The 70,295-nt window shown below is 34.2% G+C and overlaps 8 protein-coding genes and 1 long non-coding RNA gene across 18 annotated transcripts in view; 4 read left to right on the top strand and 5 right to left on the bottom strand.

Moving 5' to 3' along the window:
• The window catches only part of LOC144563152 (zinc finger protein GAI-ASSOCIATED FACTOR 1-like), a 4,526-nt gene extending 955 nt beyond the window's left edge, over positions 1 to 3,571 (top strand). For all 4 annotated transcript variants that reach the window (XM_078312564.1, XM_078312563.1, XM_078312562.1 and 1 more), the window contains exons 3-4: positions 467 to 866; positions 2,710 to 3,571. In XM_078312564.1, the coding sequence (XP_078168690.1) occupies positions 467 to 866; positions 2,710 to 3,388 (1,079 nt within the window). In that variant the 3' untranslated portion in view covers positions 3,389 to 3,571. The remainder of the gene's footprint in view (positions 1 to 466; positions 867 to 2,709) is intronic.
• Positions 893 to 2,369, top strand: LOC144563154 (uncharacterized). The gene is made up of 2 exons (XR_013514271.1): positions 893 to 1,331; positions 1,515 to 2,369. It is a non-coding gene; the product is annotated as an uncharacterized LOC144563154 (long non-coding RNA).
• Positions 3,572 to 24,828: 21,257 nt separating the features above from the next.
• On the bottom strand, positions 24,829 to 29,141 carry LOC144562658 (uncharacterized). Of its 2 annotated transcripts, XM_078311876.1 has the most exons (8): positions 28,780 to 29,141; positions 27,840 to 28,127; positions 27,344 to 27,428; positions 27,186 to 27,251; positions 26,891 to 27,052; positions 26,504 to 26,600; positions 25,711 to 25,843; positions 24,829 to 24,967 (listed from the first exon to the last, which is right to left on the bottom strand). In XM_078311876.1, the coding sequence occupies exons 1-7, from the start codon at positions 29,039 to 29,041 to the stop codon at positions 25,724 to 25,726; spliced, it is 1,080 nt and encodes a 359-aa protein (XP_078168002.1). In that variant the 5' UTR covers positions 29,042 to 29,141; the 3' UTR covers positions 24,829 to 24,967; positions 25,711 to 25,723. The 2 variants fall into 2 exon arrangements, with proteins under 2 accessions (XP_078168002.1, XP_078168001.1); XM_078311875.1 differs by lacking the exon at positions 24,829 to 24,967 and having other exon boundaries at positions 25,497 to 25,843.
• A 4,179-nt stretch (positions 29,142 to 33,320) lies between these two features.
• On the bottom strand, positions 33,321 to 37,062 carry LOC144562656 (developmentally-regulated G-protein 1). Its single transcript, XM_078311874.1, has 12 exons — positions 36,913 to 37,062; positions 36,109 to 36,226; positions 35,916 to 35,983; positions 35,735 to 35,811; positions 35,471 to 35,651; positions 35,147 to 35,203; positions 34,980 to 35,054; positions 34,776 to 34,895; positions 34,515 to 34,685; positions 34,317 to 34,430; positions 34,047 to 34,217; positions 33,321 to 33,631 (listed from the first exon to the last, which is right to left on the bottom strand). Exons 2-12 carry the CDS (start codon positions 36,176 to 36,178, stop codon positions 33,536 to 33,538), a joined length of 1,200 nt encoding a protein of 399 aa, XP_078168000.1. The 5' UTR covers positions 36,179 to 36,226; positions 36,913 to 37,062; the 3' UTR covers positions 33,321 to 33,535.
• Positions 37,063 to 37,384: 322 nt separating this feature from the next.
• On the top strand, positions 37,385 to 41,175 carry LOC144562654 (WD-40 repeat-containing protein MSI4-like). Its single transcript, XM_078311871.1, has 15 exons — positions 37,385 to 37,627; positions 38,169 to 38,232; positions 38,326 to 38,412; positions 38,699 to 38,761; positions 38,910 to 38,975; positions 39,055 to 39,129; positions 39,217 to 39,292; positions 39,374 to 39,560; positions 39,676 to 39,757; positions 39,912 to 39,985; positions 40,091 to 40,202; positions 40,329 to 40,403; positions 40,486 to 40,559; positions 40,658 to 40,757; positions 40,852 to 41,175. Exons 1-15 carry the CDS (start codon positions 37,506 to 37,508, stop codon positions 40,951 to 40,953), a joined length of 1,359 nt encoding a protein of 452 aa, XP_078167997.1. The 5' UTR covers positions 37,385 to 37,505; the 3' UTR covers positions 40,954 to 41,175.
• A 566-nt stretch (positions 41,176 to 41,741) lies between these two features.
• Positions 41,742 to 46,891, top strand: FTSH4 (FTSH protease 4). 2 transcript variants are annotated; one of them, XM_078311866.1, is made up of 7 exons: positions 41,742 to 42,162; positions 42,814 to 42,901; positions 43,478 to 43,738; positions 44,169 to 44,420; positions 44,497 to 44,621; positions 45,004 to 45,480; positions 45,644 to 46,891. In XM_078311866.1, the coding sequence occupies exons 1-7, from the start codon at positions 42,136 to 42,138 to the stop codon at positions 46,556 to 46,558; spliced, it is 2,145 nt and encodes a 714-aa protein (XP_078167992.1). In that variant the 5' UTR covers positions 41,742 to 42,135; the 3' UTR covers positions 46,559 to 46,891. The 2 variants fall into 2 exon arrangements, with proteins under 2 accessions (XP_078167992.1, XP_078167993.1); XM_078311867.1 differs by having other exon boundaries at positions 41,916 to 42,162; positions 44,178 to 44,420.
• A 1,464-nt stretch (positions 46,892 to 48,355) lies between these two features.
• LOC144562653 (casein kinase 1-like protein 1) lies at positions 48,356 to 52,762 on the bottom strand. 3 transcript variants are annotated; one of them, XM_078311868.1, is made up of 14 exons: positions 52,262 to 52,762; positions 52,119 to 52,159; positions 51,450 to 51,519; positions 51,206 to 51,354; positions 51,026 to 51,121; positions 50,559 to 50,629; positions 50,401 to 50,462; positions 50,230 to 50,293; positions 50,053 to 50,137; positions 49,705 to 49,831; positions 49,519 to 49,601; positions 49,346 to 49,409; positions 49,085 to 49,257; positions 48,356 to 48,887 (listed from the first exon to the last, which is right to left on the bottom strand). In XM_078311868.1, the coding sequence occupies exons 1-14, from the start codon at positions 52,335 to 52,337 to the stop codon at positions 48,606 to 48,608; spliced, it is 1,443 nt and encodes a 480-aa protein (XP_078167994.1). In that variant the 5' UTR covers positions 52,338 to 52,762; the 3' UTR covers positions 48,356 to 48,605. The 3 variants fall into 3 exon arrangements, with proteins under 3 accessions (XP_078167994.1, XP_078167995.1, XP_078167996.1); XM_078311869.1 differs by having other exon boundaries at positions 48,356 to 48,879; XM_078311870.1 differs by lacking the exon at positions 49,085 to 49,257.
• A 10,367-nt stretch (positions 52,763 to 63,129) lies between these two features.
• Positions 63,130 to 65,148, bottom strand: LOC144563456 (uncharacterized). Of its 2 annotated transcripts, none has more exons than XM_078312930.1 (4): positions 65,002 to 65,148; positions 64,339 to 64,462; positions 63,815 to 63,910; positions 63,130 to 63,505 (listed from the first exon to the last, which is right to left on the bottom strand). In XM_078312930.1, exons 2-4 carry the CDS (start codon positions 64,421 to 64,423, stop codon positions 63,381 to 63,383), a joined length of 306 nt encoding a protein of 101 aa, XP_078169056.1. In that variant the 5' UTR covers positions 64,424 to 64,462; positions 65,002 to 65,148; the 3' UTR covers positions 63,130 to 63,380. The 2 variants fall into 2 exon arrangements, with proteins under 2 accessions (XP_078169056.1, XP_078169055.1); XM_078312929.1 differs by having other exon boundaries at positions 64,339 to 64,466; positions 65,002 to 65,147.
• Positions 65,149 to 70,021: 4,873 nt separating this feature from the next.
• The window catches only part of LOC144562655 (uncharacterized), a 1,676-nt gene continuing 1,402 nt past the window's right edge, over positions 70,022 to 70,295 (bottom strand). Inside the window, exon 4 of one of the 2 annotated variants that reach the window (XM_078311872.1) lies at positions 70,022 to 70,295. This exon is cut by the window's right edge and continues 114 nt beyond it. In XM_078311872.1, coding sequence (XP_078167998.1) covers positions 70,153 to 70,295 — 143 coding nt within the window. In that variant the 3' untranslated portion in view covers positions 70,022 to 70,152. The other variant, XM_078311873.1, reaches the window with a different exon arrangement.

The raw sequence follows: 70,295 nt of genomic DNA, 5'->3' as shown, positions 1-70,295 counted from the left end.
TTGCTTTGCTCTAACTGTCTATACAAAAGTCAAAAGTGATCACTTTTCTTCTTGTTCTCATATTATTAATTATTTATTTTTCTTGGTTTCCTGAGTGTTTTTTTAATAAGATGTACCATTTGATCATTTCATTCAAAAAGATAGTTGTTTCTGTAAGAAAGCCAATGAAAATAATTGAAGTCCTTTCACCATCCCTTTTTCTTTGTGCAGTACAAGATAGATCGCTAGATTTCCTATCAAATCAAATCTTTTGGTGGTAATTTTGAAAAAACAGAACAACTACCATCCTTGTGGCAGTTTTTTAAGCTTCATACTAAATTATTCTTAATTAAATCAGTCAGTCCCAATAATAAAAATAACAAAAAACCTACAAATTCTAAATAAACTCTTTGCTCAGTGTCTTATCTCTATCAAAACAAGCATACTATATAATTCCCTCTAAACATTTTTTCTTCCTCCATGGCAGACCCAGCAGCAGAAGTGATAGCTCTGTCCCCAAAAACCCTAATGACCACAAACCGGTTTGTTTGTGAGATTTGCAACAAGGGTTTCCAAAGAGATCAAAATCTCCAACTCCACAGGAGAGGCCACAACCTGCCATGGAAGCTCAAACAGAGACCCAGCAAGGAATTGATTAGAAAGAAGGTGTACATCTGTCCTGAGGTGACATGCGTGCACCATGACCCGTCTCGTGCTCTAGGCGACCTAACCGGAATAAAAAAACACTTCTTCAGGAAGCACGGTGAGAAGAAATGGAAGTGTGAGAAGTGCTCTAAGAAGTACGCGGTGCAATCCGATTGGAAGGCGCATAGCAAGGTGTGTGGCACCAGGGAGTATAAATGTGATTGTGGCACTATCTTCTCTAGGTAAAATTTTCTTTCCTTCTAATTTTGGTTTGTTCCTTTGTTCTGATAATGTTTCTCTATGTTAACATGTTAGAAATTTAGCATTAATTCTTGATTACTATTTGGAACTTTTGTTGTGATGAAGTACTTTGGATAATTAAGTATACATATATGATGCTGTGCTTTACTTGCCACCTTGCCAATACAAAATGCACCAACGTTGTTAATTAGGGACCTGACAAGTTTTGAGTTTTAATGATTATATGTTTTAAAAGCCTTTTACTATTGAACAATGTGAAATAATTAAGAAATTTATTTTTAGAATACTACTTTTTCTGCTTGTAAATTATTTCTTTGATTCATGCACTAATATGTTAAAAATTTTACATGATTTCATTTGAAAAACTTAGCTTTTTATGACACTAACAAGCTACTTTGTTGAGCTTTTAAATGACGCCAAGTTCTTGAGGGTTGATATTTTTTTAGGTCCGTTTGGATGAGACAGAATAGTGCTAACCTGAGTTAGCTACTATTTTGAATTTGAGACAAAGAATAGTGCGTTTGGGGGAGCTTTTAAATGACGCCAAGTTGGGTTAGCTCACTATCTCAAATTTGAGTTAGCTCACTATTCTCATTAATCCAAGTCTTCATCCAAACACACCTAATTAGAGAGATATTTGAAGTGGTTTGGAAACATTCTTTTTGCCGCGAGTCTCCTTGTCTAAATATTTTTGAATTTGAAGCTAAAATAACTTTGCATGTTATATCGATCAGCAGTCTGGTTATATGTTGGTGTCATGTCACTTTACGTACTTGGTTTTTGACAGCATCAACTTTTAACACTTAGAAAGGACATGACATGGTACCAGTTCTTGCTTTTTATCAGCAACTGTCCATTTTTATTTCAGAGATAGAGTGCCTTAAATTTATCCCCAAAACCATAAATAGTGGGGTTTCAGCATTACATAATGAAAGAAGCAAAATACTTGCATTGATTATATTTTAAACGGAATGCTTTTTGTTTTTTTGTTTAAATAGAAAAGTCCTAAGGTCATTTACATTTTCGACTCGTTAAAACAATGTTTTTCAAATAATATATGAGCATGCATGTAGATGTTGTTTCTTTTTTGTATAATAGAAAAAGATATGGCGCTTCATTGATTTAAACATACATGTGAGAAACTTACTATTAATTCAGACTAATTTCCATCTTTCCATGAAAAAAAAATCATATATTAATTACCCGGAAATATATTTTTGTTTTTGTAATCAATTTTGAAAATTAAAACACCTAAAATTGAAAGAAAATACCGACTGTTATTTGATTTTGCATTTAATTACTTGTACATAAATCCTGTTTTTGCGGTTCATTAATTGAAGCAATTAGGAGCCAAGGATTATATTTTGTTGTATACTTATCTCATTGTCTGGACACAGAATTGCCAAAAATGTACTAAAGCTAGCGTACGCTTTGAGGAAATAGAACAAAAGGTTACCATATAAGGATTGAAAAGAAGCCGAAGCCGAAGCAAAAAGATTCCTATACCTTTTTTTTTTTTGGAATTTGAAGTAGAAAAAAATATTATATCACTTGATGCTATATTGTATCTGTCTTCTATCTCTTCCATATATGGACCATATCCCACCATCTTATAAAATTAATAATTATAGATGTTATTGCTCAAGCAATTCATCATCAGTCATCACTAAAAAAAATGGATCTATCTCACATTTCATACCTCATTTTTCTCATGGAAGTTGGGAATGGCTGTACCTCCAAAACCCTAAATTTTTTAACCAATTGTTATGTTTGAAGGTATCTTGTTTCTCACTCTATATATCTGACAAGTACATTCGCATGCAGAAGAGACAGCTTTATCACACACAGAGCTTTTTGTGATGCATTGACTGAAGAGGCTACTTCTACAAAAGCTACACCTCTACCTGTTCCTATGCCTACACCTATACCTAGTACACTAGACCCACAAGCCCTTCTCTTTTCTCAAGACTTCTCTTCCTCTCTCATGCAAAACCAATTTTCCCATTTGCATGCAAGAACAAATGCACCAAATGAAGTTACTCTCCAAGACCAGTGCATGAAACAAGAATTCATTTCTCCATGGGAAAGCATGTCAATGCCTCTTCCTGCTTACCCAACAAGTGCCAGTGCAAGTCAAAATACGGGACTTGTTGGTAATTCTTCGGCTCACTTATCGGCAACTGCACTTCTACAGAAGGCTGCTCAAATGGGTGCAACTATGAGTAATGGTTACAACACACAAATGGCTTCTCATGGTTCTAATGCAAACATTTCTGGCTTTGGTCTCGGGTTGGTTTCGACTTCCCAGCAAGACCAGTTGCATGAAATGGTGAACAGGTTTGATGGGTCAGATGGGTTGAGAGGTGGTGATGTGTTGACAAGAGATTTCTTGGGTCTTAGAGCTTTGTCTCAGAGAGGAATACTTAGCATGCCTGGTTTAGATCAGTGCATGAATGCTTCTACCAGTTCCTTCGATCAAAACAAGGAACCATGGCATGGATAGATACGCGCGCTTTAATCTCTCTCTCTCTCTCACATATATACTCTGATTAATTAAGTTGTAGCTACACTTTTTTTTTTGTTGAGAATTGTAATGAAGAGTTAGCATATATTTGAGAGGCAGAGAATTTGATGTGAGAAAAATGCTTCATATTAGAATTCTTCTATGTTTGTTCTCAAATCTAAAGCCGCTTTGGCGCTTTCCTTCTTTAATTTATTTCTTCAGAGTTACTTCGCCCCGAAATACTTTTATTTAACTTTCTTTTCAAAATGTTAGAAACTCACAAGTCAAAATTTGCACAAACAGTAGAGGCATCTTGCATTTTATCTTCCAAAATAACAGCAAGGGGAATAAAGACGGCCAATATATATCAATCCAATTAAGGGCTCACCCACCTGAACTAGAATCCGTACCCCCTCGGATACCTTAGACTATTGCATGAAAGTGAAGGATCTGAATTTAGTCCCGGCCGGAACAAAATATCCAATGCTTATTGTAGATTTGTTTTGAGATTCGTGTCAGAGTTAAAAAAAAAAAAAACGCTATGAATTTATTAATTGTCTCAAGTATATGCGTGATGTAGATTTTCTAAACTAGGGTTGTTAACGAACCAAGCTAATACTACAATAATGGGAGGGTATCCGCGGGCGATATAGTTGGTATATCCTCGCGGATACTACCGTCGCTAATAGAAAAAACACCTTTACGTCGGTATACCGTCGCGGATAGTCACTTTTTATGTGAGTTAATATTGTGAGTCGCTCATAATGATGTAGTTAGAATTTGAGGAGTGAGTGATAGGTATAAATTGGATTCAGTTCTTTTTTTTTCTAAATGGATTCAAATTCGAATTGCTTCTATAAATCCCTTACTGCCTCTGCACGAGTTGCCTATCAAATTGCATCTCTGTCTATTGAATTGGAAGTAATTTCTAAATTACTAATTGGTATCAATATTACTAAAACAATTACTTGTACTTTCTAAAACAACTATCATAATCTCTACTTTCTGACTCTTCGTTCGTGTTTTTGGTTTTTCTCCGTTAAAATCGCATAGGGCAATTTTTTCTGGAGCGGAGGCAAGCATCAGGGTCGTGTGAAATTAATTTATTAGGGAATGACTAACAGTACCCCCATTCAGTCCCCTACCTGTCCCCCGCGCTAAAAGACAAAAAAAAGTACAATGAGGGACCACTAACTGACGCGCACGTGGTAATTACTGCCAATGAGCAAGGTTAACGTGATTTTATTCATTGTCAAAACGTATAGTATTCATACCTACGAATGTATAGTATTCATACTTATTATCTATAATATTTGTCATATGTAAACACAAACTAGAGGGGACCATTAATCTTGGAGACCAGTAACGACCAGGAGGACCGCTGACGACGTCTAACAACCTGTATTGGGGACCGCAACCGTCTGAAAGCGATATTTGCCAAAATTGGGGACCATTACAACGAATTTATACAATGAAGTATTAATATCTAACTAATAAAATATTAATATCTAAATAATAAATTATTCATATCTAACAAATTAAGTATTCATATGTTGACAACATGAAGTATTCATATATATAAGTATTCATATCTAACTAATGATGTATTCACATCTGACATTAACAATATTCATACTGAAGATTACGAAGTATTCATACATGTATGAAATAATTTATACAATTTAAAATCAGACACCTCTTCATTTCACTTAAAAAGTTTTTTTTTTTTTTATAGTAAGTATGTTGTGTTCATATCTAACAAATGAAGTATTCACATATAACTAATGAAGTATTCATATCTAACTAATGGAGTATTTATAACTAATTAATGTAAATATGAAGTATTCATATCTAATAACATGAAGTATGCATATTTAACTAATAAAGTATTCATATGTTGCACTCTGACAACCTTTGCTGGGCTAGCATGGACCCCCTCCGATGGTGCACCATGCTTTCCCCACTGGATCTCATCGGAGACGAGGTAAGATTGTGCCGGATCGCACCGAATCTCGACGGTGCACCACGCTCTCCTCGCTGGATCTTAACGGCGCACCATGCTCTCCTTGCCGGATCTCGCCGGTGCACCACGCTCTCCTCGTTGGATCTCGACAGTGCACCACACTCTTTGACGGTGCACCACACTCTCCTATATATGGTTGGCGATCGCAACTGGATGAGCGAAGGAGCGGTGATGTGTGAGGGAACAAGATTAGAGAAGATGGCGTGAGGTGGGGTGAGAGAGACGCGTTATTTTTTTGGATATGGATAAAGATGATTAGTTAGCTAGTTAGGGGGGAACTGTTAGGGAACAAAAGTTAGGGGAGTAATATCTTTACTCAATTTATTAATGTGTAGTTGAGGAGAAAATTGAAATTGATTAATGAGTTTTGAGTTATCTCAACAAATTAATTTTAATTAGACTGTTCAGATTCAGTGATAGACAATGTGTATTCCAGAGATAGACAAACCTATATTTACAATGATGTAATAATTAAATTTTCAAATTTAAAAGTAGACAAATGCATACTCCTGAGAATACCTAGCCCCATCACTGATTGCTCATAGACCAAGAATCAAAAATAATAATTATTTTTTCCCCAACAAATTTTATCGTTTCATAACAAGCACATATCCCACTGAAGTTATTTGTTGACTCTTTTATTATTATTTTTTGTGCTTGTTATGATAGAAACAAATCTTCTCTACATTTAATATCACATTTTTTTTCCCATTCTTGTTGTGGATGCTTTTTCCGCACTGACAGTATTTGGACCGTTCGATTGACATATATATATAGACTTCGTAAGATACCTATTATTTTTTAATATTTGGAACATATGCTACGAAGTACGATCGCCGGCTACATAATACAGTCAGGAGACTAGCTAAGAGAATGTGGACTGTGGAGTAACATATGCTGTACTGTTGCTCTTCTTCATTCACTTCAAAAAAAAAAAAAAAAAACATTATATATATCCTACAAAAATTTCCTACCCTCTTAGCAACAGAATGCAGCTGTAATATCAACAAACATGCTACAGCAAAATATTTACTTGATAATGTTAATTAGATGTTATAAAATTACATGTAAATTAAATAAAAATTAGAGAGATCAAATTTTGTAGAACCTTCTCAGGCAGCATATTGTCCAATACATGTTGTGGGAAATCATCAAAGTGCATATATAATTGGCTAATGGATATTAAATGTAGAGAAGATTTGTTTCATATGATATTGAAGATTGACAATGATTTCTTTTTAAAACATTTTGACCTTTTGTTTCTTTTAAAGGAGAGTCCATATTTTATCATAATGATAGCCAAAAAAACTTGCGAAAATTATTCTTAAAAATAATTGTGGTTTTCTGTAATTTATTAGACAGTGAATACTTGAGAAAATGTGAATTACTTTTTTTTTATTTGGATTTTTAACAAGCTTCTTAATCAATTGATTGTGGCCAACTGCCAAATATATATATATATTTGATTGGTACTTAATTATAAGATAACAAGGGAGGACAAAGGTCAATATGAACTTTTCTCCATTCAAACCAACGGATAAATCATGTTGACCCGGTCAACAAAAGTTTATTAATTTTAAAAAGTGGCCACCTTTTATATATCCTCATTAATGTACAAGATTATATTATTAGTCTTATTGAGGCCAAAATAATAATATCGTCACAAAAATGTTGATATAAAATTTATCATATATGTAAAATTTATCAAATTGTCAACATATATTTTTTTTAATATATGTTTCTATATATGATCTATACAATATGTATATTGTACACGTGAAATATTATCAAATTTTGTGCAAGCTTTATTGTTTATCAAAATATGAAAAAATTGTAATAATCTCGATCGGCTTAAAACATATAGAATATCAAATGACACTTAAATTAAATTAAATTAAATTTGACATACTAACTTATGAAGGTAACAGCATGCCATCTTTTTTTTTATATATTTTATTTATTTAAATTGAAATATATTTGTACATTTGTTTAGCTATCACATTGTTTATGAGTTGTTTTTAAAAGTATACATTAGACATATTATTCAATTTTATGTGTAATATATCTTGGTATGTATACGAGCACAACGCATGGCAAATTTAAATGTTAGTAAGGTTGCGGTGTTGACTGGAAAGGTTCTCCACAAATCTAATTGCTCTATGCTAATTTATTCTCTATGTTTTTAATTAGGTCTCCCACATTTGTTACATCAATTTATCTCTGTTATCTTTTCTCTATGCTAAGTGGGGGTCTTGTATCAATATTATTGGACTTAAAAAGAGAACTTGGAGTTTAAAAAGAAAGGATAAGTTGTTTATATTTGATGAGGTGAAAAATAAATTATGTTTATATGTCTATGTCCCTTCTGACCTTCTCACGAATTAAAAAAAAAAAAAAATTGGTGGAGCCGACATTTTTATTAATATCCAACTTTTAATATATTTTATCACAAATAACCAAATTTTTGAATTTTTATTAAAAATACTCAAACCGCGAGAATTTATTGTGGTTTGGAATTTTTTTTTTAACTTTTTGCACTATAAAAACCTCGTTTCTCTCTCCTCCCTCTCAGAATCACCAGATATCAAAGAGAGAGAGGAAGAGAGAGAGAACGAGAAGGCGAAAAAGGACGACTTCTGAGGCGATTTTTGGGTATTTTTTATTTTTTTTCATGCAACTGTCACAACTGAAATCAGTAAACTGACAAAATATTTACCATTTATGAATATAGTTTATTGGCCATGTCTATTGCCATTTCTGTACATTTTGGAGGGATGTTCATAACTGACCAGTATGAGGTTCGTTGCTCGAAAAAACCGTACAATACATATTTTGTTGAGAAAGATTAATAATTTGAGGAGTTGAAATCAATTATTTACGAAGCGAGCGATTACAATAGAAATCATTGGGACTTAGAAATAATAAGTCAAATAATCCATAATGAAATGTATAGCAGACTCACATTGGGAGATGAAAGGGCAATGAGAGCCATCATCGCGTGGGTTGCGAGGTCCAGCAATAATGCCTTCGAAGTTTTTGCCTGCAAAAGTCGCAGAGAGTCAGGGGCTGAAAGTTCAGCCCAAAATTCGATTGTAGAAAATTATCAACCAAATTATAAACCACGCACTCCTTTATTAGTACCCGAACCAATACAAGTACCAGTACCATAACCCAAAATATACAATAATTTATCCCAACCACAATCTCTGCCTTTTATTTCACCTATATCCATGTATGGGGCTCCTTCATCCTTACCTATGCCTGAACCAAATCCTCACCCTAGACCGACACCAGTACAGGAAGATCCAACCGACGGAATTTGAATTTATCAATGATATTCTGGAAGAAACTCTGTAAACTGGGGATGAATGAGAGGAAGGAAGCTGGGACCCTGCTGAAGAAGATTTTGATGCAGAAGATGACATATAGCCCAATCACAGACAAGATAGAAATATGCCGTTAAATGGCCGTTCTGCGACTCACCCGTTCTCAAACTTTAATGATTTATCTGATTTTCGAGAAGCAGATGTTTCTTACTATGGTCATCAGGTTGAATACAAGAGTGAGCTAGCTCCCGACCAATACTTCAAAAATAAAGAACAACTGATGAAGAAGATTAGAGAGCATCATATCGACAAGAACCAGGAGATAAAAGTAAAGAGAAATGATACCACTCGGATGGAAGTGATCTGCAGGACTCCAGGTTGTCATCTTGTTCTTAAGGCAAAAGCAACTGATTATAGAGATGCATGGATGATAACTGAGTAAGACACGCCTCACACATGTAGGTCTGAGTACTCAAGGACCAACCATGCACAACTCACGACATCAATTATCGCAGATATCATTGGGAATAACATTAAGAGAGACCTATGTATAAGTATCCAGGGTGTGGCAAACTGTGTAAAGACTAGGTATAGGAATATAACCCCGAAGTACAACCAACTTTGGATGGGTCATGAGCTTGCAATAGCCCGGCAATTTGGGAGTTGGGAGATTTCATACAACTTCATGAAACGATTGCTTATCGGGATATGTCACAAGAATTATGGCCCGAAGCACCAATTTTTGACTAGTGTGATTCGAAATAAAGATACATGAGAGATCATGGAAGGTGTTGCCTAATTCAGGGCCGTAGCATGGACTTACGGACCATGCATCCAAGCATTTTAGTACTTGAGACCGGTGATTAGTATAGATGCAACCTTCCTATCTGGGCGGTATGAGGGAAGGTTTTTGATGGCTGCGGCTATGATGTCGAGAACCAATTGATGCCTTTAGCATTTGCAACTGTGCATAGGGAATATGAAGAGAATTGAGGTTTTTTCTTACACTGGCTTAGAGTTAATGTGATTGGTGTTAATAAATTCGTATGTGTTATATCAGACCAACACAAGGGGATCAAAGCTGTATTGAAACCTGAATACGGATGGGATGGAGAGAATTTTGTACACAGGTATTGTATGCAGCATGTTGCTGACAACCTAGTCTAGGCTTGTGGGAATGACAAATGGTTTTGAGGTAGGTTCAAACAAGGAGCCAGAAAGAAAAAGCCAAGAAGGTTGAAAGAGATGTTCGAAGATTTTGCCATGGTATGTTTAATTTTGTCTAATTTATAACATTTTTTTTCTAATTTATAATATTTTTGTTTAATTTATTATATTTTGTTAAGTTTTGCTTTGTTCTATTGTAGCAAAATCTAAAGTGTAATGCATTTTTTAGGAGAGTGGGTAAGACACGTCCTAGTGATCCAAATGAGCCATCAAATTATGAGAAGATTTTACAGACCTGTGATGGAGGATACTGATTTGGCATCATGACAACAAACGACTCCGAGTCCCTGAATGATGTCTTTAAGATGAGTCGGAGAATGCCTGTGGCTGTACTTGTGGAGGATACATTCTACAAGTGCAACCATTGGTTTGTTGAACGACGACAGCGAGCGACGGAGCTAAGCAATGCATCTTGGGTTTTTTTTCCAAACGGGTATATGATAAGCTTACCAAACAGTGGGATAAAGCTTTACCAATGGCTATGACCTCATACACGCATGGCGAAGGTCAGTACCAAGTTACAATCCCAAATGAATATGTTTCAGTAGTACAATCCGTCGATGGAACTATGAACATTATTCATAGACAGTTTAAGTACATTGTGACACGCGGGCCCAACAACACAATGGAATGTACATGCAGAGGTATCCAATTAACTGGAATTCTGTGCACTCATGGGTTAGCAGTTTGTCATAGTAATAACTGGCATAAGGACCAATTTGTTGCCCACTGGTATAGAGTGGACTACCTTCTGAGTACTTGGAATGCCCTGTTTGTTCCTTATGGCAATCCAAGTGAATGGCCTTTGACCACTACTGATAATTAGGGGTGCACAAAAAGCTCATGACTCGAAACTCAGTTCAGATTCAACTCACTATAACTCGAGTTAAAACTGACTCGAGTTTATTGACTCGGTTGATTTATGAGTCGATTCCAAGTTACCCCCAACTCGGTTCGAAATCAACTCAGTTGGACTAATCACACCAAACCCTAATTCATATATTTCTAATTTTTGAGCCCCCAAAACCTTATACCTATTTTTGAGATTGCCGCTTAAAACTTAAAAAAAATCAGAGAAGCGACTAAACCTAATCCCCAATTCCTTAATCCCCACTTTATGTTTGCCTCGCCTTTTCATATTATGTACTATTTTGGTATTTTTGTAATTTTTAATTATGTGTTGGCGATTATCTCATTATTTATTGCCTTTAATTGTATATTATTTTGGTAAACTATGTAATATTTTTTTTTGTTAGAATTAAATTAGACGGTCTCACTATGTACCACATTATGAGTCACGAGTCGACTCGCTTCGACTCGAGTTGCTCGCAAGTTGATTCCAAATTGGAGTTTTTGACTCGGAACTGGATTAGCGACTCAGACTCAACTCGGCTCATGACTTCACGAGTTGAATCCAAGTTGTCCTCAACTCGGACTCAACTCGGCTCATGAGCAGCCTTAACTGATATAATTCTTCCATCCAGATCTTGGGTTAGGTTTGGTAGGAGAAAACACATTCATCATGTAATGACAATTGGTGAAATGCAAGGTAGGCAAATGGGGCACCGTCCTCGCTGTTCTACTTCTGACAGGCATTAGCGAGGTATGTAACATTCATCAGAAATTATATTTCATTCCAATTTTGAATAGCTTACTAACTAACAACTGCACTGCAGAGGCTCATAACACAGCAAATTGATGACTCGAAATGTGTACTACTAACTTTTAGTATATATAAATATATATACTTAGTTACCGTAATGCTACTCTGTCTGATTACAAGCGCATAATCCTACCGTGTAGTAGTGTCGGGTGTCGATCCACAGGGATAAATCTTAGTAGTTTAACAACAATAACACTAGTCTAAGTTCTTTGGGTTTGTTTGGGTTGCGTGAATACTACATAAATAATAATAGGTGCAGTTTGATTTTACAGTTTACTCTGGCGATGGTATAGGTAGAGATGCTAATTGTTGTAAATCAAGTTTAGGGAGCCTCTAGGGTTTTGGACTAATTCCTTCTAATTAACTCAATACAATATTTATGGTACTCATGTCTACCCGTATATGGCATTGTCACTACCGCATATGGCCTTCTGTCACTGCCGTATGCGATATAGACCACCTTGTAGAGCAGAGCCGCATACCGATACTATTATTCCCACGGATTACTTGGGTTCGGTTCTATATGTATTTGAAAGGTTCTCCGGCTCTAAGGCCGGCTTATGGGGGACAATTCAGATTATCACAGGATATAATGTAATTAAATCACTCACACCAATCTAATCAATTATATTCCCCTATTACTCACTAAGTAATAACCCTAAACCCTGTTTATTACAAGTAATAAATAAATTCCTAATTATACTTTGAGATTCTATCTAATCTATGTCCTGCCAAGGGAGCCCACTGTTGGGTTTTAATGCTACCCTTGTACTGGCTTAAGTGCGGAAAAAGATCGAAAAATAAAAAATTTTACGTCTAACTTAAGCTGAGGATCTATCTCCATGATTGATTTCTAAAACTAAATTTATTTAACAATTAAATAAATTAATATAACATTATACCTTAGTTCCAAATTTGAATTGGAACTGTCGCTGGATTTGTCTTGCTGCTGCTCCTTGGACAAAAGCACCATATGTGTAGTGCCTCTATTAGTAGTACACTAGGAATGATCAGAGAGCAAGTATTTCTTCTACCAGAAATACTATACTCGCAGCACTCAGCTAAACAAGTTGTCTCGCACTTGGTAGATACTCTGATTCACAACTTATTTGTAAAAGCAAAGTTACCGCTGACTACGCAAGATTACAACCACTCACCACTCAAATATATACGTCTATACGTATATATTTATAACTTCACACAATCACTATTTGAGAGGGATTCCGAGAATGTGAGGAACCTGGCTTCCGCAGATGTTCAGTCAGGTTTCCACTCAAACTTGGAAATGAAAATGGTATGCCATGAACTAACCCCTCTACCCCTATTTATAGGTGAAGTAGTTCAGTTATAAGGGTGTAAAGTCAGTTTTGGCTTGGGTGAAATGACCAAAATGTCCCTGGCCCAATAAACTAATTACAAAGGTCCAAAATGAATAGTTCTGGGCCCAAAAAGTCCCACAATGAATAGTTCAAGGCCCAGAATAAATGGTTATTGTGCTTGGACATTTTGGGCTTTGATTTGGGCCCAATATGAATAGTACAAGGGCCCATCATGACCCAGACTAAATAGTATAAGGCCCAGAATGAATAATATCAGACTTGGGCTTTTGGGCTTTCTTAATTATATTTTAAATATAATTAAGGTCCAAATATACTATTTCAAATATATAATTGTTTTGAACAATTATATTTCATTTGCGGTTGTAACAATAATTACACAACGTGTCATACACGCTTGTAATTTTAAGCTGTTTAAGTCTATCATCTTTATGATATTTCTATATTAATTATAACATTTTTAATTAATGTTTTGCCATATTATTTATTAATTATAACTATTTATAATTAATAATAAGATTCTCAAATCTGATTCCTATATGGTGTGACCCGATAGGATCTGTGTTATATTGGCAATATAATTAAAAGCTGTTTTAATTTCAATATATCATAGTTGGCACCTAGCAGTGCACTGTGACCCCCAATTACACAGATGATGTTGTCCAATACAATATCACGATCCTGCAGTAAACTTATTAATTTACTTGTGTTAATTCCATCGTCTCATAGCAACAGATCAAGTTCAGGGTAGGTATTTGTCATCCCTGCAAACCTAATCTTTTATTGATCTTTGAGTAGATTATTTTATATGATTAATCTCTATTAATCATACTGTATACGTATAATCCTGCTCCTATCAAGGGGCCCAGTATTACTATCACTCGTATAATAATACGAGGGACGATATTACTTTTGGTGAGCATCTTTTCCTTCGCACAAGTAATGTGTACTGAAATGTCACATTTATAACTACTTTTTATAGATAGCGTTTGATAACACTTACAAATACACATTTCTCATGTAGGAAAGACCACACCTCATACTGTAGAACTTAACAATTAACACTGAAATAAAACGTTAATGACACAAACACATTACCATTTAACGTCTCATTTAGGGTCAGTCAAATACCATGTTCTCAACATGTATCTATGTGATTAAATGACAACTCTTTGTCTATGGTCTGTGAAACTTAACCATCATTTAATCCACATACTAACCTTATAATGGCTAATTAGTGTTCCTGCTAATTACCACAGTTAGTGACTATTTAGAGTATTTATCATCTATATTATGAAGTTTCACAATTTTAGTCATGAACTTAAAATGATTCATAAAGGCAATAAAACTCATGGAACAAAATGATATATATTAATTATCCAATTCATGAACAAAGTACAATTACGATTGACTGCTAGATTACTACCTAACACCCACTGGGTTCGAATCCTAGCCTTTGACCCGCGACCAGGCCTCGTTAGCCGAAGTGTTTATAGTACTTACTTGTATCCCCTCTTACACCAAAGTATAATGACTTATAACACCTATTGGTATGTGGAGGACACTGAACCATCTGTAGACAGAACTATGTATGCAATGACATATTTCAATAGTATTCTAAGTATAATGAAATCTCAAATAGACATAAAAGAAAAATAAATATTATAGTAAAAACCAATTGAAATCATTACATCCATCTCTAGAGAGGATGAGCTTAGCTACTCAAAGCCATGACAAAATAAAATAAGTAATAAAAGAAAGACATAACCTAGAACCTAGACACCTCTTCCTTATAAGACTCCTTCTTCTTCTGTCTTGGACTTCGAGCGCCTCTTCTCCTCCACGACTCCAAATATTTCACACAATATTCTACTCTAAACTATGGACTTACACAACTAAAACATGCACACCAATTCCTATTACAATAGAGGTTTAGATAGCCTAGCCTAAGGGTGATGAGTCATGGAGAACATGGAGATCATGGGTGCCAAATATAGCATAAAATGCTATATTTGGAGTGCTTAATTTAGACTTCAAAGCGAGGCAAGGCTTGCCACATCTAGAGATTCGTCCTTCTAGAAGGTTGTTGTCTAACGACTGAGATTTAATCCAAACTAGACTGTCAACAGATTCAATCTGTGTGCCCCTGCGACATAGCTGAGGCGGCAGGGCTCTGTACTTAGCCGAATTTCAGTGAATTTCATCATGTTGCATGTTGTGCACTTCGTGTGAGGTGTTTGCATACTACATGTGTTGTCCTATTTTGACGCCTTCTTAGAATTGGCCTAAATATAACATTTTTGCTTTGTTTTCGGCCTAAATTCATAACTTTCTACAAAACTTGCCAAAATAGTCTAAAAACACGTTTGCGGTGAATAATTCAGGAAAATGGGTACTTTGCATATGCTTTTTCGCCATTTTTTGTACTAAAAAGTAGTGATTTTCGCTATAAGTTTTGGCGTTATCACAAATCCAGTAGAAAATAAGAGAGTTATGGCAGAGGCAAATGGCTCATAAGGGTCGCGACGAAGCATAATTAGAAGTTGTACTTTTCGTGAAAATGCAAATCATATGTTTGTAGAGGCAATGGGAGAAATAATAGCAGGAGGAGATGCAGTTGGGATGCAAGCAAAGACATCTGGTACCCAGCGAAGGAGGTCAACTAGAGGACGTGGCCGTGGAGGGAGGAGAGACGCATCACAACCCAACCAGGCGCAAGTAGAGCCATCAAGTACAGACAATATGGTACCCAACCAGGCACAAACAGGGCCATGAGGTACAGACAATACAATACTCAACCAGGAGCAAGCAGAGCCACCAAGATCATCAATGGGAACTGGTCGGTTCTTCGGAATGCGATGGAGGCATAGTAGAAATTAACGCACGAACTATTTTTATGTGTTGAGAACTTATTTAATTAGATGAAGGTTTGTGAACTATTTTTATTTGAAGTTTGTACGAACTTTATTTGCATATGTTGAGAACCATTTTGATTAGAAGAATGTTTGAGAACTTTATTTGATAACTTGCGTTGAGAACTATTTTGATTAGATGCAAGTTTGAGAACTTAGCAATTCCATCGAAACCGTCTCCTTTAAGTTACAAACATGAAATACTACAATTCATATTCAACGTAAAATGCTACAACACGGATAAATATAACATAATACAATACAATAGAGTTCATAAAATAATACAACACAATTACCTAAAATAATACAACATGTAGTCCAGATACTAAAAACTAGTAGAGTTCAAACATAAAATTCTACAAACCAGTATAGTTTATAAAATACAATGATACAATAAAAAAATGCAACCTACGGCATATGAGATGAGGAACTTGCTTTATTCTTGTCTGAAGCCCGACGTACACACAAAAGAAACTCCCACTTAGTGAGACGAGCGTAATTTACCGGATCTACATTCTTGTTCATGCAGTTGGGGTGAATAACTATGCAACAATTAAAATAAAAACAAAAACATATTCACCATATCCCCGTTCACCTGACATAAAAGGCAATGTCCTCATCCAGTTGGAGAGTTCTTGTCTGCCCAGTCCTCATTGATCATTTCTCCAATTGATGGATCAAGGGTGCTCAGGAATTCGTTGTAATTTTTGGATGAATACATACGTTGCATTTGCCTCCCCACGAGGGCTTTACCCGTTCAGAAATTGTTAATATTTTTTTTTCTTCATTTGAAATAGACATGGTAAGACCTATGGTTTCAAATAACAGTGATGGATTAGGCATTGGGTATTAATTGTAAACAATTCATAAAAGTTAATAACAATTAGTCTGGAGCAATTTGTAACACTTTCTAACAATTCCTAATAATTAATTAAAATAATTAAAAAAAAATATCCAAAATCGCCTCAGAAGTTGCCCTTTATTCGCCTCCGAAATCACCTTCTCATTCTCTCTTTGATATCTGGTGATTCTGAGAGGGAGGAGAGATTAGCGGAGTTTTTATAGTGCAAAAAACCTAAAAAAAATCCCAAATCGTGATATTTTATTGCGGTTTGGAATAAAAATTCAAAACCACAATAAATTCTCGTGGTTTGGACATTTTTAATAAAAATTCAAAAACTTGGTCATTTATGATAAAATATATTAAAAGTTTGGATATTAATAAAAGTGTCGGTTGGTGGAGTATTATTTAGGTCGTGAATTGTATTTATTATAGTCATGTTATAAGATTTATAATCTCGTGCGTCGGTGCTATTTGAGAATAGTATTGCTTTATAGCCACTCCGCTATGACACGATAAACGCTATTTAAATTTTTGCTTATAACTAATCGCAAAAGATAAAAAAAAATTATTTAATCCGAACTTCATGTTAGATTGTCAATTTTTACTGACTCAAAAATTTCATTAAAAATATTATAAAAATATAAGGTACAACTAAAAGTGCAAATAAAAAAATATATAATGCTCTAACTAACAATAATATATAACATCGACAAAAATAATAAAAAAATTATAATTTAACAAGTCACCACATTATTTTTCTAATAATATTACTATTATAATATTATATACAGTAAAAAGTGTATAACTATTGGGTTGAGTTTTACTAACTTTTTTTTAAAATAAAAACTGTAACGAAAATCTATTTATCGAATTAAACCAAATCCAATTCATACCTAGTGATGTCTCGCTATTTTATCTATATTCCGACCAAACTTTGTACCAAAACCTGTGCTTAAAACTGTCAAATCGTGTTTATTTTTATTTTGCAGAAAACAGGCGAAATCATGGAAGATTGTGGAATGTGAAGTTATTCACGCGGGCCGCGTCACATCCGAGGCAAGCCGCATTACACCCTGACGCGACCACTGGCGCGACCTGTATACGATGCTGAAATTTCAGGACCTGAACTTAAAACAGTCATAACTTTTGACTCGTAACCCCATTTTGAGTATATTACCACTTTTCAGAAAGCTTGCGATAACATCTACAATCTGAGCCAGAGACATAGGCACGTTGGCCGCATCATATTCCACGCGGGTCGCGTCAATCATTGCCATGAATTCTCTTATCTTTACTTGTTTTTATTTGTTTTTTGATCATGTCTGAGTAGTTTATTTAGTTTTTAGGATTACGATGTAGTTGGATACTCTGTTTTATTATGCATGTTGTTTGAATCTGTGTTGAATATTTGTGTTTATCTGTCTGAGTATTATTTAATTGCTTAGTTGAAATTGTTTGAATGATTCTTGTTGTCTACTGTTAAATGTTTATAGCATCTTTTCTAGTATTTTGGCCTTGATGTTTCTTTCAACTAAACTAAGTATTTGAGATAGGATTTCGAGCCGTGAGGCGAGACCAAATAGTAACTGAGAGGTGAACTTTTCCATTATTCGAGAGATGGTGGATGCCTTTAGTAAACCTGACAAATAACTTAGGTTGAATACCTATAAGCAAAAGTTTAGGGTTGGAAACCTAAGAAGGTGAAATTGCATTTTTGTTACCAAGTTTATTAAGCCAACAAACGAGAGTTGAGATTTAGGAACATTAGGTACGGTCAGTAGAACCTTACACAAAGAAACAACGCAGAAACAGACGCATGTTGTATTAACTCGAGGCCCGCCCCGCGTTAGAAATGACGCACCCCGCGTCAGGTGCTGAGAGGCAGAGTTGAAGATGAAATCTGAAACCCTGGAAACGTCTTTTTATATCTGATTTAAAATTAAATTTTACTCTCTGTCATTTAATTCTTACAATTGAACTTAGGAAAATTAAACAAACCAAATCAACATTTTCAAACTTCTAGTACCTAATTAATTTAGGTAGGGTCCAGTTTACATTTGAACCGTAATGTGGATCGATACCTGATTTTACTATACGATAAGATTGTGCACTTGCAGTCTTAATCGGAAGTTAACTCAAGGTTTAAAAGGTACAACTTGCTGTACTAAAACTTTGTGATACACTTTTGTGCGAACACCTAACGAATGAAATTCAAAATCTATAATTTTATGATTCGAATTAGTTAGTTTAGTTGAATTCGTCATATTAGACTTGCACCCAACTATAGGAGAATCTAAAAAAGGAGGTATGACCTAGGGGTCAGGAGCGGACCCACTGTAGCACAGGGGGGGTCAGCTGCCCCCGGCTGGATTTTCAAAAATAGTGCTAAAAATCTGCTTTTCGGACCTCTGCCCCTCCCTGGAATTCAAATTGCCCCCCTGTAGCCCATTCTGGAATTCTAATAGACGGAACGGAGCCCATATAAACTCTGAGCGAAACAAATTAGCGGAGCCCAAATAGCGAAAATTAGTTGAACCAAAATGTTGATTTCAAATTCCCTATAAATGTTGAATTGTTGATTTTTTTTCAAGTAATTTAGGATTTTTATTATATTGATTGGTATTTTTTTGTTATGTTGAATTGTACCCGATAAGCTATTTGCATCCGATTATTGCCCCGCCTTGACAAAAATCCTGCGTCCGCCCCTGCTAGGGGTGGCAATGAACCGAACCGAATCGAACTTATCCTAGTTTGAGTTTGATTTGAATAAGATTCGAACCGAACTGGGTTTGATTTGTTTCAAATCGAACTAATTTTGAAGCGAATTAATTACAAACTACATATTTTTTAGATCGAAGTTGAATCGAATTATGAACTAAATTTTTTTTTAGCAGCCCTAGTTATACCGATACTTTATACATTAATTTTTTTCTCGCGGGACAATTCACACAACTTTCTTTTCCTTTCACAAATTCACACTAATGGATTATGGACTAGTTTATTAGCTGTTAGCTATTATAATCCTACCAACTAAGTATAGACAAGTGCAAGACTGATAGCTGCTACATTAACTCTCACAATTGCCACTACGGTACTAAAAAAAAGAGCTTCAGTGTGACATCAAAGTATGAAATGACTGTTTTTAAATTAAAAAATTGTTCATGAAAAAATACATCACAACAAATAATCGTAAAAAGAGGATTTAAGTACAAAAACTGAAATATGCAGTAAAACAAGTAATCGTGCAAGAATTGAGTGTTTGAGAGTCAAGGAGCGTCGGCTAGGTTAAATTATGACTCTCTATCTTGGGTTCTAATTCCATCAGGTAAATGAACGGCCGATGTTATTATGAGATTCGAACCATAAAAATTCGCGAACCCATTTCGATCAAACCAGACCTAGTTTGAATTTGGTTTGAATTAATTCGAACCAAACCTGATTTGATTTGTTTCAGTTCGAATTAATTACGAATCGAATTAACTCGAATCAAATCCGAATCAAACTCGAATCTAATCACCAACTACGAATTTTTTTTTGCCAGCACTATGACCTAAAAATTCGGTATTTTGTCTAGGCTTTACTTTTGAAGATAAATCTGTCACGGGTAGTAAAAGTTTTCTAATTTTCATGATGAGGTCATGTCATTCATGTCTCTATTTATCAGTTTCATTTTTGCAATATATCCGGTACCTAATTTGACAAAAACAAAAAATATCTGATGTCTATACTATTTTCAAGGGGAAAGGGAACGAAGGATAGATTCTTCATAACTAGTCTTCTTTATGGAAAATAAAAAAATAAAAAATTAGAGCGTGGAAATGTAGCTCACAATAGAACAGAATTCTACAACAGTAGGTGCACTACAAACGCTGCGTGCTTCAAATTTGGCTGTTTCAATTTTCAGAAAGAATTGTAGAGATATGAAATCGGGAAATAACAGGCGAAGCATCACGTGCATGTGAAAAACAGTCTTATGGACAGTCATACACGCCACCATCCATCAATCTCCTTCTCAGGTCCACGTCCCAGTTTTCAAAAACAAATCATTAAAGAAAAAAAAGAAACAAGACTGGAGAGGTGCATGCATGTGGGCTCGGTGGGCCCTACCAGGCCTTTTCTTTCCCATCGAGATTTTCACGTAGATGTGGGCCCGCTCTTGTCTCAGAATCTACTCGGCTATTTGTGTCTTTCGCCACCCAAACATTCTTTTTTTGGGACTAAGTCCCTAGTTGCGTCTGTAAAACTAAGTATTAGACGTACTTTTGCTCTGCGGACCAAAATCTTCACCCCAAAAGACACTGAGGAACTTGATTTAATTCGGGTTAAACATTTTCAATTTTTCATTCAAGAACATAATTTTTTTTATAGTTTTGTGCGGTGTAAACATCAAAGTTTATGTGTTTATTTAATTAGAAAATATCAGAAGTAGACTTAAAAATAAACTACACGCAATATTTTACAAGTTTATACGCATCTTCATACTAAAATTAGTAACTTTTCATTCACCAACTCATCGATAAATGAGTTGTTATATCGAGTTCGACTAAAATTTCAAACAAGATAGATTTTTATTATATTTTTATATTTTTAGTATTCATCATTAAATTAGTTTACTATGAGAATTATTGTTGGATTGTGCCATAATTTACTTGTCTATTTGATTAGATTTGCAAAACATATATTAATTGAATTTTACAATTTTCTATTGTGTAAGTTCATGACTATAAATAATACAATACACACATCAAGGATGAATGAACAATTACAATATTTACCAGGGATGCAGTCATGAAGTACTAGGCACTGGACAACAGAAGCATCACCTCAAGATTATGACTAATAATCTATAAAATTGGTAAAATAAGCTTGAGATTGACCTAAGTAATGCCTATCGCTGTAATGGTCCAATGATTGTTACAGCGGATAAAATAAATCATTTACCCATTGTATGACAGATTAAATCAGGGCCAACGGTCTGAAACGGTCGGCACCCTGGAATTTCCAGAGGTTGATTGTTATGAGATCATTACAACGGTCCGGGAATCATTATAGCCAAATCCGCCGTAAGTTGGCCAACCGTTATAACGGTCCGGGAATCATTATAACGGTTAAGACCAAATTACTTCATTTTGATCAACTCTTTATAAGTATAATCAAAATCTGACTTTGGATTATCACTCTAGAAAAACACTAATTTTTAGATCTAGAAAAAGTCATCGTTGCATATGCACTTGAACTTCCATATTCATATTCAATCTCAAACTTATTTAACCAATACATAACTCTTAGAGTGATCATGCAAGATCAACATTTACACTTATTCACTTGAGCCTCTGTTGCTCACCCTTTGAGCCTTTGTTGCTCGCCTTGTTATCTTTGAGTCTTTAGTGCTCGTGTGCCATTTCTTGCTCGGACCGTGTGATTTCCCTTAAGATTGTAAGGGCTCACCAGTTCCACCTAGCTAGTACTCCTTTCTTATTGCGTAAAGAAAGGCGTGCCACCTCGAAGGTTGCGGGCCCCGGAGACGTAAGCGTCAGTGTCAAACTCCGTAAACAACTTTCATGTTAAGTATCACTAAACTCTACTATTTACTTTATTATTTATTAGTTTAGATTCAAGTTATTTGAATTTTTGCCAAAAATAACTTATAGACATGCTAAATAATTTAACTTAGAATAAAAATTTAAAAAGACCATATTCACTTTCTCTAAATGCCTTTGAAACTAACAATTATGTCATCTCATTATGATCATGCAGTAAGTATTAAAACAGTAATATCGAATTGAATTCTTTTAAATTGATTAAAAGATAGTTGTAATTATCTAGAACGTCAATTAAGACATCCTTTATTATTGATCTATTGCACATTAGCATAGCAAAGTAAGGTTAGTTTTTTCTAATTATTTTTCAAGATCAATTTTGCTAAATACAAATAAAATAGTTGCACCATTATAATTGAAGTATGTCATTTGCATAGTCTCGACTATTTTAACGTTAAATCACTATTTCATCCATGTTTGTAAAATCACGCAAATTTTTGTTCTTTAGTTTTGAAAGTTCAACAACCTTGATTTGAATATTTTTTTTGTTCTTTGCTGACAATCATTGTTTAGGAATCAAGTTGTCAATTAGTAAATATGTCTTCGTTGATGTCGATCTTACGAAAAATATAGTTTTTGTAATTTGGAAAATAATAAATTCTTATTAAATTAATGAGACCTGATTTAATTATGATAGTTTTAGTTCTATAAAATATAATATTATAGATGAATTATAAAATAAACTAATAATGTTCATATAGTACCAATCTCTATTAATAAAATACTATATTATAATATGTCTAAAACATGCAACTCTATCGAAATATCAAATGCATTATAACACTACAAGGGTCGGACCCCCAAATAGAGCCACCCCAGGATTTTGAAATTTGGTGCAAATATATATGTTCAGACCAACTCTGCTCCCCTCTGAAATTTTATTTGTCCCCCTCTGGAATTCTGATTTATAATTAGTATTAAATTTTTGGTTAAAATTATGATAATTTTTTAAAATTTTGATTGGTAATTAGAATTAGAAGTCAGAACATAGGAAATTTTAAGTTAGAGCACTGTTTTTTTATTTAGTATCCAATTAACTAATGAATTTAAATCTGATTAGTTATTTAAACTCAATTCGTTATTTTCTTATTCACATAACGAAAATTATGAATCCACTGAACACTTCAGAGTTTGTAAACTAAAGGGCCATTACTGGGTACTTCTTGCAAAGCTTAGGACCCGGGGGTATTATTTTCTCATCTCTATAAAAATTAGGCAGGAGGCTTAGGATTCTCCACTGGTAGAGACCCAATGTTTTGTCTCTTCTTGCACAAACCTAATCTCATCTCATTTCATGAGCCCATAATTTGAGGTGCTTCTTTCACGTGTGGAGATTGCCCCCCCATCAATTACTTAGCTGTAACCCTGTACTGTTTCAACAGTTGTTCCCCGGATCCAATGTGGCCATTGTCTCTGTATAAGATGAATAACGAAATGACAGCACTTTGCGCGCTTTTTTTTTTTTTTTGATATTGACAAGTTTGATGTAACACGTCGCATCAATCATATATTTTATTTTATTTTGTCTTTATTAATCGTGAAGTTAAACTGACTTTGTCAATATCTTTAGCTATTTTTTTTTTAAATCAACATGCACTTATTTTCCATATATTTGATTTCTCATTGCTTGTAAAGATGATATGAAACTTATTATGTCCAAAAGATAAACTTATCTCATTTCACAATCACTTTTCTTTATCTCAAATTTTTGTATAGTCACTGAAATTTGACTTCAATGTGAATTATTTCTTTTTCCCTTCTAAAAATTTAAAAGAACTACATGCAAACTGCAACTTAAAAGCTATCAAGTAATTATTTACTCCATTATACAAAAACTATATGTATATCATTATTTTAACAATATAATATTACTATTCAATATGAACTATCTGTATTTATGACTTGAATTTGTTGACAATTTCACTTACACATTATTCAAATATCCTACTAAAACAGTGTCAAAGAGGAAAAAAAAAAGAGTACATGTTTATGACAATAATTGTAACAACTTCATCAAGGAAAAAAAAAGTAGTAACTACTAACCACCATAATGACAAATGAATTATTCGAGTTCGGTTCGGCAGGGTCAAAATTTCGTGATTCGAAAATATTTCGAATATAATTAAGGAATAATACAGAATTATCCGGACCGGAGATCCCAATCTTACAAAAAAAACCAAAAATAATAATTCGAAAAAAAATCACAAATAATTCGTAAAGTTCGGAAAAAATTCATAAAATTCACAAATAATTCGGTCAAGTTTGATCAACTGAATAATTTAGTGTTCAATTTGCCATCACCAAAAAAATAAATTATCCATAAATAATTCGCGAGTCTTGTGCCTATGCTAACCACAACAGACTATTCTCTAAACTTAAATACCACACAAAATGTCACACGAACAGAAGCAACAATGATATCAAGATATGAAAATGCATCAATGATCAACCTATTCCAGTCCCGTGCCAGACTTCCCTCAGTTAGGTCCCACAAACGGCAAAGCATCAATCTTCTGACATGCTAACTATACATAGTACAATCATGGACTTACCAGTTGAATCAATGGCTGTAAACTAAACAGTAGCAGTCATGCTGATGAGGCCTGTAACGCCTGTTACTGTGGCACCAGTTTGAAACAGTGCACGCCTGATATATAAATCAAGCCTTATTAAGCTACGATTGCATCTGTTTGACATCAGATTTTTGATAAAACAAGGCACAACAAAATAAAATAAAAGGAAGTTGACTCAAGAACGATGCCAAAATAAAACTTTACTTTTACTCTCTTTTTAGAGATTCTTCCCCAAAGTTCAAAAAATAAAGCATACATCATCTGGCACACCATTCACAACAGTTGATCAGGCTGTAATAATTTACATCATTTTTTTTTGTGTTCAATTAATACATCAAGATCTAATGATTGCTTGTTGTATTTCAAAAAAAAAAAAGATCTAATGATTGCTGCTAGTCAAGTCAAGCTACATGGTCAACTATTGCTCGAGATAAATAATCAGCGACATATGGTGATGTTTAGCAGAATACACATCTGATCCATGCTCTCACTGACAATGAATAACTAGCAAAAAAATAAAAAATCTCTACTAGTTACTAGTTACTAACTTATTGAAGCATGGGTTAATAGTTGAAGGGATGTGACGGTGGGTAAAATGTTAGCTTTTACCCGAAGAAGATAAATTAACCGAGAAAAGTTTAACTTGCAGAAGGTACAGATGAGTTTCTAACTAACATTTAACAAGCTCTGTAATCAAGCTTTCCCATTTAATTATCAGGAAATTAGCTATCAATACAACAGACAACAAAGAAAAAAAAAATCCAGTTACTCCCACGCTATACAGAATTGTCAACTGGAGATAATTTATGCAACTAACTTGGAGATAATTATCAGAACTCATCATGATAATAGTCAAAATCTTCATCATCTTGAAATACAGTTCCATAAAAAGCATATTCATTCTGTATCATCTCGTTTAAACTCAAAAACCCATCCTTATCCACATCTGCCTGCAAGTTTATAAAGTTTCATTGGCATTAACTTGGTAATTCAAAAGGAGTGAGTCTATGGTACTATGCATAGCACGAATTGGTAAGTATATTTTCGTTTTCAAAATCCTAATGGTCAATCCGAACCGTTCAACATGATCCTCATATGAATATGTACTTGCAGACCGAATTTTATATTTTTTAGAATTTTTTTATTATTTTTTAAGATAGGTAGAAGATCACTTATCTAGGACCATCCAAAAAAAGTGATCTTCTACCTATCTTAAAAAATAGTAAAAAAATTCTAAAAAATATAAAATTCGGTCTGCAACTACATATTCATATGAGGATCATATTGAACGGTTCGGATTGACCGTTAGAATTTTGAAATAAAAATATTGGTTCGTATTATGGACAACTCCATACTATGCATAGTACCACAGACTCACTCATTCAAAAAACAATATGTACATGAATGCAAAAGAGTATGCACTGCCCTGAAAATTAGCTTGCTTTATAGTTATTTTGATGTTACTGCTACTGTGCAATTAAAACTGTCCTCAAAGAAAGAAAGTTTCGGAGGGTTAATAAGCTTAAACATGAGCCCACTTATTTTTTTTGCTCTACCTCAACTTATCTGTCATCATAATAAAAAAGAGAGAGAGTTGATATGAATCATACCACAGACATAATGTACTTTGCTTGGTCCTTGGCATAGTGGACTTCTGATGGATGGAGCTTAGAAATTGTCGGTACAACTTCATCTTCTGACAAATATCTGGGTAAAACAAAATGCATGAAAAAACGGAGAAATTACTAGCTACAGGACATGAAAGAATTCCAATGGTGCCTTCTACAAAAGGTTCCGATCACAAATAAATTGTGAGCTGAAAAAAGTTGCAGGTTTTACCATACTAAAAAAGCTTGATACTGGATGTATCAGCCGTAGGTTTAAAGCAAAATACAAGTTTTGCTAAAATTTAGTCAAATCCAAACTGCAAATTTATGTTAGACAGTACACAGTAGCATTAGATAAAGAAGAAAACAAATAGCATGCTAATATTTTACCCGTCATGATTTAAATCAAGTTGCATAAATAGATGCTTCGATCTCGACTCAGACGAATCAAGAGATGTAGCATGGTCTTGATCAAGATCTTTTATGTTTTCATACATTCCGGCCATAAATTCTTTAAAATCAAGCTTCCCATCCTTGTCTGTATCCCTTTCTCTACAAGTTGATACCAAAAGAGAAAATATATAAAAATAATATCCAATTTAAAGAATTTTCAAGTTTTTGGGAGAAAATATACTTTGAAGATGCTTCTTTTTATTTTTAAATTGATGCTTGTTTCAGGGAGAACCTTATTATCTCTTTGCACAGCCACTTGGTAGTTTTTGGGTTGCTCTCTTCTGACGGATGGAGAAACCTGAAAATAATAATGCCCTAAGCATGATTTTCAAAATCTCAAATTTATAATGTTTTGATTAAGCTTTTAGTAAAATTGTTAGAAGAGCATACTCATTGAATTCAGTTAAATTAAGGAGGCCATCTCCATCTATGTCAGAAGCATTGAAGTGCTCCTCTCCCCAAAATCCGGTCTTACCTGACAAAAGAAACAAAATGCGCAAATAATTTTTTTTCTTACCCGTTTATAGATTTAGTTTAATGTATGTTTCTTATGCAAGAAAAACCAATGACTAATAATAATGAACTGACACCGAGCCAATCCAAGGTTACCCTCCTTTTATAAAAATTTAAACTGTGAGGAAAAAAAAAACAGCATTGCAGAATCAGCTAACTAACAAGTGTTTTTAGCCAAATCATACAAAACATGCGCCAAGTGACTGAATACTGAACTTATGAACCACTGGCAGACATTAAGTAAAAGTTCAAAAACACAGCAAATAATGACCACAAGAATTTCACATGAACCAGCGCAGATTTGCCTTGGTGCAGACCCCAGAGCCTATTTAACCAGTTTGGTACTAAAAATAACAATCGAAATGTGAAATACCATTTTGCAATGCACTTGTCCAGCTAGGTGGCTCATACTCCGAGAAAGAAATCAAGCCGTCCTTGTTCTTGTCATGGAACTGCATCTCTCTCTCAGTTCGGTGCAGCATCTGCTTCATGCCCTGATTGAGGTGCCATGTCACCAGCTCCTGTGCTGATACACGTCCGTCTGATGGGCTCACATCAATCAGTGGAAACAACTGTAAGATGCGATCTGTTATGTTAAAACTCTCCTCGTCGTTTATGTAGTTTTCAGCTTTCATATATTCTTCCCATTCGGTCAAATCACCTGCAGAGTGTGTAACGATTCAGAGATGATGAATAATGAAAGCAGAATAAGTAGACAGAGAAACAAGGGTTAATTGACCGAAATGATAGTGAATTCATCAATTTAATTCCACAACTTAAGAAATTTGGCTTGTCTGGTAGGGAATAGGGGAATTAACACAATTTAAGTTATTAGGCTTATGTTTGCTCCAGAAATAGGAATACAGGGAACAAAGTGTAATAACGTCTTAATTCCAAAAAGGAAATACATTTTTGCTACATAGATTGTAATTCAAGGTTGTTTATTTTATCTTGGACTAGGTGAAAGCATAAGGTTTTCTCTGCACTGATTTTCCCTTGTTATTTGGAATTGGAGACCAGGGCTGGAATAAGATTCTAATACAGAGCTTATATAATATCCATACCTATTCATGTTTAATTGAAGGATTGGAACAAACTGTAATTGGTCGGGATGAGGATCGTGAGAGAGGCTGTTACAGATCTTAGTCCAGCTTGGTACCCAATTAAACACTGCATTTTAAGTAAACAAATGATACTTGCTATTTTGATCTAATAAGCTTATTCCTCTACTTCAATTATCCCAATTAATAATTTCCTTATTAGCCAATGAAACAAAGAAAGAAAGTTCAAAGATGGAAGCTTATTTTAGTTACCAGGAGTACTATCCTCAAAATGGAAGTGATCCTGCTCCCATTGGCGGTCCTCGAAGCGTTGCTCGAAATCACCAATGAGAGGGTCGAATATTACCGAGGTGTGGTTACCTGATCTACTGTTTGCCAAGTGGGAGCGGAGATTGAGGCGGCGGTGGCGGTGGTGAAAGGTTCTACCTTTACGCGGTAAGGATGTGAGTAGGAGAAATAGAAGCACCGCGAAGGTTAAAGAGAGGAACAGCACTGTGGGAGACGACTTCGCCATTGTTAAAGAAAGGGAAACGACCAAGAGGGGGGGAGTAATTTAGGTGAAGAGAATCACCGGTTCACGGGGAACAGCATGGACCGAGACTTTCCAAGTTAAATGTATTGGCGGTGCCACACGAGTTCAGATGCAGTGAAAAACTCAATCTTTGGATTTTAAATTGGGACCGTCCGATTCAAATCGGACGATCTCGATCTAAAATCCAAAGATTGAGTTACTTTAGAGGATCCGGACCTGTGCCACACTGCCACTTTGTCCTAATTCTCCGGAGCTCGGCGGTGGGGATCGTTTAGGAATAAACACGGTCCACAAGATAAGAGGAAATTTCGTGCACCGCAAGGGACAGACGCCAAGTTTCAAGTTCGCGGGGTTATGATGACGTGTCGGAGGTGGAAAACAAAGTCTACAGGGAAACGAACGGGGTATGGACCTGTATTGTTACGGGCCGGACTGGACGGGTACGGGTCAAACCCGTGCGGGCGGAGAGTTGGCACGAGCACGGGTTGCTCTGATCTGCGGATTGTTCGGTAAGGTAGCACAGGTTTATTTTCAAAAGTCCTACTCTTATCCGGCTCAACCCTCGGATAGTACAGGTCCACGGATTGGTTCGGGCGGATACGAGTCTCGACCGGTTTTTTTTTTGTTTTTCTTTTCTTTTTAAACCAATAAAATATAAATCAAAATTCATTTGACATGATTTCAACTCAATAATTTTTGTTATAATAAAATATAAATCAAAATTACAAATTATTTTAAAACAATGTTGCTTAAATCAATTACTTTAAAACAATAAAATATAAATAATTTTTTTTAAAATCAAATACTTAAAAAAAATTATAAATTATTTTAAAACAATAGATTTAAAAACAAAAATTTTCCTCTTCCTTTATTTCGGACTTGGAACCGGCTATGTAAAATAACATAGATGAAGTTCTAACTTCTTTTTTGTTAATAATTCTTCTTAAAAATGAATAATTTAAAAACTAATTGAAATATTTAAAAATTTATAATTTAAGAAATAACTATAAAGATCTAATTATCTAACAATTATCTACAAATTAAATCTAACCTATTTAAATTATAAAATCTAACATACACTATCTATAAATCTAACATAAACTATATATAAATCTAACATAAACTGTATATATAAAATAAATGTAATATTCAAATCTCGCGGAAAAATCTTGCGGGAGGTGCCGAACTTCGTAATTTCAATACCTTTGTAATTTTGTTTGCGTATTTGTAGAATGAATTAAATTTACCACTATATTTGTTTTTAACAATAAATTTAAAATTTGAGAATAATGAAAATATTGAGATTTGAGAGAATGAGAGAATGAGAGATGGAAAATAATAAGAATATGAGATATGAAAATTTGTGAAGGATGGGGGTGTATTTAAAGAGGTTTGTTTGGGGGAAAATAAAATTTGAATTTTTTGGGGGTTCAGGCAGGCGGGTTCATGGTATGGTCCGGGCAGGTTCAGGTTTGGCACGGTCCGAGTTATCACAGATTTTTTTTTTTCCAAAAAACTGGTCCCGGCCAGTTTTAACCCTTACCCGGGTTATCCACCTACCTGTTCCAAACCCGGGTCTGGATACGATCTGATAAGGTATGGACCACAGGCGGTCCGATCCGAATTCGACACGGGCAGGTATTTTCAACACACTAGGTGTGGTCCGTGAATCCATATCCTTCCAGGGTCCAGATCCCTAAAGTAACCCAATTTTTGAGTTTAGATATAGACCGTCCGATTCGAATCTAGGCCAATCCGGTTCGAGATGGAGCGCACGGGATCCTTAAATCTGATGGTCTGGATCTAAACTTAAAACTTGGGTTACTTTAGGAGATCCGAACTCATCCTCTCAGGCACCTGAATCAAGCAAATTATAAATGGACCGACCAGATTAGTTCCAGACGGACAAAGTTAAAAACACTAATCTAAGCCGTCCGTTTGTGATTTGCTTGAGTCAGGTACCTGGGGTTGGTCCGAATTCTGGTCGCTATGAACCCCAGTTTGGAAAACAAGACCCGAGTCGAACCAACAAATTACAAAGTACAGGACAGTCAAGTTCAGTCCCATTCTCTGGATAATTATTTATTACTTAAAAAATTTAAAAATCTAGTTATTTACTTTATTTTATTGTTTATATTCTATATTTCGTTTGACACAGCTTAAATTAATTTATCTGAAACGGTGAAATGGTAAAAAATAAACTTTTGTCTTCGTACAGATGAAAAAAGCATGAAATTAAATAATACGTTTAAAGAGATGAGATAACTTATTTCAAATTAATTCATCTCTTAATCCATCTTACTTTTGCTTTACTCATTATTCAATAGCTTAAGTGTGAAGTAAGAAATTTACTTCACATATTACTCGACAATCACTATACAGAAAATACCAATATTATCCCCGCCTTAAAAAGAATTAACAAAATAAGATTTGAATCTATGCAAGATTGCTGGTTAAATACATACGTTCCAAAATTATTAATTGAACCAAAAAATACAAAATTTGAACATTAACTCATGCGCTCCGAAATCAAATATAGTATTGATATTTTTAAAAATAGAACAATTTTCGTTATTCTCTGCAGTTTTCACTTTTAAATTTGGTTCATTATTTACCTATACAGGTTCCGAAAAAAAAAAGAAGAAGGTGAATTTGTACTGAGCAAAATCAGAATGATTTTCTCTGAGCAAGTGAAAACATTATCTTTTCTAAAATTTATCTATTGGAAACTGAACCTGAATATAGGATTATCCCCATCTCGTTAATAAATAAATAGCATAATTTTGTAATTAGCAAGAAAAAATAGAAGGAAATATTAGACTTAAGTAAAAATCATCTTTATTATCTAGAATTCATATATGTTGCTTTTTTGTTTTGAAAAATAAAAAAACTAAACTTTATTTATCTACTTTATCCGGTTTAAAAGGAACGGACTAAATTCAAACAAGGTCATGTTTAAAACCGGAATCGTATCCTCTGTGGAACTATGCAAAGCTTTTAATCTGGTCCGTTCGTTTTAAATCGAGCCGGCAAGAAGAGGGCAAGGCAAATTTTGAGAATTTTTTCAATTCGGGCAAGATTTGATCTAGTCCGCTCGATTCAAAACGAACGGACCAAATAAAAAGCTCCACAGAGGGTGCGATTCCGTTTAAAACCACCCTCTAAGTTCATTTTAAAAATCCCGTCACTGTTTGGGATCTAGTCTGCTTTAGAAAGCAGCAAATATGCATCACCTATATATCTCTCTATCGCGTTATTGTGCACTGCTATCGTTGCTATTATTCGTTGATTTTCAACTGTCCTCTATTTATTTAAGAGGAGATCACTTCACTATTCTTTATTTTAAAGCTGGGTTTAATTATTATGAGGCTTATTGTGTTATACTTCTTCTAGTAAGCATTATTATCAGTATTGTTGTTATTACGAAGTATCACATTGTTATCTTCTTTTTAGTAATTGCTAACTGCAATCATGATTGACCATCAATTAATTATACTGTATTATAAGTTTTCTTCTTTGATTGGTTAAAATCTCAATTGCTTCCTGGTTTGCTCTTCAATCTTCCAAATCCGTTTTTGTTTTCTGTTTCATCTCCTGGAGGGAAACCTTAAACAACCAGTTTTTTTACAGCTAGATGTCTCTCATGCAGTAGGGTTCAATCACATCTTTGAATTGGGGGATGAAAGAGTAAACATTTTGACAGAGCAGTTTTTGATTCACACAGTGCACGAGTTGTAAGCAGCATTATTTTGACTCTATTATCCATGCAATCCATTAATTAAAAACTGCCCTGTGGAAATCACAGATCTCTGAATTTACCACCAAAGGTCCACAAACACTGTCAAGGTTTTTTTTTTTTAAAAAGGATTTACTACAACGATTCGGGTTCCATTACTCTTCTGTTTCATTTACTGATTTCAATTTGAATCAATTTTTCTGCATCTCCACTAAAATCTCCTCTGTACCGCCTTACCATCCAGCTATGATCCATCCAATCTAAAACAGACGGATCAGATGCATACCGACGGCCATAATATACATTAATAATATAAGGGGCTTTTAATCTGAACTGTTACTAGAAATCCAATAGGAACTGTTAGGATCAAAATCAGGCAATCTAGATCTCATTCTCCTTGTATATTTTATCATACAGTACAAGTGGAGCTGACTAATGGGTTCTAGGACACAGGGAAGTTGGTTTATAAGCACAAATTGCAATTTTGCAAAGGGTGTGCTCTAAAATTAAGACCAAATGCGAATACAGGTCCAAATCCCGATTTTAAGATGACTAAAACTTATTTGTATTTGGAATAATATGAAACAGTACTTCCAATAAACACCATCAAAAATATTACATTCCTCAGCTAACCTTACAGGTTTATACTGGGTCAGGATTTATCACTGACACTGTCAAAAGCAACATGACCCATATTCTAATAATAAAAAATGAAACAAGGAACCAGCACAAATGATCATTTAAGTCTTGAGAGGAGCCTTCTTCTCTCGGTCAGAAATACGAGCAGGAGCATTTGAATGTGACTTGAACCGGCCTCTTCCCCCCTCATCAGTTTCCTGATAATAAAAATAAACCCCATTCTCACACAAGTTAATATATCAAATAATAATCAAACAAAAGATAAGCAATACATATCAAATAATAATCAAACAAAAGATAAGCAATACTATGTGTATTGAGGACAAATTTGACCCTACAAAAGCTTATCATCTAAACCATTCCCTTCGGTATCTTTCCAGAAACTTTCAGAAGTACCACTCCGCACTTCTTGGTTACTTCAGATAAACTAGGAAGAATTGAGAGATGTCGGGTTGTTTTCTATAAAAAATAAATAAATAGAAGAGAATAACATCTAGAAGGTGCTGTTTCTAATGTTTTAGTGGGACATGCATAGTTTCTCATTCTGCAAGGAATGCGTTGCATATTGAAGTCTGTCGGTCCAAGTTATATCTTCCATGTACATGAATTTACCTTTTTCTTGACGATCTGAACAACATCTTCGTCGTTAAGATTTTGTTGGAGGCCACAATGCTGAGGGTAGTGGCGTGCACTGGTACCCCAGACTAGCACATATTTCACATCCTTCACTAAATTCCTATGGATGTGGTTGCAAAAATCTTCGACAGTGCATCCTCCTCTATCCTAAAAACCGCCCCAAGAAATTTTTATAAAACAGAAGAATATTAACCCGAGTAAGAATGAAATCTGAAGTAAGATACATGACAAGGGAATGGAGATTACTGTTGAAAGCACAACAGGATCGGAGAAATCAGGTTGTTGTCCCTGAGGCTTGGTGTAAACCCTAACCAGCCCCATCTCATCCCACATCCTTGCAAGTAGTCTATCCAAATTCAACTGTAAGAAGAAATGTAGTTATAAATAAAAGAACTTTTCAGTTGTCTAGTTTCAACTAAAATTAAAGAGATGGAATAGCAGTACCTGTAAGTTGCAACTGATGACAACAGAATTAGGCTGACGGGCCAGGTTGTCAACATCATCAATACCAATCACATCAATTTTGTTGTACACGTAAACACATTTCATGTACTTGCGGTTGCCTTCTATTACATCTATTAAATCATCAACTGTGGCATCCTCACGGAAGAGGATCTACTTGTAAACAAAACTAAAAGTTAGCTGCCCAATAAAGGATTTCAGATAAAACTGGGAAAAAACAAAGGGAAAAAAGAAGAAGAGTGCCTCAGCATTGTGAATCTTGTACTCATGAAGAATCTGATAGCAAAGCTTCTCATCAACATGGGTCAATGTGCATGTGCTGTTGAAAGATATTCCTCCAGTTTTCTTCTTCTTAAAATATATCTGCATTTGTAATAAATGAGTTAACAATATGCAGTCACAAAATGTCAGATGCAGTTCACGAGATCCAGTACTAAATACAGATACCTGAGGAGGCCTCTTGTTTAGACGCAGCCCAACAGCTTCCAATTCTTTAGTTAAGATCTGACGATGCCCTTCGCTCTGACAAAAGAATTATTTAGCAAGGAATAAATAACTAGGAAACTATATATTCACCAAATGCAAAACAACAACATAACATTTAGAAGATATACTTTGGAAGCATCAAGAACCATCAGCACAAGATCAGATGACTTGGCCACTGCAATAACCTGAAAAATTAAACCAAAAAGGAAAAATAATTATTTCATTCCATTAGAGAAGCATTTCAGTCTCTAATATCAAATAAAGCTGGTAGGACTATTCTGTTCGGGCTTTTAGCTCTGTTAAGCTTCTTTTGTTCGTTGGGGCTTAAAATAACAAATTATGACAAAAAAACCATAAAGAAAGGGATATTACTGTTACAAATTATAACAATAAAGTCAGCTCTGGTATCATTGTTGTGTCCTGAAATTTACAAAGAATGTAAATTCACGTACCTGACGGCCACGACCTTTGCCTTCAGATGCACCTTCAATAATACCGGGAAGATCAAGCATCTGTATCTTTGCATCATTATAGTGTATTATACCAGGAATGCATGTCAGAGTTGTGAACTCATATGAGGCTGCCTCAGAATGTGTGCCAGTCAACATGGTCAACAATGTTGACTTTCCCACACTGCCAGAATAAAGATATATTAGACAAATCTCATAAAAATATAGAAATTAATGATAAAAAAGTTCGAAAAGAAAAACACAAACCTGGGAAATCCAATCAATGCAACACGACCATGTCCAAATTTTGTCACTTCAAAACCCTCACCAGCTCCACTAGAACCCTATGTTAGTTAAAAATGTCAAGAATTAGGTTATGATTTTATTTGACATGCCAAACTACTTACAGAAAAGGGTAAAAGTTTACAACTCTTAACAAATCAAATACCTTTGGAGGCTCCAGTAATTGGGTCCTCAATTTTGCAATCTTTGCCTTCAATTGACCAAGATGGTACTCTGTTATAATTTGAGGACAGGAGATGATTCACTCCCACAACAATATGACAGTAATAGGATAATATATAGATCAAAACTAAAGACAGAGTTAAAATTGACTAGTAATGTGAAAAAAATAAGCTTGCCTGTAGCTTTGTTCTTCTGAGTGCGAGCCATCTCAGCTTCAATTTCCTTAATTCTTTCAATAATCCCCATATTTCCTTCTTATTGTAAGTCACTATCCAAAAAGATAGAAAAGGCTCCCTGAAAATTTTAAAACATAAAAAATGGGCAGCAGAAATAGAAAATGCAACTTAAAACTATATAAGTGAATTCAAAAGAGTCATGATTTCGTATTGTAAAATTGTACTTCACATTTCTCTGCTACATATAAATGGAGTGCATGCTAAGGTTCAAAAGACTTAACTTAAAGGCTACGGTAAAGTTTATTTTCAGAAAAATTGTGGTTATTGGAAATCTAAAAATCCTAAGTTTATTCTACTTAAGCATGTATGCAGATGCAATGCTTATTCCTGAAAACAACTTCCTAAGCTATTACTTTGAAGCTTGAACTATAAACAAATTGCGATTTCCATGAGAAGCCCGATGCAAGCCTGTTGTGTATATAAACTTTTTAATTGTCAACACAAGTTTAAGGGTATCCTACTCCAGTAACTGGTCCGAAACAGTGCCAGATACCATTTTTTTTTCAAAACAAAAAAGACTCCAGTAACAGATTTCAACTCAACAAAGAATTGTCTCTGTTAAACATCTAAATCACAAATGTTCCATCATATGGACAATCAAGCCAAATGGACTTTTGAAATTACATGCTAGGAAGCAAACTCAAAACAACTGTAAAATTACAGCGATATTTTCAACTAGCGATGTAAATTGCAATGAAAATTGTTGAAATTGAAAACAGAGAGCGAGATTGTCTGATCGCTTACTTCAGAGAGCTCAGGGAGGATATACGAACGCGAGCCGTCGACTGATTTGCGCCTAGCTCGGGCGAACTTTCTTGAATCAGGCTCTTCTCCTGTCTATTTGCAAACGGAGATGTCGATAGCACTCTTAGCGACCAAAAAAAGTAATGGACCAATCCGTTTACTGAAAACGGAGATAGTCGTAAAGCACTGATGATAAGGAATGGGCTTTATCTGCTGGGCCGCGTCAGAGATATGGGCTAGAATGCTCACGTATAGAATAGACCGTCCGGTTATATGGGAGTGAGTATCTTCTGCGGTACCTGATCGCGTATAATAACTCTCAGCTGAGTCAATCACTTTCGAGCTTAAGCCTACCTGAATATAGGGATGTGCTTCGAAATTCGTGCTAACTTAAAATGGACGACTTAGATCTCATTCTATACGGTCAAGTATTGCACTGGAAAAAAAGGGGGCAGTTCGAAAATTATCGAATTTTGGTAAGAGTCGTAGAAACCGTCCGGCTTTACCTCTTGAGCTAAAAGACGAAAACCACTCGCAAACAACAGTCGCGAGCAGAACAGAAGGTCGAGAGAGAGAGAGAGAGAGAGAGAGCGATGAGGGGAAGACAAGGAGCAGCGGCTGTAGACGAGAGGTACACGCAGTGGAAGTCGCTGGTGCCTGTTCTGTACGACTGGTTCGCTAACCACAACCTCGTCTGGCCTTCTCTCTCCTGCAGGTACATCTCTCTCTTTCTGTCTTTCGTTCTCTTCATATTAGGGTTTTAGGTGGCGAATGTGGTTGCGATAAGCGGGTCTCTCTGATTCCCCATTTTGACGGAGTTTCTTTTTGGAATCGGTGTGTTGTAGGGTTTTGTAGGGTTTTGCAATTTTTCGATTTGTAGCTGCATCAGGCTGCAATTTGGGCTCAGTTTTGTTATATTCTTCTCTTAATCTGAGTCTCTCTAGTTTTCCAAGTGTGAGTACTGTTTTGTTTTCTCCCTTGTCCTTTAGGGTTTTAGATGGTAAAAGAGGAGTTGAAAAATGTATTTCTTCGCTTTTAATTATCAGAACTTAGCCAGATCAAGTAGCAATTTTCTGCTGATTTAGGGCATACGGCTCCATCTACTCTTTTATGCCTTATATAATAGTGACTACAACACAATCTGTAAACATGCATGTGATACATGCCAAACTGCTTGTTCTGAGGTAAGCATTGACTAGCTCTTGGTTTATTTGACATGCTTTTTATTTATATCCTTTTGCTTGAATTGAATAAAGGTGGGGCCCTCAGCTTGAGCAGGCAACCTACAAGAACCGCCAGCGGCTGTACCTCTCTGAACAGGTAGCAAATTAATAAAGCATTTTAATATAACACAAATATGATGTAATGCTTTGTTAAATAATTTGCTTATGTTGTGTTTTAAATGCATTTCAGACTGATGGGTCAGTTCCAAACACACTGGTTGTGGCAAATTGTGAGGTTGTCAAACCTAGGGTTGCTGCTGCAGAGCACATAGCTGAGGTTATACTAACTCTATGTAAAATTTTCTTTTTTAAAATAAGAACAAAGCTGCTTTCCTGTGTCTGGGCTTCTAGCTAGTCTTAATGTTGACTGTGTTACCTTTAGCCCTTTCAGAGTGAAAAACAATTAAACAGAGCCTTTCGTTGAAGTTATCAAATTTATGGCTGGTTATGCGAAGAACGGTGAAGTTGATCACTTGCGTGATTTATAGGCAAAATAGTAGGAATAATAAAGTTCTCTATGGAAATTTGAAAGATCATAACTTACAATTCTTTGTTGGCTGCAGTTTAATGAGGAGGCTCGTTCTCCTTTTATTAAAAAGTTCAAGACTATTATCCATCCAGGGGAGGTACTATAATCCCTACCTTTTTGCATGTTGTGTTGTTAGAGTTGCATATGTTATATTCTTATAAAACTTTATAATAATTAACCTTGTTCATATTGGTCAGTTTTTAGTTTTGGAATAAATTTCTGACTTTTTTATGTTTTAATGGCAGGTGAACAGAATAAGGGAGCTTCCACAGAATAGCAAGATTGTGGCAACCCACACTGACAGCCCTGATGTACTGCTCATTTCTCTAGCTTTGTACCATCTAGATTTCATGGTTTACCAACTAAAATCTAACCATCATTTATTTACAGGTATTGATTTGGGATGTGGAGGCCCAGCCGAATCGTCATGCAGTGTTGGGTGCTGCTGAATCCCGCCCTGACCTTGTTAGTACTGTGATAATCACTACCTATCTTATATCTTGTATAATAATTAAAGCAATTAACTAATAATCACATTAATAAATCTACCAGGTCTTGACTGGTCATCGTGAGAACGCAGAGTTTGCTCTATCTATGTGCCCCATTGAACCTTTTGTTCTTTCTGGAGGTCAAAAATTTGATTCCTGAAATTTAAATTCACTTATATTTTCTGCGATCATGCCTGATGTATTGTGGGGTAATCTTTCAGGGAAGGACAAGCTGGTGGTCTTATGGAGCATACAAGATCATATATCTACTCTATCTAGCTCGGATGCAGCCGACGCTAAAGATGAGAAGGACAAGGAGAAGGTTTCTGAGAGCCCCAAGATTGCTGCAAGGGGTCTATTTGAAGGTCACGATGATACCGTTGAAGATGTGCAATTTTGCCCTTCTAGGTAAGTGATATTATAACCATGTACTTGTATACAAGACTTTTTTAAATAGAAATTTTGTTTTATTATGACAATGAGGGTGTTTTACTTATGAATCCATATTATGTGTTAATTGTAGTGCGCAGGAATTCTGTAGTGTGGGTGATGATTCGTGCCTGATTTTTTGGGATGCTCGTGTTGGCACTACTCCTGTTGTGAAGGTAATTTTTCTTTACATCTTTTTTGTACAAGATAAATTGAAAAAAAGAAGTAATAGTGTTTTGTGTACTTTGTATTTTAAACTATCATCAGTTTCTTTAGCTATTGTCTGAATAATTTTTGTTTCCTTCTTATGTTGTTGTATTCCTTGTCAAGGTTGAGAAAGCACATAATGCTGACCTTCACTGTGTTGATTGGAATCCACATGACGTCAACTTTGTGCTAACCGGGTATTATATTATTGTCCAAGTCTATCTATCGCTTTAGTTTATTTTCCCATGTTTTCTGTTGCTAGTACTTGCCTTTTGTCTTAATCTCTGGGTTGTTCTTGTCAGATCTGCTGATAATTCAGTTCGCATGTTTGATCGCCGTAATTTAACAAATGGAGGTGTGGGGGCCCCAGTTAATAAATTTGAAGGCCACAAATCTGCGGTTTTATGTGTTCAGGTAATATAAATGTCTCCTTAAAGTTGTTATCCTTTGCACTTGTTTAGGGGTTAAGGAAATTCTGGTTGCATGTGTGTTCAATTTGTTGTTTCCTATTGATGTTGGATTGGTATATCTTATTTCCAGTGGGCCCCACACAAGGCGTCTGTCTTTGGAAGCGCAGCTGAAGATGGCTTTCTTAATATCTGGGACTATGAAAAGGTGTTCTATCTTTCTCATCCACGGCTTTATAATATATAATTACCTTTTCTTTTGACTCACACCAAATGTTTATATTGCAAAGGTTGGAAAGAAGAAAGAAGGATCGAGGATGCCCAATGCCCCTCCTGGTTTGTTTTTTCAGCATGCTGGTCACAGGTGCAGCCATTGAGTTCCTTTTTTTCATTTTATTTGATAACACAATGTTATCTAACACACATTCCCTAACATCTAAGCATTTGGATATGATGCTACAGGGACAAAGTGGTTGATTTCCACTGGAATGCAGCTGATCCATGGACCATTATCAGCGTCTCTGATGATGGTGAAAGTACTGGTGGGGGTGGGACCCTTCAGGTAACCTCTTTAGTTTGTCCTCTCCATTATACTTTCTGTTTTTATTCATAAGTTGCTCATGGTATTATTTCTCTCTTTACTCGATGGTAAACAGCTATGGAGAATGAGCGACTTGATCTATAGGCCAGAAGAGGAGGTGATAGCTGAGCTAGAGAAATTCAAGAACCATCTGGCCACTTGTGGTCCAAAAACTTGAAACTCTTTCTCTTAACAAAGTGGTTTTAGCTAGAGTTGTAAAATCGGCGCTCTGTTATGTTGTTATGTATTAGTTTAGAGAAACTAATTATGTGTGTTTTATTAACTTCTGGGAAAAACCGTTTGTTTTAGACTGTCAGATTCTCTAAGAACGCAGTGGAGCGATGTGCGACTCTTTTATTGTTGTAGCTTAGTAACTATATATTTCAGTTTGGTCTTGGTTTTATTATCTCGGCAATTATTTGGTTGGCTGTTTGGTTTTATTTTATCTGCCTGGAAGCATTTTGAGATTCCTCCGCACTTTGGAATTTATAATCTATCTGATATGCTGAAGTCAATGCGTGTCTGTTGCATTTGACATCAATTGTATTTTCATATGAAACTTTTTTATTTTTGTTGGGATTGAAGCGTGCAGAAGGGAACAGATGAGAACAGATTTTCTGCGAAGGCCTTTGTGGGGCCTAAATTCGCTGTTTGTCTGTGCATACGTGGCAGCTTGGAATGCATCATGGAACGTGATTTGGAACATCCGATATTTTCAAGTCAGGGTATTGTATAGGAAGGATACACGCCGCAACGTGACAAAATTTTGCATAGGGGCCCTTCTTATTGTTTAACAGTTGTAAAACGGTCCTATTTAAAAACCGACTTCGCGCTAATCCTGTCATGTGTACTTTAAACATATCAAACTTTCAGATTATTGATTCTAGGTGACTTTAGATTGAAATTGTTTATGCTGTAACTGAAAATGTTAATTTTATGTTTACTCTCTCCAAGACCTCAAACCGTGACATGTTGGCATGTTGCCTCCCGTTTGGATAAATAAATGAAGATAAAGTAAGGGTAACATCGGTATTTTGTAGGTTTCCAAGGACTGAAAGGGACATATTTTTAGGGTTTATCATTTATGGGCACACTGGGATTTTCTTTTGCGAACATAATTAAGGAAAAGGGTGGAGCCGTGGAGATAACTAGGAAATTTAACCATTAAAAATAGATCAGTAGAAATACAATCTGAAATCTCCTTTTTCTCTACGCGTATCGTCGCAGCCCCGACTTGCTCCCTTCTTCTCTCTCAAGTTTGAGACCAACACCGAAGTTTCGATCCCTTCCATTTCTACCCGATCCATCACTTATTGATTAAGAGCGACGCGGAGATAGTTAAGGATCTTGTTGAGGCGACATGGCTTGGAGGCGCCTTCTGTTAAAGGTACCTCGCGACTCTTCTCGATTTTCTTCTTCTTTTCCTTGAAATTTTGTCGTTCAAGTTGAAAGGTCAAATTGGAGCACTTTTCGGGCTTATCTGTCGTTATTTTTTCTTCTTTACCTGTTTATCTCCTTAAAAATAGGTATTGTTTTGGAATCTGGATGTTATACTATTGATTGAGCTATTGTTAAGTGAATATAGGGTTTCATGAGATCATATGGTGGGTGTTCATCGTTTCCCCCATGTTTGGAGGAGATATTGGTGTAGTATTTGGGTTTTTTTTTTTTTTTACCAGAAAGAGCTTTTGACTTTAGGAATGGTTCATCCGTACTTTCATTTTAATTAGGAATTAAGATAGTTTTATCAAGTTAAAAATTAGATGAACCGCAACCACCTTGATTACCAGTTTTTGGTATCTATTGAACAAGGCTGGTTTAACCAACATCAATTGACGGTACCTTCAATTTGGTAATCAAAGCATACGTGACTTGACTTATATTGTGATTAATTATATGTTTGGTGGAGATTGAGCACAGATCACGGATTGATGTAATAATTGTTGTTACTATGTTTTTGTTAAAGTTAATTTTATTAATTGCAAAGTGTAAATCAAAGGGTTTTTCCTCTTATGCATTTTATTTACTACTTGATTAGGTAGCCAAACATCAACTAGAGCAATATCCTAGCTCCAATCCATTAAGAGGTATCTCTACCATACGATCCAGCATCTACAGTAATGCAGGTATGTGATTTGTGTATACTTGAGCTCATTTACAGAACTGTCATCACTCACTTCAAGAACTTGCAATGAGAAATATCCTGTTTACTGCGAGCATCAAATTACAGAATTCAAGAAATGTGGGGAATTTTTTTTTTAATAACCACCCGAAATGGATCACCCCATCATCACTATCTTTTATCCTTGGAGGCATATTTTTATCTTTTTCTGAAAAAAATAAGAAGGTATAAAGGCTATAAGATGCCTTTTTTTTGGAGTATCATGTTTCTTACATGGTCACTGTGTATATATTAAGATTTTTCAGTGGCCCTAGGAAACATTTTTTCGGTTTCTTTGAAACAAAACAAAGGAAAAGAATATCAACATGTATATAAATTAATCTACATTACATTTTGTTCCGGGTAATCTTCTATAATAGATTGCAAGGTCATTGACTTCTGTAGTTATGTAATACCGTGTAGGATTTGTCCTTGTAAGATGTAAGAGTGTTTCGATGCATTAAAATTTGCAATGCAATGAACTTCTTTCAGACATGATAAAATGTTTGTGATGTGTTTGAGAATACCCCTTATGTTTCAGGCAACAAGTATAGAAATCTCCATGAGAGATACCAGTCAAGCTATGCTGGCAATTTTTCAAGACGGCCACGTTACATGGATGGGCCAAACGAAGCATCTCTGCTAAAAGAGATTTACCGAAGTGAACCAGAAAAGGTTATCAGGATTTTCGAGAGCCAGCCATCTTTGCATTCTAACCCCTCAGCTCTTTCGGAATATGTCAAAGCACTTGTCAAGGTCGATAGACTTGACGAAAGTTCTCTTCTCAGAACATTGCAAAGAGGTAAAACAGGTCTATGAAAACATCTTGTATGGTTTTGCTTGTTAAGATTTTTTCTTTTCTTTTTTACTCATCTGTTAAAAACTTAAAATTTTGTTTTCATCAATTCTCTTAGCAATGCCTTTCTATTTTTATTATGTGCATTTACAAATTTAAAAGAAATTTTCAGTCTGGATTCCATAGATTGTCCCTATATTAGCAATATAAATTGTTGAACTATAGTAGGTACTTCTAAGCACGTGTAATTTGCCAGAGATTGAATAAACTCCATGCATACAAATTTCTTTTCATTTTTTTTCTAGTATGTTGGTATTGTGTAATTTTTTTAAAACCAGGTAAACACAAACTGGCCCATTTTTGGAAAGATTTTATTTAAGACTCTCCTTATGTTATGCATCTCATTTATGATTTATCTCAAATTTTCTACTTGAAGGGATATCAGCAAGTGGTGCTAGGGAAGAAGAAAGCTTAAATGGTGCTCTTGGGAACATCAGACCATTAAAGAATGTAGCAGTGGCGACGAAAGATGGTATACTTGGCACAGCAAGTGCACCAATTCACATGGTCACAGCTGAGACTGGCCAATTCAAAGAGCAACTGTGGCGCACCTTTCGCACTATAGCCCTTGCTTTTCTTCTTATTTCTGGTGTTGGTGCTCTTATCGAGGACAGAGGCATCAGCAGAGGTTCGGTTCTGTTTTAATTAAATTATTTACCATTGAATTTGCTTCCTTTCCTTCTACTTAATTTATGTACATACAGGATTGGGTTTGCATGAGGAGGTACAGCCAACAGTTGATTCACCTACGAAGTTTAGTGATGTGAAAGGAGTTGATGAGGCAAAATCTGAACTTGAGGAGATTGTTCACTACTTGCGTGATCCAAAGGTTTTTGTTCTTTTGTCTTTTGGCTTCATATGGCTTAATTCTGACCTTTTTTCTAGTAAGAAATTGTGGAGAGATTTTTTTTTTTCCTTCTTTTTATACCGTATTGAATGGCAAAGGATTTTTAGAAAGACCATATAGTATACCTATCCATCTGAAAAATGAATTAAAGCTTTTTTGCTCTTGGAAAATAAAATTCGTAATATAATTTTTTCTATTTTTGAAAAGTTTTCCATTCTTATATTGGAATTCAAAAAGATAAGGCATATAGGCAAGTAAAGAATTCATGCTTGTGCGAGTCGGGCAATATCATTTATTGAACTCTCTTCAGGTTGGGTTCACGATCCATAGACTAACTCTTTCTTCAAAAAAATTTCATTTCCAGAGATTCACACGCCTAGGCGGTAAACTTCCAAAAGGAGTCTTATTAGTGGGTCCACCTGGCACAGGAAAGACCATGCTGGCCCGTGCCATAGCTGGCGAGGCCGGTGTGCCCTTCTTTTCTTGCAGTGGCAGTGAATTTGAGGAAATGTTCGTCGGGGTGGGAGCCCGCCGTGTGCGGGACCTCTTTGCTGCTGCGAAGAAGCGGTCCCCTTGCATAGTCTTTATAGATGAGATTGATGCGATCGGAGGCAGCCGAAACCCTAAAGACCAGCAGTACATGAAAATGACTCTGAATCAAATGCTGGTTGAATTGGATGGGTTTAAGCAGAATGATGGCATTATTGTAATTGCAGCAACAAACTTTCCGGAGTCACTAGATAGAGCACTTGTCAGGCCGGGTCGCTTTGACCGGCATATTGTAGTGCCAAACCCGGACGTAGAGGGAAGGAGACAAATTCTTGAAGCACATATGTCCAAGGTATGAATTGATGTCAACTGGCATGGTACTGTTATAACTAGTGCAGCATTATATCAGGTTTTTCCTCTAATTGGTGACTAATTACAGAGAATTTTAGAAAGGCTCTTTTGATGCACTTTTAACCATAATTTTCTTCTAAGTTTAAATACTTCTCAATACATAGGTACTGAAAGCAGATGACGTGGACTTGATGATCATAGCAAGAGGAACACCGGGCTTCTCAGGTGCTGACCTGGCAAACCTAGTCAATGTAGCCGCTCTAAAAGCTGCCATGGATGGTTCTAAGGCAGTGAACATGGAAGACCTAGAGTACGCGAAAGACCGAATAATGATGGGCAGTGAGAGAAAATCAGCTGTAATTTCTGACGAGAGCCGCAAACTCACTGCATATCATGAAGGCGGTCATGCCTTAGTTGCAATTCACACAGATGCTGCCTTAGCAGTGCACAAGGCAACTATTGTACCAAGAGGCATGGCGCTTGGCATGGTGGCACAGTTACCAGATAAAGATGAAACCAGTATTTCGCGCAAACAGTTGCTTGCCAGACTTGATGTCTGCATGGGAGGTCGAGTTGCAGAAGAGCTCATATTTGGTGAAAATGAGGTCACCTCTGGAGCATCCTCAGATCTCCAACAAGCAACCATACTTGCACGGGCCATGGTCACAAAATATGGTATGGGCAAGAATGCCGGTCTGGTATCATACAACTATGATGATGATGGTAAGAGCATGAGCACAGAGACCAGACTCATGATAGAGCAGGAGGTGAAGGATTTCTTGGAACAGGCCTACAATAATGCAAAGACTATACTCACAACCCACAACAAGGAGTTGCATACACTTGCAAATGCATTGCTTAAGCACGAAACCTTGAGTGGGGCCCAGATAAAGAAAATCTTGGCTCAAGCGGATGGTACTGGTCAACAGGAGGTGCCACAGGAGACCGTCGAAGCACCACAAAATGCATCACCGGCATCAAGTGCTGCCGCAGCAGCATCAGCTGCAGCTGCAGCGGCTGCACAGGCGGCTGCACAGGCGGCAGCGAAGGCGAAAGGAGTTGCTGGAATCGGGTCTTAGTGGAGCATAAAAGGAAAATTTAGATTAAATCATGTATAGCCGAATCTTAAGATCAAACCAATGTAGGTTTAGCCTGTGTCATGAAAGGTCACACTGCCCTTAATTACAATTTGGGTTATTACCATGTAATATTACTTTCATTGCTGTTCGCATATTTGGTCAAACAATGAAATTTAATTCATGGCAGTAAGGGTTGCATTTTGTACTGGTATGAAGACCAACTTTCTTATGTAAGGTCGCTAATAATAATTGTAACTCTGATCAGTAATATTAGCTTAATGGAAAACTGTATTGCCTGTGCTTCCAAGAAGCAGATGAAGTATAGCTATTATAATTCGTTGGGTATTTTGTTATCAACACGATTTTGGAGTGTCGAATCGACAAGAGTCACGTGGTTAACTAGACTATACCATGACATGTGATTCTGCACAATTGTTCTAAAAGGTGCGATTTGACAACGGTACACCAAATGAACGTACCAAGTGCCGTGACATACTGATACGTCAAATGTTTTATTGCAGAAAAGACGGTACAGTACAGAGTTATTTGGCAAACGATTCTAAATATATTTGCAATGGATGCACTATGGAGTATGGACCACTTCTGTAGAAGTCTGTTCCATCTTTCTATGCGATATTACTCTTTATTCAAGAATCAAGAGTGAGGCTATGCTAATATGCATATTACGAATCTATCGTGTTATAGATTTATATTTATATTTTTTTTATTTTAAAATATCAATCTGAACTATTAAATATTATTTCCATGAAAGTTATACTTGGAGCCCAATTTTTTTTTTTAGATTTTTTTAACTATTCTTTTAAATAGATAAAAAATTAATTATTTTTTTAGTCTAGAAATTTTAGATTAAGTGATTTTCTATCCATCCAAAAAAATTGAAAAAATATTCTAAAAGTATAAATAAAGTTCGGTTTCCAAGTACATTTTATTGTAAGGATCATGTTTAACTATTTAGATCAACTATTTGAACTTCAAAAATAGAGATTTAGATTCATAATACAATAATACGGGTCTATCCATCATATACATATATCATAGCCTCACTTCGCGTATATAAAAAAACAATCAAAATTTTAATGATTTCATTATTTAGTATGAATTTTCTTTTTTGACCGTTTGACTTTATACTAAATTAATTTATAAATTTGCATGTAAAAGTTTCCACGGTTTAGATTCATTATTTTAAAGTTTGAATTAAGAATACCCCAGTTCTACGAATCTATATCCCCTCAGGTTATCTGAGAGTACAATTACTAAATCCTACAATTCTAACTCCGAAGCTCTAGCACGAATCTTAAAACAGATCATCTATATCTAAATAGACAATTCTTTTGACCCATTAAATCCATCCCATTTTTTTTCAATAGTACCCTCAGCTACCTAAGGCGATACTGTTTCCTAGTTCTACTCGCCTCGCTCCTTGATTCAGTTCAATTTTCCCACAAGGTTTAGTGGGCAATACCACTGTCAAAGTAAAGTGCTATGCACATATAAATGCGACAGTTCTATTTTTCTCTCGTATGAGGCCTCTCAACCGGCATCAGTTTTTTAAGAAATAATGCGTGCATTATGTGTTACCACACCTGAAGTTTGTATCTCGTACTAGATATATTTACATGTAAACAGAATAAAACCACCGACTCTATTAAAAAGGATGTCAATCTTATTCCCGGACGATCAATTAACTAATCACCGGAGTAATCACATTCTCTCTCTCCTAACCAACTATCACACAATAAAAAAATAAAAAAAAAGAAAGAAAAAAAAGATAACATGTGTTGTGTTGACTTCAAACTCAAACATGCAACCAAGTTAAATCAATGGAACTTCAATATTTCTCACAACAAAAAACATCAAACAACAAACGTTAGTAAGCGGCACCTGTATGTACAGCACACAATAAGATACTACCACCCCATCCAGATCAGTTAGAAGGAGAACTGTTAATACGAGATTTTCTGCTGCCCCTACTACTTGCAAACAAATCAGAAATATGCCAATGACGAGGTTGATATGTCAAAAACAATCATTTATCTTTGTAAGTTTCGAAATGGAGGCCTTGAATGCCCTTGAGAGTAGACTCGTAGTTTCTAAGATTGGAAGCCTCAATGTTGTTGCAGTAATTTCTGTTAGACGATGAGGTGAAATCAGTTGGGGGGGATGTTCGTCGGGGGCCTGTAGCAGCGAAACGAGTGAAGCTTCCACCAGGAGAAATGTGGGCAGGAGCCTGGACACTGCCGGTAGAACTAGAGACAACAGCACGCCTTGAAGAGCCGCCTGGACGCCCCGAGAAAGTTGAACTGGATAACTACAAATATTATATAAGGATCAGGAGATACATAGCAACTTCTACTTTTTCTTATGACAGCGGTAAAATTTGTTATATCAAGAAAACATTGTTTCGTTTGGTCTTATTTTGGATTCTGCAAGCTACGTCTTGAGATCAGTTTCTACTTTCTACCGTTGTACAAAGTTGAATTGGTTTAAAGGAGAGAGAAAACACACCAATCCATCTCTAGAAGCAGCTACAGGAGACGGGTCATGTGTTGTTAGTGGTACAGGTGACTTGTTCTTAGACAAACTGCCAGCAGTTACTGCTGGAGGTTGGGGTGGGGCCACCTGGTCATACCGGTTTGGCTCTGCTTCTGCCCATAGACCTTTCCTAGAGTCCTCAATTCCTATCAATTAGATTTGTTTTAAAATCAAAGCAGATGATAACAAAAATATGCTGATGTAAAATTACTTGATAATAAAAGAGAATAATACCTGCTTGTCTGTTATTCACATTTACAGGCGATGGAGAAGAGGTTTGTCCTGCACCACCAGTACCCTATTATCATATGAAAAGACGACTCAGATTACTAGCAGTAATACCTCCAACAAAAGATAAAATAATACTTGTATACAATTTTACAATATGTAAAAATCTAACAACTCACAGTAGGTCGGGGAGGGCCACTAGATATTTGTGTTTGCTGATACTTTAAGATGGTCCAATCAAACACATAATCAAATTGAAACCCTATTCACAAAATTGCCAAGAAAACAATGAATGAGTAACAGGCACAAACAAAAAATACTGTAAGTTCGTATATTTCATTTAGCATAAAAAAAAGAATGAGCACCTTCGCGAATGAATAGATCACGGAATAATCTCTTTAGGTAGGAGTACTCTGGCTTGTCCTCAAATCGAAGAGAGCGGCAATAATGGAAATAAGAGGCAAATTCTGATGGGTATCCTCTACACAATGCCTGGAAGTTATATTCAATGAGAAGTTATTCAATGCACCACTTAAGATTTCTCAAGCATGAACTACGGTTCTAATAAATTCCATGCATATTAAAGGTACTGAAGATTACAGAGGATATATCATCATAATATCCATTGTAAAGGTGAATGTAACATACACACTTCTCAACTTCACCAAAAACTAAAATATTGTTAACATGATTAATTAAAAGAATGCAATTACATCAATAGATGTAGCAACTTTCTTTTCACTGATCTTTTCATACTTCTGTTTCTTTGTCCCAGCTTTAAGACCCTGCCATGGGAGACTGGTAACAGAAAAAAGAAAAGGAGATTGTTAAGTCTCAAAAGAAAGTGAAAACTAAGTTCTGGATAGAGGTTACAAATAGAAGCATCTAACCTTCCTCTTAAGAAGTACATCAAAACATATCCAAGAGATTCCAAATCATCCCTCCTGCTTTGCTCTTTAAGCATGCAAAACAAAAATATACAAGAAATCCATCAGAACATACCTTCTAAACAACCCAAGATAATACTAAATGATAACAAGAGATGCAATTGTTAAACTAACCAATTCCAAGATGAGTGTTCACACTAGCATATCTTGCAGTTCCAGTCAGGTTCTTGTTCTCTCTGTATGATAACACCAATAGGAATAAAGCATTAAACTTAAACCTGTGCCAATGCACACTAAGAATAATAACTAACAAACTATACAGAATAATGTACCTATAAGGAATGTGCTGGTGAGTGGTGGAATCCTTATACTTCTTTGCAAGCCCAAAATCAATAACATAAACCTAACAAAAAATACAAGGACAATTTTCAAAGATTAGGCAAAGAAAAAGAAAATGGTGGATATTTAGCATAAGACTTATAATTAAAAGAAATGACAATGCAAAAACAGCAAAGGCACTTTCAACTGAACTCAAACAAGAGACAGCAGTGACAGGCACATTGCTAATATAGCTGGCAGCAGCACTCTCTAAGTCAGAGATTTAATCTTATTGGCCAGGGCTTTTTTATTTACTGAGGTTATATTTGGATATTTTAGTGCGATTGAATTTTGATATTTACTATTTTCTTCCATCTATCTTTGTAACTCCTGTTTCAAAGTTTAATATAATTCTCTAGTAGGCTTTCCAACTACTGATCCAAAAAGAAAGGAAATGACAAAGAGAATATAAAAAATAAACCTGATTAGCTCTTCTTCCAAGACCCATGAGGAAATTATCAGGCTTTATATCTCGGTGAAGGAAAGACTTGGAGTGCACGTATTCAACTCGATTCAACTAAGAAGAAAATTAAAGCAGAAATAAGAGATTACTATACTCCATAAGAGAAACTGTGCAAGGTAAATGGTGCAAGCAGTATACCATCTGATCAGCAAGCATAAGAACAGTTTTAAGAGAGAGCTTTCTATTGCAAAAATTAAATAAGTCTTCTAAACTGGGGCCCAAAAGATCCATAACAAGCACATTATAATCACCCTCTACACCAAACCATCTCACACCTGGAATGCCAGCTGAAAAAGGAATGAAGTACAAGTTAAATTCTGTTTTTTTTTTCTTTTTCATTTCAATTTTTAAATATGAAAGGTTAACAGGGTATGCATATTACTTCCTCCTTGAAGAATTCGGTACAGTTTTGATTCGTACAACAACTGAGGATGCTTTGTTTTAGTGCTTTCCTGGAAGATAGTTAAAGATGGAAAGAGAGAATTTATTATCAGAAAATAAAAACAAAGTTTGTTAGAATATATACTATCATGCTGAAAGGCCCAGAGAGAAACAGCACAACTACTGTGTCATTTTCATTCACTGCATATCTCTAAATCAGGAGGAATTAATTAATTGTTTTATGATAAAATAGAAAATGAAAGGAAAAAAAATAGCCAGTAGCTAGTACTAGACTTGCAAATTGATTGGCTTTGTAAGACATTTACCGAACTAAGGTTTATCACCTACATTGTATCTTATCAATACCACATTTCTTTTCGCACATGCAAGTCCAGCACTACTCAGATAAAATTAATATAATAATTTTAATATAGGAGGAGATCCCCCAACCAACTAGAAAAGTTCAAACCAGTCAAGTCGATTGCCAATCAAAAAACAAGTATGAGCAATTTAACTAAGGGAGATGCTACCCTTGGATATCAAAGAATCTAATATTGTTGTTTCATATACAGAATAATAATGAGATTGTTTTCCCCCACAAAACTTGAACACAATAGCAGCAACAGTCTACAAATTGCAAACAAAAAAAAAAACAATTATAATAACTTACGAGTTTGATTGCAACCTCCTCGTTATTCTGAATGTTTGTTCCTGGATACAAAAAGAACAACAGATAGATGTAATTGAATAAAAAAAAAATCAGAAATAAAGTTCGAAAACGACAGAATTATTCAAAAAAAAACCACCACGAACCTAGATAGATCTCTCCAAAAGAGCCGCTGCCGATCTTGCGACCGAGCCGAAACTTGCTGCCCACGCGAGGCTCCATCCGATTCAATCAAAGAAATCACAAAACCCCCAAAATTCCAACAGCAATCCCACCGAAATTGAAGAAAAAACGCCCGAAGAGGTAATAATTACGAATTTAAACGGCAATTACAGAGCGTCGATATCAACGCTTGGGTAAGTAAGGCGAATTGATCAATAAATCTAGGGTTTGATTCAAAAAGGGGGAAATAAACGAATGAATTAAATAAGTTGGGTAGAGAGAAAGCGTAAAACAAGGGTTAAGGTCATGAAGCCTCGCTGATCTGTGAATTCATACACGCTTTCAGATGGCGGCGACGATACGAAGAACTCTTTCGACGCTTTCTCTCTCCTCTCTCTATTTTGCTACCTCGCTACGCTTTTTCTCTCGTTAATAAATGAGAATAATTTCTTGCACACTTTCCTTTCGGAGAATTATTGATCTCTGTGGGGTCTCTTCTTCCCTTATCAAACCATCCTTTTCTGGTTACACCTGGCACATAGCCCGCGAAGCAAACAATTTCTTGTTGACAGTTGTTAGATGTACCCAGTTTTTCCCCTCGGTCCTTAGGGGTGTAAACGGACCGGATATTATCCAATTTCTTCCAAATCCGAATCCGAAAAATTATCTAAATTATCCGATCCGTATTTGTATCTGAGACTATTCGTATTCAAAAAATTATAACGGATAAGGATACGGTAAGGCTTTTAACTATTCGTATTTGACCGTTTACACTTTTAAACCACAGCAAATGTGCTATATGTTCTTAAATTGATTCATTAAATTGCATATTGTATCAATAATTTATTAAATTGAATATAGATATATATTTTAATAAACAATATAACACTATGACATAATTAGTGACTAATATTTTAATAATATAATAGATGTTTTGTAACCAACAAGTTAATTATGAAAAATATCCGTATCTTTTAATATTCGATCCGTATCCGTATCCAAAACATTATAACGGATACAGATACAGTAAAACCACTATCCGATCCGTATCAAACCGTTTACATCCCTACCCACGGATCTGTTGCTGTGTGTCAAACCCTGTTATCTTTTAGTCCAATTTGTCATGCGTTATGAATAAATGTATATTTTATTATTATTTTACTTTTTCAAAATGTCAAGAGTTTGTATTGTAAATTCACTGCAAGTTAATTGTAATTTGTCATCGTTATATTTATAGGTGACATCATAAAAGGTCAGAGTGAAGCAGAAGTTTAAGGTAAGGTGTGATTTACAAATATATAAGTATTTTTTACAATTATTTTCAACAAAATAATAGTATTCAAAGCACAATTTAAAGAAAAAATTTGGCTAGGGAGCAAGTGCTTTCGCCTGGCTTCGCTCGGCTCGGCTCGGCTCGGCTATGCTCCTGATCGTAACTTAAATATAAATTATAAGAGTATACATTATGAGCATTTTTATTTGATTGGTAGGATATCATAGATAATTATTAATCATATATCACGATAAAAATGAATAAAATGCGTTTGAACATTCTACATTGTAAATTCATTACAAAATATGATCTCAAATCGAAAAGCTCTTCAAAACAACTTTTATGGGATAGGTTTTAGGTTCGAGTGTTGTGTTAATCAACCTCGCTTGAAGTCTGAATAACCTTTTTTTTAAATGGTTTTTAAAATGAACTAAAATTTAAATAATTATAGGTAATCAGGGTATTCATCTCTCAATTGGTTATATTTTTTTCCTTTGACACGTTCCATGTAATTAAGTTCTTTCTGTGAAGATAACATATTTTTTTAAGATATTGTTTCATGTAGTTGGGTGGTTTTGTTCTTTTCGGATTTTTCTGGTGAGATGTTTGGTGGGGTCGGTCGCTTGCTCCTCTGTAGTCCTCTCTTTCTAAACTAATCACTGGGTGCACCTGGTCCACCTGGAATAGAACTGAATGTATCATATCTCCAACTCCAAGTTATTCCAGTGGGCTCCACGTGCAGAGGTGATGCAATGACTTCCTTCCGTGGCAACTGAAACTCTACCTAAATCAGAATCCCATACTGCAATGACCATTTTCTGTGTTGTCGTCGGTGTGTCATTAGGAGTGTACCCAATATTGCTATGCTCCACCTATAGTGACAAATAAAAAATTTGGGTTCGGTTCGGCGGGTTCAAAAATTCGTGATTCGGATATAATTTGGGAATGATTTGGTACAATACGGAAGAAAAAGAAATTCCAACATAAAACCCTAGCAAAAAAATGGCATTTTTTCGCTTTTTCTCGCGAATAAAAAATTTGGCTTTTTTTGTGTTTTAAACTGAGTTCGTTTCGAAAACGTCAAAAAAAACGTTTTATACGCGAATTATACGCAGACCTTGTTACTATGGTTCCACCAAATCACCCATTCTCTGCAAAAACAAATTAGGTGTTCTAGAGTGCAAACAAGTCGGATACTATCCGACTGTATCTGAATATCTGTGCAGATACGGGTACAGATATAGTTTTAAATTTTAATTATCCATATCTAAATATTAGATATATATTATTAAAAAGTTTATGTTATTCACTATTATAAATAGTGGATATCCATATCTGTATCCTTTTAATATCTGATCCGTATATGTACCCGTCTAATATCCGATCTGTATCCAATTCATATTCAAAAAATAAAAACAGATACATATATGATTTTATCACTGTTTGATCCGTATCCAATCCGTTTGCACCCGTGGTATTCTAAACAAATAAACGCCCACTAAAGAAAAAAAAATAAAGATGAATTTCCTTGTTATGTGTAAACATGGTTATGCAAATAAGATTAATCAATACAAATTTGTCACGGGCAATACTAGTCGTAAATAAGTTAAACAGTGATAACATAAATATTATTCTTTTACACTATGTTTGGTTGTGGCCTAAAGGGTGGAATAAGGAGTTTAGGCCTCGTTATTCCACCAAACGTGTCTTAATTGAGCCAGACTAAGATGACATAAGTTGATCTTTAGGCCGGCCTAAATTAAGTCACCTCACATGGTGGTTTAATTTTTATTCCACCTCGTGGCCTAACTTGAATGATTATAATAATATTCTATTTGTATATAATTATTATATTATTAGTATATAATTATATAATTAATATCTTATAATACATTAAATAATCATTATAATAATATTATATAATTAATATCCTTTTATTAATAATTATTATTAATAAATAATTATATAATTATTATGTTATATTGTTAATATATTAAATAATTATTATATAATATTATAATATATTAATATTGTGTAATTAGTATCTTATTAACGATATATAACTATATTATTAATATATTATATTGTTAATATATTAAATAATTATTATAATAATATTATAATATTTTATAGTTATTATTAATAATTATTATTACTATATAATTATATAATTAATATCCTATATCCTATATTGTTAATTTTATTATTAATATATTAAATAATATATAATATATTAAATATATTAAATAATATATAATATATTAAATATATTAAATAATATATAATATATTAAATAATATATAATATATTAAATAATATATAATATATTACAGTTATTATTAATATATTAATATTATATAATTAGTATCTTATTATAAATAATTAATCAATTTAGGCTTTCAAAACTTTAGTTCACCAACTCTAACCAAACAAGGAATAGTTTAAGCTATGATTTAACTTTAGACCTCAACCAAACATTAATAATTTAGACTGGCCTAAGTTGGAATAACCAATTTAAGCCTCCTTAGCTTTAGGCCACAACCAAACATGGGGTTAGAAATTAAATTTTCAAAGTTTGATATATAATTAATAATTGCTACAATTATTTGGCATGATTGGTATGTTAGTTTGTAATAATCTAGAAGTCAATAATACGATAAATTATCATAAAGCTTTGTTCATGAATTGAATGTTTATTTATATATCATTTTGTTGCCTTGAGTATTATTGCATTTATGGATCATTGCGAGTTCATGACTGAAATTGTGAAACTCCATAATATAGATGATATATACTCTTAAAAGGTCACTGACCAAGGTAATTAGCATGAACACTAATTACCACTATAAGGTTAGTATGTGGATTAAAAGATGATTAAGTTTTACAAACCACTTGACACGAGATGTCATTTTAATCATAGATACATGTTCTAGGAACATGGTATTTGACAGACCCCGAATGAGACATTAAATAGAATTGTGTTCGTGTCATTTATGTTTTCATTCAGTGTCACGTTCTACAGTATGAGGTATTTATCGTTCCCACTGAGAAATATGTATGTGTGATTGTTATCTACCACTGTCCGTAAAAAACAGTCATAATGGTAGCATTCCCATATGTATAGCTTAGTTGAGGAAGTGATAGTCTACCAAAAGTACTATTTGTCCCTCGTATTTTATACGAGCAATAGCATCACTGGGCCCCTTGGTAGAGTTAGATTATCTGCATGCGGTATAATTACAAGAGTAATTATATTTGATAATCTACTCAAGATCAATAAAAGATTCAGTTAGCAAGGATGACACACATCTACCTTGAAACTGATCTGATAGCTATGAGACAGAAGAACAGACACAAGTAAATAGTTTACTGGATCGTGATATTGTACAGTACAACATCATTTGTGTAATTGAATGGTCATGATGTGTTGCCAGATACCACTCATGATTATAGAAGTTAAAACAGTTTTAACTCTGTTTACCAACATAACACAGATCCTATTGGGTCACACCATATAGGAGCTACTCGGAGAATCTTACTGATTAATTATAAATTGATTATAATTAATATTAAGATGGTTATAATTAATTATACGTGATATAATTAAATTATAAATGTCATTTAGAATGACAAGCAGAAACAACGGTTAATTTATAAACGTACACGTTACGTTGTATAAAAGTTACCAAACAACAACCGAAAAGAAATATAATTGTATATGACAATTATATATATTTGATTTGGATTTTAATTTGTTAATTATGGATTTGAATGATGGGTTTAAAAGCCCAAAATCAAAGCCTTTTACTATTCATGCCTTAATGGGCCAAGGGCAAATGGTCATTTCACACATATGCCACCTTGCATGACACCTTAGGGTGTAGAAGCATGGAGAAGAGTGTGGAAGGGGTATTTTGGTCTTTTCACATATTAAAGGATGAGGTGTCAAGGGTTTTTGGTAAATAGATTTGTTTTGAGGGGTATTTTGGTCTTTTGCGAACCTCCTCAAAACACTATAAATAGAGGGGTGAGGGTATAGAGAAAACTTACTAATTCACATGTTAATCTGATTAATTCGTTAATCGGAATTTCTCTCTTCCCGGTTTCGGTTATTACGAGATTCGGAAAAATGTATTTTTGCAAACTCTGCGGTATTTCTTGTTTTGCTTTTAAGTGAAACGGAATAACTTGGAGTCTTAAATATATTTAATCTGTCCCTTTTTCGGTGAATAGTGTTTCTGCAGAATTCCGCGGTTTACGGTATTTCTGGCAGAAGAAATAAACCGCTCTCCGGTTAGTCCTGGTGGATAACCGATAGAGGTATCACACGTGTGATACTCCGAGTCGATTCCTTCCCTGGTGTAGCTCTTCTCGCTCGGTCTGCATTCCAACTGTGATTTGGAAACAAGGTATAAATTGTTATATTAATCTATTTAATTGGTAAATAGATTTAAAGCTTTAGAAAATCAATTATGGAGTAGATATGTAAATAGGATTAAACGAATCTTATTGATTCATTTAATCCGTAGCTTAAGTTAGATGTAAAAAAATTTTGTTTTACTCTTTCCGCAGCTTAAGCTAAATCAATGGGTTTGAACCGTCAAAACCCCAACATGGTATTCATTTGTGGACCTTACCATGTAAAAACAATAAAATGTCTTTATCTGAATTTGAATTTCCTCCACAACTAAAATTTAACCTTACACTCTATAGTCTACACAATAAAATGTCTTTATCTGAATTTCCTCCACAACTAAAATTTGAATTTGACCTTACACTCTACAGTCTACACAATAAAATGTCTTTATCTGAATTTCCTCCACAACTAAAATTTGTTAATAGGCCTTTTTTTTGGGCTGAATTAAATTCCACTGAATTCCCTTGAACCGGACCATGGGTTCCCAAATCCCAAAGGGTTGAGTTCTGAGTTTAATTAAACGTGGTATTAGACTATTAGTTCATTTATTTTAAAGATTATAAAATCATACCTTAACTCGGATTAATTCGTTATTCAGAAGTGAAACTCGTACTCAGTCAATAAATCTAGTAAAAAGAGTATTTGATTGGATGGATTGAGATTTGAGAGTCGGTTTTTACACCCCCTAATCCTTTTCCAATCGGTTTGAATTTTCAGCTATGAAACTTGATATTGTTTACCGAGAGAGGGAGAAGGAAAGGGGAGAGGGGGGTTTCCGATGGGCATCGGACCAAATTCTGTTCGATGGACTGTTGGAACCGTCGGATCTACTTTAGGATTTGTGTGTACGGATTTTAAAGCAGACGCGAAATTGCGGGCGCAAATCCTAAAGCAGATCTGACGGTTCCAACAGCCTATCGAACAGGATTTGGTCTGATGCCCATCGGAAACCCCCCTTACCCGAAGGAAAGAGGACAAAAAAGGAAGTTAAAAGCCTTCTTGTATGGTGATGTTTGATTGAGGTCTAAGATTAAAGAGGTTTAAATTTGTTATTTTAACTTAGTGTGATATAAATTATTTATATTTTTTTTTCCTCCTTTGCATGTAGTTTTGATTAGAAATAAATTTAATATGGAATAATCAAATTAAAAATTACATTACATATTATAAAAAAATATCATAAATAAAAATTTAAAGATAGCATCACGTAATTTAGATGTAAATTGACAATCAAACTGAAATAAAAAAGATAATCCGTATTTTCAAAAGTAATTTATAAAAATATTGTTTAATGAGTAGGGTTAAAATGCACCATTGGTTTGTGCCCCAACCATACTCCACGTCTCTATTTCCGTTTACAAAGTTCAAACAGTCGATCCGAACCACTCAACATGATATACATATTAAAATGTGCTTAGAGACCAAATTTTATATTTTTTGAAATTTTTTTACTATTTTTTTAGATAGGTACAAAATCACTACATCTGGACCATCCAAAAACAGTGATTTTGTACCGATCTACAAAATAGTAAAAAAATTCTAAAAAATATAAAATTTAGTCTCTAAGCACATTTTAATATGTATATTATGTTGAGCGGTTCGGATCGACTGTTTGAACTTTGTAAACGGAGATAGAAACGTAGAATATGATTGGGACATAAAACCAATGGTGCATTTTAATCCTACTCTTGTTTAATTGATCAAGCATAGCAGAGTGAAAAAACTATATCGACAAAAAAAAATTATAAGAATAAGATGGTTTAAGTTGAATCCATCTCTAGATCTATTATGTTAGACAAATCTAATTTAAGCTTACATTTAGTTAGACTAACCAAATTATATATTTAGAGAAAATTATAGACCTTTATATATTTTTTTATAAAAATAACTTCTTGATCCTCTATTATAACTTCTTCTTTTTTTAAGTAAAGGTTAGAAGTCAAGCCACCCAACTATTTAATACTCTTGTTATCATAACAAATGATTTCTTCCATTCGGATTTCGAACCCATGAACCCGTGACTTCTCACATAAAAACTATATGTCTTTACCACTAGACCAAATGCTAGTTCTCCTATGTTATAACTCTGAAGTTGGCCTCCGCTCTTTTTACGATTTAAATCCGTTATTTTACATGCGCATACTCTTTTTTTGAAATAAACATGTTGTTATTTCTTGTGAATAACAAGAACCTGTTATTATGATCTCAACCTTCAAACTTTTCACACACGAATCTCAACAAAATAAATTTTTCATACACGTATCTCGTCGACGAAGACTAACAATTGAGATCGAAATAACAGCAGATTTATTTCCGTTTGTATGCTGTGCCGACATATGCTTTGTTGTCTGAGCCACTAGTTATATTCGCATTGATGCGTCGTTTTATCTCGCTAAAAGTTTTTGTGACTCGTTTTGGTTTGCAACTTTGCATGGAGCCAAGGAATACACCTATCAGTATCACACAAAGGACTGACCACTAACTAACACTGCAGCTCTCCATTATAAAAGAAAAGGGAGAGAGAACTTTATTGAAAATCAATTTATGGTATCCTGATGGGTGATGGCAATTTGAATTGCATGAGTGCAAGGTAATTTAATTTCTATGTCGGCCTGCAATTGATTTGTAATTGACAACCACAGCTTCAAATTGCAGAATAATTACTAAACACATTTGAAATTACAATTTATTGCAGGAATGAATGATATAAGATTTATTGATTCCGACAAAAAAATATAATAGCGATGTCCAAACGCTCATTGTGTTACATCAATAACATGGTTCAATTACATCAATTTGCACACATAACTCCGAGTTAAAATTAAGATAGAAAACAACAGAATTCTGAGACTCCAAAAACTACACATAGTTTCCATTTGTACCAGTAATACCTGTACCATGAACAGTGCTGGTATAGATCCCGTTATATGCCCTATTTGCTGTACCAGTGCCTTAATCTTGATTAATGTCTTTCAATTATAAACGTGCCTTAATCTTGATTAGTCTCAATTCATGTTCACCAGAGAGCCATTTAAATTATGCCAAATGATTGCTTGCTCAATTTTCCGAATTGGTCCCTGTTAGCAGGTGTTGACAGGTGTTTTGAATCCTTTGAATTTTACAAGTATCAATAACCCTGCTTTGAATTGTTTGAATTAAAAAAAAAATGCTTTGTACGTCAATACAGCTGTTTTCTTGAGTATCAATACAATTACAACACCTGTCAATCCTACATAATTATTAAAATAATACTTTGAATGTTTTTGATAGAAGAAAAAGTCATGATTGCGCCTGAATAATTAACTATATTGTATTTATTCAACGAACATTTTACATTATTATGTATATCAAATAATAATTTAATATTATCTATAATTTAATAAGTCTTATTTTAGAGATGGGCTACGGTGAGTTACGAAGTAAAGCGACTATTTTACTTCACACTTATATTTTGCGATTTGAAAATTCAAATGACTGATCCGAACCGCTCAACATGATCTCCATATTGAAATGTGCTTGGATACCAAATTTTATATTTTTTAGAATTTGTTTACTATTTATTAAGCAATTTTGAAAATTGCTGATCCGATGGTCCAGAAATTTTTACTGTTCACAGCAAAAGAACAATTTTCAAAATTACTTAATAAATAGTAAAAAAAATTCAAAAAATGTAAAATTTGATCTCCAAGTACATTTCAATATGGAGATCACATCTAACAGTTCGGATCGGTCATTTGGACTTTCAAAATAAAAATACGGCGTGAAGTAGAAACGTGTTTTACTTCGCAACTCATCGTAGCTCATCTCCTTATTTTATAACATTATATTATAATTTAATAATTCTTATCAAGTAGTAATTTAAAGCATTATATATCATGATATTAATTGTTGAATATCTTATACCTAAAAAATATTTAGTTTTGCCATCAGTTTTTAACTTTTTATAAATTAAAAACGACAAATATCAATCTTAAAACAATTGAATATTTGAAAATTGAATTTTATTGTAATTATAAAAGTGTAAGGCTTCCGACAAGTAAATTTCCACAGTTATTGATAAAATTAAAAAATCTACATGCACCTTGAAAAAAGAAATAGACGAGTATATATACTCTCAGAAATTGGAGCTCAATGCGTCCAAGGTATTTTAAGAGACACAATGTCTATTAATATTAATAAGGAGTTGGTATAGTATGATATGATTGTTATATGACACTAATTTTAAAATTTATTTGATAGACTTCAAACTACTAATTTAAACTGTTTAACTCATTTAAACTAATTTTAAAATTTATTTCGAGTTATTATAGTATCAAGTCAAGCGGTAAAAAAAATTAAAAATAAATGCATTAAAATTAACTTAAAGACACCCACATTTGATCTCTTGACTTAATACTAAATAAATTAAAAAAAATATATAAATTTTGCATGTAAACACACAACTAATGAAGTATATCGGTTTGGATTCACAGTTTGAATTCGATTCAATAGGTTTTGAAATTAGCGTTATATATATAGGCTGAAATGACACTGATTTTATATTAGCCATATTCATTAATGGGGATCGCTATATAGGCTGAAATGACACTGATTTGAATATTCGGAACTTGATGTCATGATTTTTTTTAATGCTATAAGTTAAAAAAAATCAGCTATATCAATTCTATGTTGAAGTTTCTTTTCTCCCCTATTGTTTCATTGTTTGCAGGATCAGATCATACTTGCATCTATATATTCAATAAATAATCAAATAAGAGTGAGTCTATGGTACTATGCATATTACGATTTGTTACCGTGCTACGGCTCTATATTCGAGTTTTCAAATTCTAACGGTCGATCTGAACCGTTCATCTTGTTCTCCATATTAATATGTGTTTGAAGACCAAATTTTACATTTTTTGAAATTTTTTTATTATTTTTTTAGATTTATTGAAAATCACTGTTTTTGGATGGTCCAGAATTTTCAAATCAAGTGATTTTCTAAATATCTAAAAAAATAGTAAAATTTTTTCAAAAAATGTAAAATTTGGTCTCCAAACACATATTAATATGGAGAACAAAATGAACGGTTCGGATCGACTGTTAGGATTTGAAAACTTGAATATAGAGCCGTAGCACGGTAACAACCCGTAATATGCATAGTACCATAGACTCACTCATCAAATAATCTCAGAAGTATCTCTCTTGATAAATCAAAACCAGAGGTATACACAAGAAGATCAAGATTTTGAGCAAGAGTAAAGAATCACACTCGTAAAGATTGAATTACAAGAAGCAAAAAAAGTAATTAACAGGATATATTAAATCAGAATCTCACACAAAAATAAGAAAAATTGCTGCACAAAACACCGCTTCTCACTCATATATAACCAGGACATGATGAGCACCTAATAAGTGCAGAACCAGTAGTTTCTTAATCTTTCTTTTGGTTAAATGGGGCGCAAATTTTCTCTAAAATTCCCGCGAAAAATGCCGCGATATTGTTCGCTTCCGTCTTTGCTGTCTCAGTCGTTGAAGAAGCTGTCTCCTCTGTTTTAACTGTAAAACATGCATTCAACTTAATTAAAAACAAGTAACTTTGGTTCTTGTTTATCAAATTAAATCAAACAGACGTCAAAAGAAAATAATTAATTGAAGAATAATTCAAGCAATGTTGTTTTCTGTCATGTGTATATATACACACTAATCTGGTAAGAAATGTTCATTAATTTTATCATTCCAAAAAGATAACCAAAAACACACTTTCATTTCAGACCTTGTATTATTTATTTATTTATTTTAGTAACACTAAATTGACCATTTCTTTGTTTTATACAAAGATATTTTGAGAAGAGTAAAATAATTGACCTTTGATGTCTCTTGTGGTGCTTTCAACAACTTCAGGCGTCGATTTCAATAGGTCTCCCACTTGTCCCTTCAGCTTCTCTGCATTTGTTTCAGTTTCTACAAACCAATTTATCAAATTTCTAGTGAGAACTTATTTTTTTATTATTAATAGTTTTAAACATCGGCCATCTCAATTGAAAGAGAACTGGTGTGTTGTCAGGACATAAGTTCGGTACCAAATGGTACATGCTGATATCTATTTGACTGGTACAATACATATTATAAATACTATCATTGTTGTGACCACACATGCTGTGTTCAAACGTAGTCATATTTGATCTTGTTTATCTATTATTTTCAAACTTATAGTTTGTTTAAGAAATAAAAAATCAGCAAATTAAACAAATGTAAAATATTAACTATAATTTTCTGATCACGGCATGTGACAAGCACGCGTGTATTGCCTTACTGTGAGTCGGTCATGCCGTGATCTTTTTACATTCCTAGTTTATCACAACAAGTTACATGTAAAAAATGAAGCTTACCTGTTTTAACATTAGTATAAGTTTCAGTCACAGTGCCCTGGATGGCTGAGAACTGACCCTTAGCTTTATCAAGGAAATTTGCCATTTCTATTCTCTCTCAGTGTTCCCTGCTCTTCTCTCTTTTCTTCCTTTGAAAAAAGGGGAAAGAAAAAAAGAAAATTAATTTTGTATTGCATGTGTAAATTGTTTAGCATGTATATATAAGTGCTAAGTCTTAAGAAGAGATCCTATTTCTTTCCTGTTTTTACTGCAACATCTTGGATAAAAATATTGACAGAGTTATTTTTACTTCACGCAGCGCACCGTAGTATACTTTTTCATTTTGTCTTATTGATAGTGCGCTGCGTGAAGTCAAACTAGTTCTGCCGATATCTTTACCCATCATCTTGGATGGTGTTTGTCAAATTATGGAACTAATCCTTTAAATTAGATGCCAAATAGAAGAGAGAAACAAAAGGCTGGCATAAAGTATGGAATGGAAAATAATAAAAAAGATAAAGTTCAAAAATGTTTTTGTATATTCTTCTTCCAAATTAGCAACTATATCTCATAAAAAGAAGAAGTGAAGATTACTGCAGTACTATACTTGAGCTATTAATTCAAGATATAAATAGGAATACAATAGGTTAATGAGAATGAGAGGATAGAGAGAGAAAGGATTACCTTGTTATATTGAGTTGATTTAGATGGGGTGAGTGCAAAGAATAGGTGTCAGGTTTTGAATAGCTGAGATATATAGAGGGAGGGAGGGAGGGAGGGAGGGAGAGAGAGAGACTCCAACAGATAAGACTTTCTGTTTTTTGTCTAATATATTATTATCACACTTGAAATTTATTGGTTTAGATTTTGTTATTTATTGGTTTGGATACAGATCCTTTTTTCACACTTGAAATCCGAAATAGATATGTATTTATTGTAAACTATGTTTAGTTCTATGATTCTGAAAATTTATTGGTTTGGAATAAAAAAATTCAAATTGGGTGTTCACATTGTTGGCCATGGGACCCACATTCAGAGGTGACAGCAGTGTCTTTGAATTTTTTTTTTTTTTAAAAAGAAAGAAAAAAAAAAACCAAGCCCTTTTACATTTCTCCAACTATCTTGGTTTTCTTTTTTTTTTTGCCATTTTTAAAGTATTAGCAAAGATATTTCATGTGAAAAAAATGGTTGATGGAAAAGTTGTCAAATCAATCACCTTCCAAAATTCAACGTATTATACTAGATCAGATTCTTTATGCTTTGCAGCTGGTAAAATAATATAATTTATAAACTCATACATTTATTATTATGGAGAATTTCATGTATACTCTTCAAAAACTTCAGAATTACTGATGGCATATATTATTGTTGCATGTTAAGTTGTTAACATATATTGTGGTTGCCAGAAATTATTAATGGCATTTTGGATAATTTTGCCATGTAACTTTTCTTTTCTCAATTTTAATACAGGGAAATTTGTACAAAAAAGAATTAAAAAATGAATGCCTTGGGGTTTTTACAAGTCATTAAAAAAAGAAATTTATATTTTCAAACCTTTCTTTTGCACAATGTAGAACTAACTGTAAAGAAAACTATCAGATAATTTTTTTATTCTCAGATGATAAGGGAATATAATTTTTTCTAACCCATTTTCGACGATCCAATCGCTCTCTAATAAATTCCATTACAAAAATTAGCAGCGTTTATTTTCTGTAGTTAACATTGGACACATTGAGAAATGTAGATATATAGTTATTATTTTCCATTCACTTATTTTATTAATATCTCTATTTAATTTAATCACTTAAAATAAATATTAATTTATTAAAATAAAATAAAATGACAACTTTGCCTTCCTTCAAAAAACTGTATTCTTAATCCTTCTCCCTTTTTTCAATAAATCCCTTTTATTAATATTAACTTTTATTTTTAAGTAATTAAATTAAAAAGCACGAATACTAATAAAATAAGCGAGTACATAATTAATTTTGAGAATTTTGATAAAAAAATATTTATGATGGATGTCTATCTAATTTCTCTTATTAATAATTGCAGTGCTTAACTTACAACTGCGCCACCACTTATTGTGCCAGCTGTATGTTACTGTATCCACAATTTTTTTTTATAAATATGAAAAATATAATTTTCATGATTGCATGATCTCCGGAGTTCTGACTTATATCTGCCAGATAAATACAATTTTTTTTTTTAGGAAATATACAAAAACAAAATAACTCGTCAAATTTATATATTCAACCTAAATAGTGCAAAGCTACACAGTAAACTAGGGCTGGCAAAAAAATTCGTAGTTTGTGATTTGATTCGAGTTTGATTCGGGTTTGATTCGAGTTAATTTGATTCGAAATTAGTTTGAACTGAAACGAACCAAATTAGGTATGATTTAAAATTCTGGGGTTGGCAACCCCCCATCTCCAATGTATGGCGACGAAGAGGATGAAGACTTATTAGATCTATAGTACTTAGTTTTATGCATATTATTGTTGCCTTTTTGTGTTGTGGACATGGTATTTTGTTTTTTATTTGATTTTGCTTATGTTTTGAACAGATGTACAGACTTGTCGTATTTGATTTGGTACCAATTTTAGGTACTAGGTTAAATATGCTATGGTTCTTGATTTCAATGAAATCGGTGGTAAAATACCACTATTTTTCAAAAAAAAAAAGGTATGATTTAAAATTAATTCAAACCAAATTCAAACTAGGTCTGGTTCAATCGAAATGGGTTTGCGAACTTTTATGGTTTGAATCTCATAATAACATCGGTCGTTCATTTACCTGATGAAATTAGAACCCAAGATAGAGAGTCATAATTTAACCTAGCCGATGCTCCCTGGCTCTCAAAACACTCAGTTTTTGTACGATTAATTGTTTTACTGCATATTTAAGTTCTTGTACTTAATTCTCTTTTTACGATTATTTGTTGTGATGTATTTTTTCATAAATAATTTTTCAACTTAAAAACACTCATTTCATACTTTGATGTCACACTGAATCTCTTTTTTGAGTACCGTAGTGGCAATTGTGAAAGTTAATGTAGCAGCTATCAATCTTGCACTTGTCTATGCTCAGTTGACAGGATTATAGCAGCTAACAACTAATAAACTAGCCCATAATCCATTAGTGTGAATTCGTTAAAAGTAAAAGAAACTTGTGTGAATTGTCCTGCGAGAAGAAAATTAATGTATAAACTACCGGTATAACTAAAGCTGCTGAAAAAAATTTATTTCGTAATTCGATTCGAAAAATATGTAGTTCGCAATTAATTCGATTCGAAACAAATCAAACCCAGTTCAGTTCGAATTTTATTTAAATCAAACTCAAACTAAAGTAAGCTCAATTTGATTTGATTCGTTGCCACCCCTACAGTAAACCAATTTTTGGTGCTTTACAGGACCCTCCATCTACTGTTTGGTATTTGGTTATATATCTCAGAATTTTTATCTGATACAATCTTGTAAATATAAGTTGCATGGCTGATACTATTCGGTTGTTATGGGACTGTACAAGATAAAATTTTACGGATACGGAAATCTGCAAATTAATTTGTTGAAATTCATGTCTATGAGTATACACGTAAATAGTTATGAAAATGTACTAAAATGAATATTCGATTATACCGTGGAAATTTTCATAGAAAATTCTAAACTTAAGAATTAAGATTGTATGTTCCTCTTTTATTTCCATTTTGGTGTTACTAAAAATATTAGATACGAGTTGATTAAAAAACTGATCAGATGGCAGATGGAAATTGAGAATGAGTAAATTTTGGAGTTAATTATAATTAAATTCCGAAGTCTGTTCTGTTCGGATGGTCCGAATTTATCCATTTTTTTCTCCTTTTTCATTCTCATACATTCCATTTTAGTTCATTTTTTTTTTTGGAAAATAAAAAAGAATCTGGACTAAATGTTCATTTTCTCAATTTTCTCTCTCCTCTCTTTTTCTCTTCACGGTGCAAGAATCTTCTCTTTCACGCAGGTGTAGCAGAGATTAACTACCTGTAAGGCTCTATATATACAGTTCTGTATTCAATTTGATTTTCCAATGTGGGACTAACCAAACGTTTTGCATCCGGACAATCTTTTATTTTTTACAAATTAAGTAAGCTAGTGAGAAATTTAAATATATGATTATATTAAGTTACATAATTACAAATTATATAAATAGATGAAATTTTTTAATACAAATTATTTTAAATTACATAAATAGGTGATTTTTTTTAATACAAATTATTTTTTTACTAATAGGCGAGAAATTAAAAAATTACATAATTATTTTAAATACATAATTAATGTTTTTACAATTTTTTATTTTTTATAAATGTTTACCAATATTTATATTTCATAAAATAACAAGTAATATTTATATTTCATAAAATAACAAGTAATATTTATATTTCATAAAAATAATAAGTAATAAGTAATGTTATGTTATAATTTAATCTAACTTAATTAATCGCATTATTAATAATTTTATTAGTACAAATAATTGTATAATATCAAGTATTTTGGAAAGAAAAATAAGATATTCCACAGCTAATTATAAGGTACAACCGAATACTCATTTCAATATATTTCCATAGTCAATTTTGTGCGTACCCGTACCATAGATTCCCAAAAAAATTTATAAATGAGTTCCAAATTTTCATCCCTGTCAAATCTCATTCAGGACAATCACGTGACAAACGATGAAACGAATATGTCCTTATTGTGCTAAATGTATTAGTTACATTCAATCTATATATAAGAAAATTTATATGTTGTTATACAGTTAAAAGAAATTAGGTATGAATATATTTTAATTTTCCATGGAAAATGTTATTCCACTGGGTTGAATTTCCATTCAGTTCTCGGAATGTGGTGGTCCGAAAAGGCCCGTAATAATACAGAACAGCTGAACAGGCTATTATTAGATTTTGCACACCAATGACAGATTTGCTAAAAAAAAAAAAAAAAAAAAAAAAATCACCAATGGCAGGCTTTAGAATCTGACATCATTTTATTAAAGATCTAATATCGTATGCTTCTACTTGCTTTCCATGATTCATGTGGTTGATTGTGGATACCCTTTCCTGAACGAGTCAGAGATGCAATACGCCTATTATTATTATTACTGTGTACAAGGTTTTATTAAGATATGTCTTTTAGTTGTAACAATCCTTGAGTATTGTATATTTTTATTGGAGTTTTGTTTCAATGAAAGTATGAAACATGACACCTTACGGAATCTTTCAGTTAAGGAAGAAAAAGGAATACATGCTTTTAGTAGCCTGAAAAAAATTCATCATATAATCTCAAAGAATATGCAAGCCCTTTGGAAAGATCATAAAGGCCTATTTCTTTTCATCGCTACAAAAACCGTTATCAAAATGAACTCATAGGGGTCGTTCGGCAACAAAGGATTAAGAGCTTAAAGAGCGCTAAGAAACCGATGTTCGGTTGTCTTAATCCGTGGATTTTGCTAATAAAGCTAAAGGAAGGGGTATGGGTGCCTTAAAGTCCGGGCAGAGGATTAAGATCCGGGCAAAAGAAAGCCAAAGGAGGTGTTCTTAATCCGCACTAAAGAACCAGTGTTCGGTAGGATTAAGCGGCTAAGGAAGCTAAAGGAAGCGGATTAAGCCTTAAGGAGGCTTAATCCTTTGTTGCCGAACGGCCCCATAAACTTTCAAAATGACACGGTGTAAACAAGAAAAAGTTTCTCAAATTTGGAACTAAATTTATAGAGAGAGGCAACATATTGCACACTACATTGCTGTCAAGCATTACACCCATACTCGGCCAATAGATAGGCTGAAACATGATCAAGTACAATATCTCAATCCTTTTTTTTGTTAAATGGTTCGCAACACTTCTCAAAAATTCGAGCAAAAAATGCCACAAAATTGTTCTCTCCTTCCTTCTTGGTATCGGGTGCTCCTTCCTTCTTTGTATCGAGTACTTGTACTGGGATTGAGGTCT

This window comes from Carex rostrata, chromosome 12 (genome assembly GCF_964058835.1).
Source record: "Carex rostrata chromosome 12, lpCarRost1.2, whole genome shotgun sequence".
Classification (NCBI taxonomy): Eukaryota; Viridiplantae; Streptophyta; class Magnoliopsida; order Poales; family Cyperaceae; genus Carex; species Carex rostrata.
The sequence above is the reverse complement of the archived record's forward strand: the minus strand, read 5'-3'. Positions and strand labels throughout refer to the sequence as shown.

Bases quoted from the DNA above. Each gene is read 5' to 3' on its own strand.
- LOC144562658 (XM_078311876.1), bottom strand. From the start codon at position 29,041: ATGGCGAAGTCGTCTCCCACAGTGCTGTTCCTCTCTTTAACCTTCGCG. The intron at 27,429-27,839 runs GTATTTCACATT...TTCTTTTGTCAG, and splicing joins GACAAGTGCATTGCAAAATG to GTAAGACCGGATTTTGGGGA. The intron at 27,252-27,343 runs GTATGCTCTTCT...TATTATTTTCAG, and splicing joins AATTTAACTGAATTCAATGA to GTTTCTCCATCCGTCAGAAG.
- LOC144563456 (XM_078312930.1), bottom strand. From the start codon at position 64,423: ATGGCAAATTTCCTTGATAAAGCTAAGGGTCAGTTCTCAGCCATCCAG. The intron at 63,911-64,338 runs GTAAGCTTCATT...ATTGGTTTGTAG, and splicing joins TTATACTAATGTTAAAACAG to AAACTGAAACAAATGCAGAG. The intron at 63,506-63,814 runs GTCAATTATTTT...CATGTTTTACAG, and splicing joins CACCACAAGAGACATCAAAG to TTAAAACAGAGGAGACAGCT.
- LOC144562653 (XM_078311868.1), bottom strand. From the start codon at position 52,337: ATGGAGCCTCGCGTGGGCAGCAAGTTTCGGCTCGGTCGCAAGATCGGC. The intron at 52,160-52,261 runs GTTCGTGGTGGT...TTTTGTATCCAG, and splicing joins TTTTGGAGAGATCTATCTAG to GAACAAACATTCAGAATAAC. The intron at 50,463-50,558 runs GTACATTATTCT...GTTATCATACAG, and splicing joins CACCAGCACATTCCTTATAG to AGAGAACAAGAACCTGACTG.
- FTSH4 (XM_078311866.1), top strand. From the start codon at position 42,136: ATGGCTTGGAGGCGCCTTCTGTTAAAG. The intron at 42,163-42,813 runs GTACCTCGCGAC...CTACTTGATTAG, and splicing joins GGAGGCGCCTTCTGTTAAAG to GTAGCCAAACATCAACTAGA. The intron at 44,622-45,003 runs GTTTTTGTTCTT...TTTCATTTCCAG, and splicing joins ACTACTTGCGTGATCCAAAG to AGATTCACACGCCTAGGCGG.
- LOC144562654 (XM_078311871.1), top strand. From the start codon at position 37,506: ATGAGGGGAAGACAAGGAGCAGCGGCTGTAGACGAGAGGTACACGCAG. The intron at 39,130-39,216 runs GTTAGTACTGTG...TAAATCTACCAG, and splicing joins CTGAATCCCGCCCTGACCTT to GTCTTGACTGGTCATCGTGA. The intron at 39,293-39,373 runs GTCAAAAATTTG...GTAATCTTTCAG, and splicing joins ACCTTTTGTTCTTTCTGGAG to GGAAGGACAAGCTGGTGGTC.
- LOC144562656 (XM_078311874.1), bottom strand. From the start codon at position 36,178: ATGGGGATTATTGAAAGAATTAAGGAAATTGAAGCTGAGATGGCTCGC. The intron at 35,984-36,108 runs GCAAGCTTATTT...AAATTATAACAG, and splicing joins TCAGAAGAACAAAGCTACAG to AGTACCATCTTGGTCAATTG. The intron at 35,652-35,734 runs GTTTGTGTTTTT...TTATTCTGGCAG, and splicing joins GCATTGATTGGATTTCCCAG to TGTGGGAAAGTCAACATTGT.